The sequence below is a fragment of the Arachis stenosperma genome, chromosome 3 (assembly GCF_014773155.1).
Source record: "Arachis stenosperma cultivar V10309 chromosome 3, arast.V10309.gnm1.PFL2, whole genome shotgun sequence".
Classification (NCBI taxonomy): Eukaryota; Viridiplantae; Streptophyta; class Magnoliopsida; order Fabales; family Fabaceae; genus Arachis; species Arachis stenosperma.
In genome coordinates, this window is record NC_080379.1 from 31,822,420 (window position 1) to 31,894,508 (window position 72,089).

The 72,089-nt window shown below is 32.9% G+C and overlaps 4 protein-coding genes and 1 non-coding gene across 5 annotated transcripts; 4 read left to right on the top strand and 1 right to left on the bottom strand.

Moving 5' to 3' along the window:
- Positions 1 to 14,855: 14,855 nt before the first annotated feature.
- On the top strand, positions 14,856 to 20,013 carry LOC130966037 (bifunctional nitrilase/nitrile hydratase NIT4A). Its single transcript, XM_057890793.1, has 5 exons — positions 14,856 to 15,085; positions 15,368 to 15,547; positions 16,147 to 16,440; positions 16,752 to 17,033; positions 19,623 to 20,013. The coding sequence occupies exons 1-5, from the start codon at positions 14,938 to 14,940 to the stop codon at positions 19,775 to 19,777; spliced, it is 1,059 nt and encodes a 352-aa protein (XP_057746776.1). The 5' UTR covers positions 14,856 to 14,937; the 3' UTR covers positions 19,778 to 20,013.
- A 1,020-nt stretch (positions 20,014 to 21,033) lies between these two features.
- LOC130969347 (uncharacterized) lies at positions 21,034 to 24,613 on the bottom strand. Its single transcript, XM_057895021.1, has 3 exons — positions 23,647 to 24,613; positions 22,748 to 22,861; positions 21,034 to 22,497 (listed from the first exon to the last, which is right to left on the bottom strand). Exons 1-3 carry the CDS (start codon positions 24,124 to 24,126, stop codon positions 21,181 to 21,183), a joined length of 1,911 nt encoding a protein of 636 aa, XP_057751004.1. The 5' UTR covers positions 24,127 to 24,613; the 3' UTR covers positions 21,034 to 21,180.
- Positions 24,614 to 30,697: 6,084 nt separating this feature from the next.
- LOC130965835 (uncharacterized) lies at positions 30,698 to 40,953 on the top strand. Its single transcript, XM_057890598.1, has 5 exons — positions 30,698 to 30,914; positions 31,059 to 31,392; positions 31,510 to 31,765; positions 32,225 to 32,446; positions 40,636 to 40,953. The coding sequence occupies exons 1-5, from the start codon at positions 30,698 to 30,700 to the stop codon at positions 40,951 to 40,953; spliced, it is 1,347 nt and encodes a 448-aa protein (XP_057746581.1).
- On the top strand, positions 38,895 to 38,966 carry TRNAQ-CUG (transfer RNA glutamine (anticodon CUG)). Its single transcript has one exon. It is a non-coding gene; the product is annotated as a tRNA-Gln (tRNA).
- Positions 40,954 to 55,085: 14,132 nt separating the features above from the next.
- On the top strand, positions 55,086 to 58,820 carry LOC130970357 (casparian strip membrane protein 5-like). Its single transcript, XM_057896425.1, has 3 exons — positions 55,086 to 55,486; positions 56,283 to 56,406; positions 58,469 to 58,820. Exons 1-3 carry the CDS (start codon positions 55,158 to 55,160, stop codon positions 58,682 to 58,684), a joined length of 669 nt encoding a protein of 222 aa, XP_057752408.1. The 5' UTR covers positions 55,086 to 55,157; the 3' UTR covers positions 58,685 to 58,820.
- The last annotated feature ends 13,269 nt before the right edge of the window (positions 58,821 to 72,089 follow it).

Below are 72,089 nucleotides of genomic sequence, written 5' to 3' on the forward strand. Positions count from 1 at the left end.
TCGGAATACCACAGACAAGGTGAGACTTTCCGGATCCTCATAAATGCCGCCATCTATCTAGCTTATACCACGAAGATTCTGTTGGGGAATCTAAGAGATACACATTCAAGCTCGGTTGCATGTAGAACGGAAGTGGTTGTCAATCACGCGCGTTCATAAATGAGAATGATGATGAGGGTTATCTAATCATCACATTCATCATGTTCTTGGGTACGAATGAATATCTTGGAATAAGAATAAGAGAGAATTGAATAAAAGAAAATAGAACTGCATTAATACTTGAGGTACAGCAGAGCTCCACACCCTTAATCTATGGTGTGCAGAAACTCCACCGTTGAAAATACATAAGTGAAAGGTTCAGGCATGGCCGAATGGCCAGCCCCCTAAAACGTGATCAATGGCCTCTTAGGATGAAGAATAAAACAAAACTGAGACCAAAGATGTAACGTGGTCAAAAGACATCTAATACAATAGTTAAATGTTCTATTTATAATAAACTAGCTCCTAGGGTTTACATGAGTAAGTAATTGATGCATAAATCCACTTCCGGGGCCCACTTGGTGTATGCTTGGGCTGAGCTTAATCAATCCACGAGCTGAGGCTTCTCTTGGAGTTGAACTCTGAGTTATGACGTGTTTTGGGCGTTCAACTCCGGATCATGACGTTTTTCTGGCGTTTAACTCCAGACAGCAGCATGAACTTGGCGTTCAACGCCAAGTTACGTCGTCAATTTCCGAATAAAGTATGGACTATTATATATTGCTGGAAAGCCCTGGATGTCTACTTTCCAACGCCATTGAGAGCGCGCCAATTGGAGTTCTGTAGCTCCGGAAAATCCATTTTGAGTGCAGGGAGGTCAGATTCCAACAGCATCAGCAGTCCTTTTGTCAGCCTTTTTCAGAGTTTTGCTCAAGTCCCTCAATTTCAGCCAGAATTCACCTGAAATCACAGAAAAACACACAAACTCATAGTAAAGTCCAGAAATGTGAATTTAACATAAAAACTAATGAAAACATCCCTAAAAGTAGCTTGAACTTAATAAAAACTACCTAAAAACAATGCCAAAAAGCGTATAAATTATCCGCTCATCAGTGAGTCAATTCAATTGTCATATCTCTATATGCACCATCTATATATATATATATATATATATATATATATATATATATATATATATATATATATATATATATATATATATATATATATATATATCTTTCTGGATTATTAATGTCCTTTTTAATAATCCTTTGACGAAGAATAATTTAGATTAAATTATAAAAGATTTATCTCTTAATATTATTATCACTGTCAAAATGATAAATCTCTAAATTTAATCAAGGACCTTACTATATTAATATTTTAATACAACAACAATAACAAATTATTTGACACATAATTGATTGGATTGTGGTCATACTCCTTATTCCCAACAAAGACATGGCGAAACAAAAGTCTTCCTTAATGAGAAAAATTTTAAATGCCACAAGAATCAAACATAAAGAGTAAAAAAGAATAAAAAGGTCATGAAAATAAAAAATTTGTAACAAAAATGCTAGAAAAATTCAAGTTTAACACAAGAGGTATTAGTTTATTAAAGAGATAAAGAAAGAAGAACTCCTAGCATCACAATTCTACAAAATTGTTGACTATACATTATAGAAGAGCTCCTAGCATCACAAGGGATATTAGTTTATTGTATCACTATATGGGTTCTCTTTGAATGGATTAGAAATTTGCGAATCACATGGCAAGAAAGCCGGGACACATTTTGCCATAAATTCGTAACAACTCAACAAACAGCAAATTGGATAAGCCCTCCATCTTAGTTGTTCCTTTATGTCTATAGAAAAATTATATAAAAATGTTATAGAAATTATAAAAAAAATTAGAGTTGATAATCTAACATTAGCCTTATACAATTTTTGAGCAAGCAAAATGCCAATTTGAACACTCCCATATCACAAGAAAATCAACCATTTAAAATTTCATAATCATTAATTGATAGAGAAATAAGAGCTCCTATCAACACAATGCTACAAAATTTCTCATTAAAAATTATAGATTATAAAAGAAATCCTAGCATTACAATCATAGAATTGCTAGAGACATGGGTTTATGGTATTACTAGAATTCTATTTTAAATACATTATATATTTGCAATTACCAAAAAATTTGTGCAACACTGTGCTACAAAATCGCCACAACTCAAACAACAAATCTGAAAATCCCTCAATCTTCAATTGTTCGGTTATTCCTTTGTGCCGGTAAAAATAATATATAAAAATTTTACAGAAATTATAAAACTAAATTGAACTTGACAATCTAATGTTAACTTCATAAAAAAATATGAGCAACCAAGAAATCAGTTTGAACAAGACATATTCACATTCTCATACCAAAAGAAAATCACAATTTAAAATTTTATAACCAATAAATAATAAAGAAAAAAGAGCTTCCTTGTATCACAATTCTACAAAATTGTAGATTATATATTATAGAAGATCTCATTGCATCACAAGGGGTATTAGTTTATTGTATCACTATATGGGTTCTCTTTCAATGGATTAGAAATTTACGAATGCACATACCAAGAAAGCTGGGACACGTTTTACCTCAAATTTGTAACAACTCAACAAACAGTAAATCGGAGAAGCCCTCAATGTTAGTTGTTTCTTTATGTTTATAGAGAAATTGTATAAAATGTTATAAAAATTATAAAAACTGAATTAGACTTGACAATCTAACATTAACCTTATACAATTTTTGAACAAACAAAATACCTGTTTTAACACTTCCATATCACAAGAAAATCAACCATTCAAAGTATTATAATCATTAGTTGATAAAGAAAGAAGAGCTCCTGTCAAGATAATGCTACAAAATTCCTAATTATAAATTATAGATTATAGAAGAAACTCTAGCATTACAATCATAGAATTGTGAGAGGTATTGGTTTATGGTATTACAAGGATTCTATTTTAATCCATTACATATTTGCAATAGTACGTACCAAGAAATTTGTACCACGCTCTGTCACAAAGTTGTTACAACTCAAATAACAAATTTGAAAAAGTCCCCAATCTTCAATTGCCCTATTATTCTTGTGTGCCTGTAAAAGAATTATATAAATTTTTTATAGAAATTATAAAAATAAATTGAACTTGACAATACTTCATAAAAAAATCTCAGTAACCAAAAAATAGTTTAACAAGACATTCACACTCTTATACCAAAAGAAAATCACAATTTAAAGTTCCATAATCAATAAAAGATAAAGAAAGATTAGCTCTTAACATCACATTACTACAAAGTTGTTTATTACAGATTATAGATTATAAAACAACTCCTAACATTATAATCCTAACCTTACAAGAGGTATTAGTTTATTCAGTCACTACTTGAGTTCTCTTTCAATAGATTACAAATTCGTGATAGGAAATACTAACAAAATTGGACACACTATACATAAAGTTGCAACAACTTAACAAAGCACAAATCGAAAGCAAAATTCAAAAGATAACAATCAAAAGGATAATTATTATAAAAATAAAATTAAAAGCATAAACATGTCAAAGAACAATGAAAGAAAAAAACTAACAGTAGGACTTGAGAATTATATAAGAAGCCGCACCAAACTCAGCAACAAGACAGAGAAAAACAAAAGACCGACTTCGCGACAGCAGACAAGAAGATGCGACACTAATAGCATGAGAGTAGAATAAATGGGTAAAAACCTAAAAATAACCTATGTAACCTTTTTTTTTCTTTCCGGTGGGGGCTTTGACTGGCCCATACCCGAAAATATATCATTTTCTATTCGCCCCAAAACATATGGAATTTGCCAATTTTGTAAAGAGAGAAGAAATCTGAATATTTATCTTTTCATAATAACCCATGTAATTAGTAATAAATGGGAGAGAATCGGAAAGGAATTGGAGCATTTGCCTTCCACTAGAAATCATAGCGGAGCTAAAAAGAAACTCAGACACATCAAAATAGGTTTCTTAGCAACCATTGTAATTTAGGGAGGATGGAGAAAGGTACCTAGCGAATCCATGTGCCTCTTTGTCGCCAGTGTAGGTCTAATGGAGTCATGGCGCTTTCATGGAGACAGGGGTTCTTCTCCAAAATCGGTTTTGTGTTTGGCGTTAGCCAGACAATAGCGGCGATAGACAGTCGTCTCCCTCTTCCATGGCAGCGATTTTTCGAGCTTGAAAGGTCTTTCATGGCAAAGAATAAAAAGAGTGGATTCAAGAACGTTTAAATCTATCGCCGGCCAGAATGACCGTGGAAGCACCGCAAGCAGTGAAGATGTTTGAAGACGTCACATCGCTAATAACAGAGTAATGGAGGAGTTTCATCAAGTTCCTAAGTACTTTTCTAGTGTTTGAAAGAGGGGATTAATTTTTTGTCTGTGTCAATTTGTTTGTTCAGCCCATGACAATAAAAAAAGAAAATAATAATAATAAATAAATTTAATTTACCTGATAACTTTTGATAGTAGGTTAACTCTTAAAGAGTACTGCACTCTTTACTTTGTCTGGAGTGCACTAGCTTTCGCCATAAATTCAACAACAATACTTTTTAAAGAGAAGTCTCTAAAAAAATAAACAGGCCTGCTACACATACAAGCTTTTTTGGCTTACAAGCTATACAAGTTGGCCCAAATCCAAGAAAAAAATACGTGCACCGCTCCTTTACCATCGAGCGTAAAACGCACACGCCTTAATCAACCATTGCGTTTTTTCAAAACACGTTCATTATGACAGATTCTTCCTCTTCTTTCTCAATCAAAACCCAAACCGTCAAGATTCAAGCCACATTCGAAACAAACTATGATCCTGAAGAAACGTTCTAACTCCTCGCGAAGAGTAGAAGAAATCAAGAAGAAAAGATACAAATCTCCATAAAAAATCACCAAAAATAAGGAAGAAACATTATTCAAGGTACTGATTTACTGTTCTTTGAGGTTTTTCACATTTTTGTTCTTCGAATAACTATATCGTCAGTATTTCTCTCTCTGTTTAACTATTCTTGGTTTAGATTACTATTCTGATGACACTATTCTTCGTTTACGCTATTTCACATACTTCTAGTGAATGCTTTAACATGTGTTTTGATCTGTTTTGGTATATATTTTGTGGATGTTTACATGTTTTTTAAGTAGATTTGTGCATACTTACATGAAAGACTCTTCCTCTTCTAAATGATTTTTGGGTGTATATGGCCGATTGTTGGGTGTATATCTCAGACTTGGCATGCGACTGTTGCTTCTAGTGGCATTTTGAACTTAAATATATTTTTGAACTCATATAATGTCATATAATCCAAAAAATGTAGAGGTGCATGGGACTGGTATATATCTTAGGAGTTTTGAAGTCTAACTGGTACTGTTCTAATTGTGTTTGACCTTGTAGTGTTATTTTATGCATGTTTGGGTGAATTCAATATGATTTTAAACTGATTTAATTTCATTTAATTGAAAAAATAAAATGTGTATGGGACTGAGTTTGGGTGTATATGGCTGATATTTGGGTGTATCTGACTGATATATGGGTGTATGTCTCTGATTTTTTGGTGTATTTTTTGTCTATTGACAGCATCTCTTTTTCATTGCAGTAAAAATGGTAAGCAAAAACCAAGGTGGAAAAAAATACAATGTAAGCACAAATATATGTCTTAGAACAAGTCAATTTTTCTAATACAAATATATATCTTATTCTAATGACTCTAATTTTGTTTTGTTTACAGCAAACCAAAGACTTGAAGTGTGCAACCAAATTGTTGAGTGAAAAATTTGAAAATATGAGCGAGAAAAAGAAAGCAATTGTTCGAGATTTAGGTTTTGGTGGAGTGATGCACATCCCGCTAATGAGGGTGCATCACAAACTATTAAAGGAGTTGGCTAACTCCTTTAAATTGGAAAAAATACACTCAAAACCAGCTACGGTTCGTTTAGAGTTAAACCCAGCACAATAGGGGTTGCGCTTGGCCTCAATGCATCAGGTAACTCATTACAAAAAACCTCTATACTTCCATTCTTCGTAATATCTTATTCTGCTATCATATAATCAAGAAACAAACATAGGTGTATATGAGTGATATTGGGGTGTATATGAGTGATGTTTGGGTATATTTCAAGTGATTTTTAGTGTAAGTTGTTTTCTTTTTTGTAGGAGATCTATTTCCTGAGAAAGTTAGTTATAAGAAACTTTCTGAAGAGAACAAATAGATTTTTAGAAGATTCCAGGGGAAGACTCTAAAAAATCTGACAAATGAGATGATGAGTATTAGTGTTAGAAATGAATAGAATCGCCTGATGTTCAAGAGGATTTTCATCCTCTATATACAGATGGTGTTCCTGTTGCCAACAATAATAAACAAAATCTCTTCTGTGCACCTAGCTCCAATTTTTAAGATGGACAAAATAAATGATGGCAACTGGGGAGCCCATGTGCTGAATTTCATCATCAATGGCATAACTAATTACAATCTGAAGAAGAAAAAATCAATCGACGGTTGCCTGTTTTCCTTGATGATAGTCTATTTCTATTTGTCAAAAAACAAAGACAAGAAAGGAGAAGAAAGACCTGCACAACCCTAGATTGCCAACTGGAATAGAGAGCAATTGGTTGAAAGGATGAGAGCAGAAATGGATGGACATATGGTAAGTGAACTGAATACCTTAGGTGTATTTTATTTACGTGGATGATGTTAACTAACATTTCTACTATTTCAAGGAATCGTAAAGATGGCAGAAACAAAAGAGAAATTGAAACAAATGAAGGAAAAAGAAAAGAAAGAAAAAAACAAAAAAAACAAAAAAAGAAGGCAAGTTCATCATCATCTGAGAGTGATACATCTAAAACTGAAGTCTATTCTTCCTCTGAGTTTGAGACTGAAGAAGACTCAGAGGAACCAAAAAGGAAACAACCCACCCGAATAGCCAAAAAGTAAGTAACATACTTGGGTGTATTTTGTCACTTTTAGGGTGTTTTTTACTAATGATTGTTTGCCTTCTAGAATGAAATCCAAAAAAGGAAGAAGATTTAAGAGGATTCCGATTCAGAAACTAAATCGAATGATGATTAATGTTCTGAAATTATCATCGCTTTCTTTTCCGTTTATTCTCAAAATTTCATGTATTAACAGAGCATTTCTTATTAACTTTCAGAGAATTTTTTATTAACATACTTGGATAGTATTTTTTCATCAATTTTATTTTGTTTTTCGGATTCATACTTTTTTTTCCAGGGCAAAATCCAAAAAGAAAAAGCAAGTTATTGAGGATTCGTCTCATGAACAAACTCAATCCTATGATGGGTAAGATACTTTGTAAAGTTATATTACCGTTTATCATCAGATTTATATTTGTTAACATGTTCTTTTATGCATGTACTACCAGATCTGAAATTGAAACTGAAGTATTAGAAGAATTCTTAAGGGAATCAAAAAAGAAAAAAACCAATGAAAAAGCTGCTGCACATGGGTTTATTATTTTTGGGTGTATAGTAGGCATTCTAAGGTGTTTTGGTTTCTGATAATTATTTTTGGTTTCCCAGGAAGAAGGGAGCTCCGCTGCCATCGACAGAAGGCACTATGACTCATCCAAAACGTAAGAACCTTTATTTGATAAAATCTTGTTATCCTGATTTAACCGTATGGTATTTTTACTGAATGATATATATTCTATGTTTAGAATACCGGAGCTGAACTTAGAAAGTGAGAATGATCCTTTGTCTCAAGGACACACAGATCAAAGCAGCATAAACAAACCGGCGAATAGCATGTAATTTCTCTTTCTAATACCAGTTGCTTTTATCTTTTATTACCTTCTGCTTCTAATTCTTTATATATTTTTTTAGAAAAAAAGCCCTTTATTGTTTTATTCAAGAAAAAAAGGCAGAAAAAAAGCCAAAACTGCAACTACGTAAGTTTTCAAAAAACAAAGCTTGTGTTTCTTTTGAATGCTTCAGGTGTATTTTTGACTTTCTTTGGGTGTGTTTCAGGTTGAGTCTGGTAGAAGTATCAGCCAATGACCCAGCTGAATAGAACATGATGGTTGTGCGGGTAGAGACACAGTCACAAACTGAAGCCCTTTCAATGTGAGTTTTACAAGTAAATTTCAACCTTATAACCATTTTATTTTAACGGGCTTTCTTAACTTTTTAATTTTGTCTTGTTTAGAGTTCCAATTCAAGTTTATGTACCTCTGTCCTAGACAACCCCTGTGCCAGAAATTGAACCAACCCCTGCAAAGTCTCCAAGTGAAAAAATTAATGAAGAAAGAACAAAAAGGTAAGGAATAATATTGGGGTGTATTTGGTTACTGTTTGGGTGTATATTGTCCTTATTGGGGTGTATAATTTACTTACTTGGGTGTATATCTTCACATAAGATCTGTAACTGGTTTTTTTATAATATGATTTGTTTTATCTAACCCTGCAGCACTCCAAAACCCCCAAAATCTGATGAAAGCACACCCACGGTTCCACCAGCTCCATCCAAAATGTAAGTTCAGTAGAGTAAAATTTGGTTTTCAATATCATTCGTCTATTCTTATTCTTATAGTACGTTATATGTCATCACGCAGTAATCCAGCCCTACAAGACGCTGCTACATTGATGATGATGGCACAGACAGCATCCTACATTCCTAAAGAAGGTTCGATGCCATCATTTAGCCTTGGCTTGACGGATTCAAGCCAAGAAGAAGTAGCAACGCAAGAGGGACAGAGGGCAAAAACTCCTAAAACACCAAAACTAATCGAACAATTAGGGAAACTGGTGGAAAAAATTGCAAGCAGTGGGGTGAAAACAGCATTGGATTATGCAGAAGGTAAAAGTCCACATATTGAAAAGCAGTGTGGCGAAGAAAGTTTTGAAAAGTTTGAAACTCCTCTGAAGAGCAACGAGATCTCGGCTGAAATGAAAGAGAAATGTTACCTCTGGGCCACACGTGTGAAGACATACGGAGATGGAAGCACTAATGAGTATGACGCTGTGTGCACCCTCAAAGCCCAAGATCGATTCATTTTGTCAAAAATCCACTTTACATCTCTGAAAGCTGATACACATATAGAAGTTGAGGTAATATTAGAATAACGTTAATGATTTTATCATGAAATGTAACTGCAATTTCATGTAAATTGATTTTGGTTTTTTTTTCTAGATTGTCACTGCCATGTGCCTGATCCTAAACGAATTGCACATCAAAAGATTTCAAGAAGAAATATACTATCTCCCCCCAGATATTGTGGTAAAGTGTACTTCAATTCAACCTTAGGTGTATTTTCTATATTCATTTGAGTGTATTAATTATTTCATTTGGTGTTTCACAAATGTTGTAGAACATGGCGATTGGGAATCATCCAGATGGCGAATTTTTACAACCTAAAACCAAAAAGCCATTTAGGATTTAAGACTACCCAATGTTTATACCATTTTTGGACCTCAAAAAATTAGCATCACATCCATATGTAAGTATTTGTTTCTAAAACTTCTTATCACAGTTCTTTACTTATGTGCCAATTAAACTAAAACACTGTTCAATGTGGACATGTTTCAGATTTTTGCACCTATTTGCTATTCAGAGCATTGGCGGCTATGGGTAGCTGATGTAAAAAAGAAAAAAATTTATATACTTAACCCGTATCACAAGACATGTCCCTCTGAAGCTAGAATAAAGCTAAACAAATTCGTTGTAAGTTGTTTCTGTATTTTGTATTTTAATATTTGGGTGTATTTCTGTTTAAACATAAGGGGTAGTTTGTGATTTCTTGGGTGTATTTTTTTATTTAATTTATTCATATATTTTGATTTGTTTTGTGTTTTAAGAGATATGTAATTTCAAGAATGAGGGTATATGTTGGGGGGACCTCTCAAGAAAAAGGATCAGAAAATTGAACCACCGTATATTAACATCTTAGGCAAAAAAACAAGGTATAAATCTTTCACTCTGAAAATTAATCTTTTCTATGTGTAATTTGCTAATTTATTTTTTGTTTTTCAGCTATGATTGTGCTATTTATGTAATAAAGTGGTTTGGAGTAGTTCAGCCTGAAAACATTAAAAGGGGGAAGTATGAGTGGGACAATTGGACTCAGGTAATTGTCTTTAGAAAAATATAACTCTCTATTACTTTACTAAATTAACATGGTTGATTAAAAAGAATATTTTTTTAAACTATAGGACGAGGTGGACCACTTTAGAGTAGAATATGCTTTCCGAATTCTATTCCATGAAATGAATCAAGATAGAGCTGAAGCCATTAGGGGAAGTGATGCAATAAGATTGTTCAAGCCATCCTCACTGTTGTTGAGTCCTTATTGTCAGATAGATTCTAATGATATTGATACTGATTAATCTAACTGTTATGTAGTCTTGTAATGAACACATGGTGTAAAATTTTGCCAATATAATCCAATTTTATTACAAAAAAATTTTCATAATTAAATTGTCTCTGCTGTATTCAGAAGGTCTAAATTACAGGTTCTAAAAAATGAAGGAAAAGATCAAAGCATATATACACCCAAAACATGAAAATTTACACCCAAGGCAAGTTTAATATACACCCAAACTTCTATCTCCTGATGCTAGATCCCTAAACACTAAACCCTAAACCCTGAATCCTAAAACCCTAAAACCCTAAACCCTTAAACCCTAAAATCTAAAACCCTAAAACCTAAACCATAAACCCTAAAACCCTAAACTCTAAATCCTAAAACCCTAAACCCTAAACCCTAAGCCCAAACATGAAATTTCTAGTGACTGTCTCTTCTATATTCAAAAGGTCTAAATTACAGGTTCTAAAAAATGAAGGAAAACATCAAAGCAGATATACACCCAAAACATGAAATTTTACACCCAAGGCAAGTTCAATATACACCCAAACTTCTATCCCCTAATGCTGGATCCCTAAACCCTAAAACCCTAAACCCTTAAACCCTAAAACCTAAACCCTAAAACCCTAAAACCCTAAAATCCTAAACCCTAAAACTAAAACCCTAAACCCTAAACCCTAAAAGCTTAAACCATAAAAACTAAACAAAACAATAATTTCTAACATAAGACAGCAGCATTTGAAAATATATAAATGTAAAATGTCAAACACAAGAAAATTTAGAAATACACCCAAAAAAATCATCGTTACACCCATATACTGTATCTATACACCCAAAAAACTATCTCCTGCTGCTGGTCCCTGAACTGATAATTCATAACATGTCCGTGATATTAGCTAGAATTTGGACGCACCACTGATCCAGCATCAAAGAGGTTTAAGTGGAAGTAATAAACTTACATATTAGCGAAAACTATTAACAAGAAAATTAAACTCAATCACCACATTTTTAAAGACCATCATTTTTACCTCGTTTAAAGCTTTTGTTTTCTTCTTCTTTGAGGCATTTGCAATCTGTTTGTCCAACTTTGAACCTAGCCTATTTTTTGGACGTCCTATTATTCGAACCCTTGGAGGGCTTTGAAGCTCGTTAACAGATTTCAAGTTAGCATCTTCGTGAGATAACGAACATGACCCCTTCCTTTTGGCTTTCAGTTCTTCCATCTCAACCATGATGTTATCATAGGCACGGTGCAAAATGGCAGTCAGCTCCTTCGATTCTGATGCAAATTCGCAAATATTTTGCGAACAAAACACCAATTCGTCAAATCTCTTGCTTCTTGGCTCCAACAGTGGCTCGTTGTGGCTGCTCTTGATGTGTGTGTGTCACCTCTTTACCTTCTTGCTCCATTGTTCCAATATATATCTCAGTGACACTTGGGTTACTCATTCAAAACTTAACACACTTAAGGTGTGACGGCATAATATGCCTCTTGACTCGAATAATAAGCATTGTCATTTCACTTCGGCTGCTACTGAGTCGTAAGTAACCACAAACTTGTTGAGAGCTAAAAACTTATTCTCCAACTTCGTATACTAAATAGCCTAGAGTGGAGTTCATTAATCTTGTGATGCAATTCGCCTTTCCTATGAATTGTGCTTGGATTTTTCTAAACTTTTGGTGAGTGTACACATGTTGAAATTGAGCTTCAATGGAAGATCTTGTTGCACACGGTATAACTGTATGAAAATCTGCAGCATCTGATTCTCTCTCTACTTGCTCCCTGCTTCCGAGACAATTATCGTATTATTTGACAAATTGGATAAGCGAGCTGTTCCGTGTAATGAGCTTGTTAAAAAATGAATGCATGCTCTCGCTCCTTTGTGTGCTTCTCATCCCTGCCCAGAAGTGGTGATCCAAATAAATTGGAACCCATATATGACGGTATTCGTAAAGATCTGCATAATACACCCAAATCAGACTATATTACACCCAAAAATATGAAATTTACACCTCTACTGCAGATTTTAAAAAATATTACCTGAAAGCCACTTGTTGTCCACAAGACCATACTTCAGCAGAAAATCATTCAAATTCCTATCAAATGAGTTTTTGCTATGAGAGTTCCAAACAACTTATCTCATTTCTCGTTCAATTTTTGTATGTCCCTTGTACCCATTTAATTTGCTTGGAATCTTCTTCGTGATGTGCCAAATATACCAACGGTGAATTGTTGTTGGCATAAAAGCCTCTATAGCCATTTTCGTTGACGCGCATTGATCGGTGAGAATCCCTTTCAGAGCATTTCCTCCCATGCAACGAAGCCAACATTGAAATAACCATTTGAATGATTCAATTTCTTCGTTTTTCATCAAAGCGCATCCAAGAAGTGTTGACTGATCGTGGTGATTCACCCCGACAAAAGAACCATAAACCAAATTATACCTGAAACAAATTACAAGATTACAGAATGAAAAATCATTACGTACACCCAAATAATGATTTTATACACCCAAAAACATCCAATATACACCTCTGCAGCAAATTCAGAAAACAACATTAATTTAGCATCGTAAACAAGAACAACATATTAGCTGTTTGTCTTGTAGGTGGTGTCAAATGAAATGACATCTCCGAAATACTCAAAGGCAGCTCTGCTCCTTGCATCGGCCCAAAAAGCCAGCTTAATCAACTGATCGTCCTCGAGTTCAAGCTCGAAAAAGAAATTCTGATTTTTCTCTTTCATTCTTAATAAATATTTCCCGAATTCCTTTGCATCTTCTTGTTCCGAAACATTCTGCACTTCTCTCGTGATGTAATTCCTCACGTCTTTTTCGATAAAATTTAACTCGCGGTGATCCCCAACTGCCACAACAAATGATTGGTAAGTTTTGCTTGGTCTGATACCAGCCTTTTCGTTATTCTCTATTGTACGACAAACGGATATGCTTAGTTCCCTGTGCTGCTTGAGCATCTCTGCTTGAGTTGGACAACAAGGATGTGAATAATGCAACACGACATTTGAAATGATCCAAGCACCAACATCCTTCAATGTGTGTATATAAATTCTAGCAGGACAATTTAAACCAGTTATGGAATTTGTCTTCTCGGTCGGAGATATTTTAGATTTCCATTTTCCCTCTCTGCTACATGAAATCAATTGATTCTTAATTTCGTTTCCCTTCTTATTTGTGCTCCGAACTCTTGTAGAAAAACTTGCAGCCTTGGCATAGTCCTTGTAAAATTTTGCAGCATCTTCAAGGGTGGTAAAAGTCATTCCAACATTGGGAATAAACTGGTCATCATCAATACAGAGGGGCTGCAAAATACACCATGTTAAAAACAAGGGTATACTATAGAGTTTCTGCACGTCATAAAAAATTAACAATTCAACTAAAATACACCCAAAAATTTCTGATCTACACCCGAACGACAACGACTCAACTAAAATAACAAGAAAAGCCATAAACTGTAAATACACCCAAACTTCCCTAAAATACAACCAAAAAGTTCTGATCTACACCCCAACGTCTGGTATAAAATGCAGAAAATTAATCAAAACTAGTACATTAGATTCAATTCACAGTCAATGTTAACGCATTAATTTCACAATCAATGTTCACGCATTATTCAGCTAGACAATCATAAACGACTAGCTGCATCAAATTCAGATTCAATAATTAACTAAAACTAAATTACACCTTAGGAGCTTCGTTCGATTCAAATTCAAAATCCACATCGCCCTAGTTCAGCTGACAATTTGAAGTTGAATCATCCATTATCTTTAAAACGATTTTAAAGCTTGATTTCAGAAACTATGAAAATCGAAAAAAAAACGAAGCAAGAATACAGGGAGAGAAACGCACGTAAATGACGAAGAAAAACCAGTGATAAACACACGTAAAACAACGAATGAAAAGCCAAAGAGAGACGCACGAAGGATCGAATAAATTTGGCAAGAAATTCGAAAAAGGAAATGAAATCTTTTGAAAATTAAAAGTTATATATTCGCGCGTTAATTGATTTGGATTGATTTAAAGAGGCTCGTAAAACACAGATGCCACAAGAGGCGCGTTTGAGGGTAAAGGACTTGTAAATTGCTTATATGCAGAGATTAATCCAAAAATAAAATCTCAATATAAATATTTTAATTTAATCACAAACTATATATTATTATCCATGAATGATTTTTTATTTTAAAAATAAATAAAATTATTATTCATTGTTTCTAATGTTTATAATATTAAAAATATTTAAATTTTAAATTTAATTAACATTGTAAAATTTTTATAGCAATAATTATTATATTTAATTTTATTTAAAAAATTAAAATACTTTACACTTTTTGTATAGAATTATTTCAGGTAAGATACGGGTACATATACTAATATAGGGTCAAAAAAATAAGTAATAGAAATGTAAATTTTTTTAAAAATATATCCGTAAAAGTTCACTGTAATTAATTAATTTTTCTTAAGAAAAAAAAAACCCGACTTTTATTTATGCAAAGAAATGGATACTGAAAGGATCAATAACCTGTGACAGAAACAGTGCAGAGAAGTGGAAGGTGGAGAAATAGAAGAAACACAGACATGGCACTTGTAACAACGTCATCTTCAGGAGTTAACGATGGTCCTCTCTTTGCAGAGGTTGACATGGGTTCCGATTTCAACGCCCCCACTGTCCGAGCCACTGTTGTTCAAGCCTCCACCATTTTCTACGACACTCCCGCCACCTTAGGTCCTATCTCATTGAAGCTTTTAATTTTTGTATTTTCTCGAATACCCTTTATCCTTTTTCTTTAAATTTATCTTCTTTCTGTGCTCTTATGTATGAATTACCATCTTCTGTGTTTCAAATTGGTACAAGTGAAGGTCTTTGTTATGTTTGAAAGGTTGTTTATTTGACTGTTCAGTGTTGAGTACCCTTTCTATTGGTTCTTTTGTATGATAGAGTTAACTGTTGTTTTCTTAGGTGAACTGATTTGAAATGATAACATTTTGTGTTGTTTCTTTTGTTCAGATAAGGCTGAGAGGTTGCTTGCTGAAGCTGCTGGATATGGATCACAACTTGTTGTGTTTCCAGAAGCGTTTGTTGGTGGATACCCACGTGGTTCGAACTTTGGTGTTTCGATTGGGAACCGAACTCCAAAGGGTAGAGAGGATTTCCGTAAGTATCACTCTGCAGCCATTGATGTTCCTGGTAAGAGCTATGATCAGTTACTTTCTCATTCAGAACAATTACTTTCTAGTTTGGACCTGGTGCCACTGGATATTTGTTTGAATAGAAAAACTTGGCTCAGGAAAAGGGAAAATCTGCATATGTTTGGATCATTGGATGTTGGATTCTGCAGCATCTTGTTTGATTTAAATTATAGCAAGTTTTATAATCAATTTTAGTCTTCCAGAGTCAATTCCATATCAGTATAAGTGATCTACTTGTCTGACATAATCACTTTTAGGGGAATTATCAAATGTAAATCATTTTACATTAGAATCAGTTTTTACAAAAGCAAAATCAAATACTCATAATTGTATATAGGTTTTCTTTTACTCTAATAGTTGAGCAACTATCAACTTACTATTTTAATTTTATAACAAGGAAACAAATTTATATGCTGATACTGCTATATGCAGGCCAGTGATTCTGACTGTCTCTTTGGTATCAAAGATGAAAATTAAAAGGATGAGATTTCCTTAGAAATGTTCATTTGAAAACTTTTCTCCCAATTTCCTCGTTGAACCAAATTGCGGTAGGCATACACTTCTCAGTTTTCACTAACATGTCTTATGCTTGTGTAGGTCCTGAAGTGGATAGATTGGCAGCAATGGCAGGAAAGTACAAAGTGTATTTAGTGATGGGTGTGATTGAGAGGGATGGCTACACGCTTTATTGTACCGTTCTCTTCTTTGATTCTCATGGTCGTTACCTAGGAAAGCATAGGAAAATCATGCCAACAGCACTAGAGAGGATTATATGGGGATTTGGCGATGGATCAACTATTCCGGTCTTTGAAACTCCCATTGGGAAAATTGGTGCTGCCATTTGTTGGGAAAACAGGATGCCATTGTTAAGGACAGCTATGTATGCGAAAGGTTAGAATTTCTATATTCAATTTTCATCTTAAAGTCTTAAATACTCCTAAAGTTAAGCAAAACAAGTTTAATATTTGATAGTTTTAACAAACATATCACAGTGCAATACATTATTTTCTAATGAATATCTAGACATGATAAAGTTTATAATTTTCAATGGGACTGTGGTGGCTGCGGCTGCGGCTCTTTCTAGCCCCACTTTGCATCCGTACCTCCAAGTATTTAGAATAAGAAGCACTTATGCTAATACCGTGGCAATTGCATGCCAGCATTTTGTTTGCTTAGCTAATCTATGGAGCTTTGTTTCATAGGTGTGGAAATATATTGTGCACCTACAGCTGATGCCAGGGATGTGTGGCAAGCTTCAATGACCCATATTGCTCTTGAAGGTGGATGTTTTGTTTTGTCAGCAAACCAGTTCTGTAGAAGAAAGGATTACCCACCCGCTCCTGAGTATGAATTTTGCGGCACGGAAGAAGAACTAACACCAGATGCTGTTGTATGTGCTGGGGGCAGTGTCATTATATCACCCTCAGGGGCTGTTCTGGCTGGTCCAAATTATGACGGGGAGGCACTCATCTCAGCAGATCTTGGTATGTTATACTTTTGTTACAATGCTAATTTAACTAGAGTGATTCCCAGTCTTAGAGCTTAAAAAAGAAGAAATACAAAAGAAAACTATAAAACAAGGAGAATAGAGTAGTTTTTCAAGATTTGAAAGTGACAACTTCATCTTTCACCATTATCTCATCGAACATGTTAGTTCCTCACCATTTAAAAGGTGGACGTATTAGTCACTAGGATTATATTATAAACTAAATCAACTAGTCTAGTGGTAGTTTAGTGGCAGATGTAAATCCCCATTAAGATCATTATTACTATGTTCTATGCTCTAAGCAAAGTTTGTTGTAATGGAGGTTAAAAATGTTCTATGCTAAGCCATAAAGAGGTCTGGTTAAAAAAAAAAAAAAAAAAAAAAAAACTTGATTTGAAGATTAAATTAGAGATGTGTGGTATTCAGTTTAAGGGTAAGGTATGTTAGGTTAGTAATATTAAACTGAACTACTTGACCTAGGTTATTTTCCCCTTAGGCCTTTGTACTATTTATTACCTATAACTCTAATGTACTCAAATCTAATTTTTTAGGAGTTTTTTTTTTTTTTATTTCATTTGTCCTCTTTCATCTAAGCCTCTTAGTGTTAGATACATCTGAAAAAAAAAAAGATTAAAAAAACCAATGAAAATTTATGGTGCAAAAATAAATAAAGAGTAATATCCCAAATAGGTCCCCAAGAAATTTACCATCCGACAGTTTTGTCCCCCACAAAATTTAACAAATATTTCGACCATGAGGTTCTCAGATATCCCCAGATACGTCCCCAAAACCGTTTGATCCGGTTAAAGTGGTGACGTGTCAGTTAACTGTGACATGTCACTTTTAGGACATTTTGGTCCCCATCCACGCTGGACAAAACGACGTCGTTTTGGAACCAGGGGCAAAATGACGTCGTTTCGGGGAGGACAAATTCGTCCCCACTTAGACAGAGAATGCAAACGGTGCCGTTTTCATGTTGGGGACCTATTTGCCCTATAATAGTATCTTAGGGGACCTATTTGACCTATAATTCGTGATGTTAAAAGAAGCTATATTTACTTCAACGCAAACCTTAAAAACACATTGACATTGGTCCGTTCATTTATCAAAATGGTAACATAAACCTGAGAACCCAAACATGTTAACCACACAAATATTTGGCTTCAATAGCAACACAAACCAAATCAAGTCAAAAGAATGTTTATTTTCTTCAACATAAACTAAATGAAACCATTCTAAACAACATAACGTCTTTTTCCTCCAACATAACAAAAGGTAGTAACATAACTAAGACAACAACTTTCACACTAATTCTTAGAAGCATCATTTCTTGAAAGACTAGTTCAACCCTCGTGTTGGGATGAATTTGAACAACTTAGATACTGTGCCACTAGTTGCAATTGATATTGTCTCAGCACTAACATTCCCGAATTCTTGGCCCTAATTACTGTCTCCTTTGGACATCTAAAAGAAAGCTGAGCTTGGAATAAACAGTATTGTTATCACCATGTTTCAGCAATACTGAAATTTTGTGTGAAACATGGTGATAACAATACTGTTTATTCCAAGCTCAGCTTTCTTTTAGATGTCCAAAGGAGACAGTAATTAGGGCCAAGAATTCGGGAATGTTAGTGCTGAGACAATATCAATTGCAACTAGTGGCACAGTATCTAAGTTGTTCAAATTCATCCCAACACGAGGGTTGAACTAGTCTTTCAAGAAATGATGCTTCTAAGAATTAGTGTGAAAGTTGTTGTCTTAGTTATGTTACTACCTTTTGTTATGTTGGAGGAAAAAGACGTTATGTTGTTTAGAATGGTTTCATTTAGTTTATGTTGAAGAAAATAAACATTCTTTTGACTTGATTTGGTTTGTGTTGCTATTGAAGCCAAATATTTGTGTGGTTAACATGTTTGGGTTCTCAAATTTATGTTACCATTTTGATAAATGAACAGACCAATGTCAATGTGTTTTTAAGGTTTGCGTTGAAGTAAATATAGCTTCTTTTAACATCACAAATTATAGGTCAAATAGGTCTCCTAAGATACTATTATAAGGCAAATAGGTCCCCACATGAAAACGGCGCCGTTTGCATTCTCTGTCTAAGTGGGGACGAATTTGTCCTCCCCGAAACGACATCGTTTGCCCCTGATTCCAATACGACGTCGTTTTGTCCAGCGTGGATGGGGACCAAAATGTCCTAAAGGTGATATGTCACAGTTAACCTGACACGTCACCACTTTAACCGGATCAAACGGTCTGGGGGATATCTGAAAACCTCAGGGTCGAAATCTTAGTTAAATTTTGTGGGGGACAAAACTGTGGGATGGTAAATTTCTTGGGGCCCTATTTGGAGTATTACTCATAAATAAAAGAACAAATAGTGACATAGCTCAAGGTTGATGAGGGCTGAGTATTGTTTTGTAACTGTCCACTTTTTAAATATAAGATTTGTAGTGTCAAAGACCCCACGCCCTTAAAATATTCTGTCATGGATAACCTTCCTCGGCGTACCGATGTTTGGATATTCTTGTGTTTGGACTTTGAATTTAAGAAAATGATTGTTGAAAATGGTTGCACATAACAGATCTTGGAGAGATAGCAAGGTCCAAGTTTGATTTTGATGTGGTTGGACACTATTCAAGGCCTGAAGTGCTTAGCTTGGTTGTCAAGGATCATCCAACAAACCCAGTTACTTTCACATCGACAACAGAAACCGAAGAAAAAACCAAGATCAAGTAATTTCATTTTCAAAGTCACTAGGATGGGTCTAGTGATGAGGGATTGATGTAGTATTCATGTAGTTAATATGTTCAATTTCATTGCTGTGGTGTAACCAAAAAAAAAGAGAGAGCTTCATTTTCTTCGTTTCATGATCAGTAACAGTAACTTTCTGAACCTTTACTTATGGACTTGTCTTTGCAGTTGTAACCATTTCTTTCATGGTTGTATATGAAGAGTTGTATCTTTGATTTCAACATACTTGGACTTTTTTCCAAAACAATTAAATGCATGCATTCTGGTCTGATATACAAGCTGTTTTGGAATGGATAAGATAAATGAGATGAAATTGAATGTGAATTCAGAATGGAATTGAATTGAATTCAAATTAATTCAGATTAGAATTCTTATGTTTGGAATAAATCAATAAATTTCTAGAACTGAATTGGACTATATTGTTTGGAATGTCTGTTAAATGATGGAAATCTTTATACTAACAATTTTATCCCTCATTATTGTGGAGTCAAAATTTAATAAACATCTTTTAGAATAAAATATGTTAAAGTGAAAAAGAAGGGAATGCTTTTACTTTGTAAATGCGAAATATATATCAATAAGTCTTACAATCATATTATTTATATATTAAAAGACCGTCACACTGTATATTATGTAAACAAGTTTGATTATTCATCTATGGATATTTGCTTATTCTAGTGGTTGATTATTTAGTTGAAAAAATTTGTGAATCAATATATAAAAATATATACAAATCAGAAAGTCCTAGAACCAGCCGATCCTAGCAATTTTAGTCAATAATTGGCTAATACAAATACCAAACTATCTTTAATATATAAATTTTACTGATTCATGTATATAAATTCTGATAAATTTGGGTGTGTTGACTCCTATGTAAAAGTTCTGATAAATATAAATATAAATTATATATTTTATATGTGTAAATTCTTATAAATAAGTACAAACTATTACTACTCAAATGTTGACCCAAAATGATAATATTTATTACTCATATAACATTGTTGGTCAATGCTCTAATTTTTATTGTGAATCATTTTTTTTCAAAAGTTCAAATTATACGGTAGAGAAAACACAAATAATTTGTGTGTGGCCAATGCCCAATATAGGTTAGGTGTTCAACATGGAAAAACTTGAGCAAAAAATTGCAGAGGCTTCAATGCTCAATACTTGGGCCATCATTTTTCTTGCTAAAGATTTACTAATTAATACCTATAATAACACCAATAAATAAGCCTCAATCATTTTCAAATCCTTGAAACTAATCTATGATAATGATACTATGTAGCAAAACTCTCTTGACTAATATCATCATTTACAATTTGTGAACAGCTATTATAGAACCTATCTATGATACCACCTACTAATTAATATCATCATTTTAGGTCTTTTTAAGATCCAGATTTTATTCCTTCAACCGTTTGCTCCAAAATGTCACCCTCCAAATCCAGAGCAATAATAGCATTTTCCTCAGCTTCTCTTCCATCACTGTAGTTTAAAGTTAATGGCACATGATTGGCACGTGACATAGAATCTTGGAGACTCTTGATGGACCTAAAACTCTCATCAGTTTCATGATCTTCACCATTATCATCTTGTATCTGATCTCGCGAGAGGAATTCAATGGACCTCTTTTCAGGATCAAAATGATCAGAACTTTCAATGCCACAATCGCTTTTCCCCTTGTTAAAGCAAATACTTCTCCATTGAATCTTCTCAGAGCATGATTTTCTCCCTATGCTACTTTCTTTCTCAGTTGAGTTTCTTCTTGAATCATCTTTAGAAGCATTTCTTCTAGCGTAGCTCCAATTGTATCCTCTATTTTCATTATCCATATTCAATTCAATGGAGTGAAGATCACTGTCATCATCGTCATCATCTGGAACATTCTCTTCTTCATTCTCTTTGTCTTTATCATGAGATCCCCCACAGATTTCATTGAAATATAGCTCAAGATCCTTTCCATTTGTTTCTTCTTTCGTTTTCATAAATCCCTCGAGCTCATTCCTCAGCTTCTCCAGAACTGCATTCTTCTCCTCGAATTGATACTTAGCTTCGGAAAGCTTCATCTGGACTCGCTCCTCGCGCAAAACATCTGCTACCTGAAGCATTTCCCTCTCCTTCTCCACTTCTTCTCTGACTTTAGCCGATTCCCTCTTCAGCTCCTCAACCTCAGCTCTGTCATCCCCCATTCCCCGGGCTAATTCGTCGCAAATCTGCTCAAGAATCTCCTTCGCGCGCTTCTCCCTCACAAGCTCCTTCGATACTTTTAGATAAGAAGCTTTTGCATTCGCCATTTCTCCAGCAATCTTCTTGTTTAGCCTTTCAGTTTGCCTTCTTAGTTTCTTCTCAACCTCAAGCTCCTCTGCTACATTCCTTATGGCGTCGTGAATCTTTTCTCGTTCTCTTCGCTTCCAACTAGCCTTCTCTTCTGCAAAACACTTCACCACGTATTCAACATCGTCTTGGTTTGCACGTTGTTCGTGGATCAGCTGATCGATCTGGCAGCAGACGCGGTCGAGCTCTCCACCTAGAGCCAAGATAAGAGGCATGCTTGATGAATGCTGCTCTCTGAGGCACATTTGATTCAACACTTTTAGAAGCTTCTTCGATGTAGATAGGCCAGTCCTTGCTTCCTTCAAACGGTTCTTAACAGCAATTGTGTTTTTTTCGCAGTTCTTCTTGTTCCTTAGCTTATTTTCTGCTTCCTGCAGTTCAATCTTTAGCTTTCGAAAACTATGAGCAGAAAAAGACTTGAGAAATCATGATTCCAATGAAATTGAATTAAACAACTTAAAACCCAGAAACAAATTAAAACATCTTATAATTGTCACTATTATAAGTGTCATTCTCTTTAATCCTTCAAAATAAAAAAAAAAACCAGAAAAAGAAAAATATTAACTGGATGATGATTATGAAGATTTGTAACTTGTAACTGGGTTGTTAAACGTACTTTACCTCAATCAAACTGGCACTCCTATGTGTATCTAAGTAGTAATCACCCGACTGATGCTGATAAGATAAAGCTGACAACCTTCTTTTGAAGCTATCACCTTCAAACCTTATCATTCTCTGAAACAACCAATACCAAATAAAAGAAGCACTAAATATAGCGCCACATTGCCACACCAAGATCAACCAATACAAATGAAAGAACAATCATAATATATTAAACCATTGATTTAGCCAATGAAAAATTAAAATGCTGAAAAATTAGTCCTTAAAAATCTAAACAAACTTAGTACTCGAAAGTTGTACCTAAGCAAATTCCTCCAAACATTATCTAGATTTTGTTTCCATTATCGGCAGCACCTATGTGTAGTTGGGGGAAATTGTTAAACAAAGTAGATACTTTGCGTATTACGAGCATATTTCAGGAGCAAGATTCTCAGCATTAGCATTGCACATCCAACATTGCAGGTGAACATTTAACATAAGAAAAAAAAAATTGAAACTCAAAAACATCCGAAACTCTTAAAAAACTGAACATCAGAAAATTAGAAAAGACATCTGAAATATAAACTCAACAGAAGCTCATTTGTAGTGGGTTTTATATTAGGCTTTTTTGGCAGTCTACCGTAGTGTTGGTCGAAATTGGCTCATGTTAGTTCCTCACATTACTCATTGGTCATTTATTCAATAAAAATACTATTAATATACTAAAATTAACCACCAAAATTAACTACTAATATATACATATATAAAAATATATATTTTTAATTTATTTTCAACGTATATATATTTTAATATATATTTTATACTAATAGTTAATTTTAATATACATCTAATAGTTGTTATTCAATAATAATAATAACGAAAACAACAATAACTGACTTTTTTTGGTTGGTTAAATTCACCTCAGAATTAGGACTACGTGATGGATCTGAAAGCTGACGTAACAGTTCGGATCTGGACAAGCTCACAGCTTTCTTCTCTCTTCCTCTAACGGCTTCCTTGCAGCTCCTCATTTGCTCAACAATTTCATCATCAAAGCCCTTCTTTTTGACCCTTGAAGAAGGAGGAGGAGGAGGAAAATCATTGATCTCCCAGAGTGTAGCAGCGAGTTTCCTTGCTGAAACAGAAGAAAGATCCCTGCTACTCTCCCCACACTCACAAGAATCCAAAGCTCCATGAATATGATCTTCATCATGCTGATGCTGATGAGTGGCCATAACTCCTTTCTTAGCAACCAAAATAGCTCTCTTGAAACGGTACCTTCTTCTTCTTACCAAAGAGGATGAAGATGAGGAGGAACAACCTCTCTTCCTGATCTTGTTCTGCTTCTCGTTGAGGTTCTTGTGTAGCAGTAGTGTCTCACTATCATCACAAGAGGGCATGGTTGATAAAAAAAAATACAAAACAAAACAAGAAAAAACGAACAAAAGAAATTGTGTGTATTTTTGGAGTTTATTTTCTTTTTATTTTTACATAATTTGGACACGGGATAAGGGTTGTTCTAGGTGTGGCACAAAGTTCATGAGAGATATAGTAGCAAAGTTTATGTATGTGCCAGTTGTGATCACATCATCATCTCAATAATAATCTTAAGGCATAATTTTCAATGATTTTGGTAAGGTGGGAACATGGGGACTATTCAGTCTTGGATTTTGTAAAGTGGGTCATGTAAGACCTTCTTTCTTCTAATAATCTTCGATACTAGTACTAATACCGAAATCTTCCTTTTATATTTTTTGGGAAACTATTTTGAATGGGTTGAGGAGCAAAGAAAGTGGGAAGAAATCAGGAAAATATAGGAAAGGAAAGAATCGGAGGAAGGTTTGAGTTGCGAAATCTCGTGAGGAGAAATAAAAAGAAAGAGCTTGAACAGTGTTAGTTGGTGTGAAGAAATTTGATTCGTTGGGAAAGGCACTTAAAAAGACGAGTTGAGAGACGCAACGTGAGCGGCACGTGAGCATCGCACGTTCCAGGCTTCAAGCAAATGTCCACACTAATAACGTGAAATCTAGTTTTTGTTTAACAGGAATGATTACCTGTAAACATGTACCTTTTAATACAAAATATTATTTATACTTTAAAATCAACTATTAATATATTATATATAAATATATATAATTTAATTTATTTTTAATATATATTTATATTTTAATATATATTTTATAAATTAGTTTTCATAAATAATTTTAATGTGCACGTAGAATAATTATTTTCAATAATATGATACGATTCTATGATGATTAACATCCAAGTGAAACCTTAAATTATTGTCATATATTATGACGCGTGGAAGTCTTGAGGATGTGTTCGACAAATTGAATGCTAAATTATTAGGGCTAACATGTAAGGTCCAATTTGAATAAATAGAATTTAATTAAATTTTTTTTTTGACAAAATAATTTAAATAATAAATAATTATATTAAAAGTAATTTATAAATAAATAAATTATTTTGTATTTGAGTTTTTAACTTTAAAAATATTTATTTTATAAAAATATGATAAAAAAATAATAGTATTACGAGAGAAGTTATTTTTTTTTATTTTTCTATAAACTTCTAAATAACTCTTAGAAAGATACAATTTTATTTTAAAAATTATACTCAACATTAATATTATGACTTTTTATAAGTCAAAATTTAAAAAAAATTACCTTTAAAACTTCTCAAACACGCTCTAAATATAATAAAATTTAAATAAATGTTGAGTGTAGTTAACATGGTCTTTTGACACACATTATGCTAGGATTTTTAATTAAATTTTTTTTATAGAAATATATCAAATTTAAATTTTTAGTCTATTTATTATATATTTATTAAACTAAAAATTAAAAACTTTTATTAATCATAATATTAACATATGTTATTTTTTGTTTTGATATAGTAAAATTCAAAAATTACTTATTTTAGTTTTTATTATCGTTAATTAAATATTAATATGACAGATTAAATATTAATGTATCAAATTAAAATGTTGAAAGATAAAACATGGCATACTATTATTTAATATGTTACATGCGTCAGCATTTAACATAATCAATTAAATAAGTTTTAAATTTTATTAAACTAAAACAAACAAACGAAAATTACAGAGACCCAAATAAAAAAAATATGTATTTTATAAGGATTAAATTTAGTCAAGTTGAAATATAAATAATAATGTAAATAGTAAAAAAAATAATAATGTTAAACATTACTTCTCTTCATAATTTGTTTTTAGTTTTGTTGTGGAAAAAATATTGTAGAAAGATTGTGTTTGTTCAAGATTGTCTTGCATTGATAGAATATTGAGTATTAAGACTGAAACACATCAAAACTAACGTTGTTTTAATTAGGGATGATAAAGAATTTCGTACCTATGAAGATTATTCGCCATGAAAAAAGCTAATAGAGATATGCATAATTCCTATGGGACAAGGATCTAGTCTCGCAAATAAATGGGGATGGCAGGGTGGAAATTGAAATACCTGCCCTATGAGACTTACAAAATTTTTGCGAAAGAAAATTTTTACTTAAACATTTTTATTTATTTTATTTTAATTTATATGTTGAAAACTTTATGTAGATGTTATTACGTTAAATTTATGTTTTAATTGTGTTTAATTTGATATATATAGAATTTTATGTTATTTACGTTAAATTATATAGAATTTTATTATAATTATGTTAATTTTTTAAAAAAATTTAAAATTTAATATTCATTGATACTCGTAAATATCAGTCTTTTCTGCAAGAAAAAATAAATGAAAATTTATGACAAAAATAAAATAAAAATGAAAAGTATTTTATTAAGAAAAATTTTAGATAAATAATAACTTTTTTGAAGGCGAAAGCTAGTGCACTCCAGATAAAGTAAGGAGTGCAGCACTCCTTAAAAGTTAACCTACTATCAAAAGTTATCAGGTAAATTTAATTTATTTATTATTGTTATTATTTTTTTTTTATTATGGGCTGAACAAACAAACCAGCACTAACAAAAAAACTAATGTCTCTGTTACTCTGTTATTTTTGATGTGATGTCTTTAAATATTTAATTTATTAAGTGTGCAGATAATTATCTTAATATTAGATTTAGATGAATAATTTAAAAATATAATATATTTTTACTTTATTAAATTTATTGTTCATATTGTTCACAAAAATTATTGTTAACCTATACTTTTCTTTTTATTAAATAGGGACAGAATTAGTTAAGAGAGGAGCCTATGACTCTCTACCTTCATAAAAACCTATTATCATCTCTAGTTTTAACTAATGAACTACATTAATAAATAAACTAGTTTTTAGAGTAGATGGCACTCCTAAAAATTCTTATGAAGCTAATAAGTTAGCTTTCACACCAAGCAGGAAGAAGTGTTTCGATGAATGCGGGTGTAAGAACAGTTGACGAAAGAGAGGTGACGAAGCCGAGGGGTACACTAATTAAGGATCCACAAAGCAACAGAAGGCAGACGAATTTAGAAGTGCCGATATCGGATGAGAATGTTATGCGGTTACAAAGAAGTATTGTTGGAGGTACGAAGAAGGCGGTCAATTTCAACGACCTTCAGGAAAAGATTCATATGGAATGGCCAGGGGTAACACAAGTTAGGGAGCTGAGAGCCTATAAAGTTATGATAACGTTTGACACGGTGTTGAGCGCTGAAGAAGCATACACCTTTCGAATGAATGATTTATTAAGGATGTTTTATGTGGTATGGAGATGGGATGAGACGGAAAAAAGCGAGTCTATAAGACTTTGGTTGGAATGCTATGGAGTTCCATTGCATGCTTGGTCAACAGAATCCTTCCGCAGAATAGGGGAGCAATGGGGCGAGGTGGTTAAGCTTGATAAATTAACGGAGTCGTGTAATTCCTTCAGCGCGGTTCGAGTTTTGATTGATACGTGTATCTTCGATATGATTAACGATTGGATTCACATCACAATAGGTACAAGCGGGTTTGATGTCCTCGTCAGAGAAGTGGGAGGGGAGGTATATTGAACGGAGTGTTTTCAGGATAGATACAAGGAGTTAAGAGACAGACATATTTTACAGCCTGACGTGACGGAACTTGATGGAAGTGGCGGAGGCATGAATTATGATGGCGGAAGTCTGGTGGCTGTCCGGGATCAGGCGGTTGAGCTCATGCTGCGGAGACACAAGAACGATGAATTTGAGAAGGATAGTTTCGTAAATTCATTAGTGGATTTAAATGAATGGAATAATCAGAATTTGAATTCATATTATGGCATGGCTAATTGTCCGAAATTTAATAAGAAAGAGGATTCTCAAGGATCAAGAGCGATTAATGAGAAGGATGATTCTGACAAAACGGTAACATGTCAATATGGGGAGCATCATGGAGACAGTATTAAGGAGGTTACAAGTAAGTCTAATGGGCTAAGAGCAACAAAGCCCAATAAGGATGGTAAGGAGTCCCAGACAAGAGAGTGTGGTACGGGCCTTCACAAGGATGGACCTGGTTGGCCAACTAGTAAGGTTGGACTTGAGTCCAATCCTGTGACCCGGCAATGAGTGCAGGCTAAGGCTGCAAGTGGTTCACAGGTGGAGCTTTCACGTGACAGCAGACCAGGGGTTGCAATAGGGTTTGTGGGGGAAGGAAGAAGTCAGTGTCGCGATGCCGAGGCGACTGATGCTTCTCGGCTGGGGAGCGGCAGCCAATCGAAGACGAAATGGGCGATGAGCTTGACGGGGCTGGGGACGCTATGGCCACGAAGCTGAGCAACTCGAAGGTTATCAGCAGGAAGCTGATCCGGAATGAGGAGGCTGTATGGGAGGTCATGGTTGGGGGTTTCGCTGGAAAGAAGACAGTGGGGACAAGAGCAACGCCTCAGGGTAACGGTATCCACCATCGGAGACAGAGACTGGACCTTAACGAGGCGACTAGGGAAATGACTCAAATCGTGAAGATGAATATGGGGGAAGATACAATGGGTGCTAGTCATGAAGAGGGGGAGGCTGCAGACATGAACCGATATGCACAGAACAAAAACTGACAAATCCATTATGAGACAGGACCGAAAACGCAGGGAGGAAATGGACCGATGAAACGTGGGACAGGGGATGGGGACAGAGGCCAAGAGGGGGCATATGAGAGACGATCAGAAGCTGGGTCAAAGGTTGAGGCTAGCGTGGAGGATAGAAATGAACCTCGCAGGGAGGAACAAAGGCGGAGCTAGGAAGATGAGATGGCCGAGAACAAAGAAGCCTGGAAATTAGCTGTAGAGTCTGGTGCTCAGTATAGCGATGAGGAGGATATCATGGCAATCCTGCAGGAGCAAAATGAGGCAATGGCACTGAAGCGGCAACAGGCAAAGAAAAAAGAGAAAATACGAAGAAGCAGGCCAAAGTATCGCAACCAGGTGTGTTCTGTTAATGTTAAATGATTATTAGTTCCTGGAATATTAGAGGTTTAGGTGGTGCTGGAAAATTAAGTATGGTAAAGAATTTTAAAAATAAGTCTCGTTTGGATATGTTGGGGCTGATAGAGACAAAAAAGGAGCTGGTAACCAAGTTTGATGTTATGCGTATTTGGGGTAGAGATGGAGCTGGGTGGGAGTATGTAAGTTCAGTTGGGGCCTCCGGAGGATTGTTGCTCATATGGGATGAAACAGTGTTCAAATTGACTAATTGCTATAAAGGAGATAGATGGATGTGTGTAAAAGGGGTTGTGATAAAAGTTCACTTTCAATGTGCAGTTTGTCTGGTGTATGGACCACATGTGAGAGCTGAGAAGCTAGTAGTATGGGAAGAATTGAGTTATATTGCAGGGTTGTGCCAGGTACCGATCTGTTTTCTGGGTGACTTTAACGAAATTATGCATTTGGAGAAAAGGAAAGAAGCTACTACATTATCAGCGTCCGCGGAGGATTTTAGAGATTGGATAAATGATATGGAGCTGGTTGACTTGCCGTTAAATGATCGAAGGTATACATGGTTTAGGGGGAGCTCGTGCAGTCGAATCGATAGGAGCTTAGTCACTTTGGGATGGTTAGAGATGTATCCGGGGACAAGACTAAGGGGAGGTCCAAGAGGGTTATCAGATCACTGCCCATTGATTATGGAAGAAAGCAGAAAGTTTGATGGCCCACGATCTTTCCGGAGCTTGGACTCGTGGTTTACGCATGAAGGGTTTCTACGAATGGTGAAGGAAGAGTGGAGGGAATTAGGTGATAGACAGTTCCTAGACAAGATGAAAGCGCTGTCTGTTCCAGTTCAGAGATGGCATAAGCAGCATTTTGGGAATATAGCTGAGAAGATAAGGAAGTTTGAAGAAGAGATCAAGAAGGTGGACGATATGGTAAGTAGTAGTCTGCATGATGGTACGTTGGAGTCAAGGAGAAGGGCGCTAGTGAGATGCTGTGAGAAGTGGTATGTTAAGCAGGATGTCCACTGAAAGCAAATGTCTAGGGCCCGGAATGCAAAGGAGATGGATATGAATACTAAATATTTTCACAATATCGCCTCGGCAAGAAGAAGTAATAACATATTCGAGTCATTGGTAATTAATGGGAGAGTAATAAGGAATCAAGCAAGGATAAAGGTGGCTATTCGAGACTTTTATAAGTGCTTGTACCACCAGGAAGCTTCCTCAACGGTGAGCTTTAGAGATGGTTTAGTGAACCGACTACAGAGGGAGGAAGCTGAAACCTTAGAGGTGATGCCTTCAGCAGAGGAAGGGAAGGAGGCGGTATGGGACTGTGAATCTTCGAAAGCACCAGGGAATGACGGATACAACATGAATTTTATAAAAAAGTGTTGGGGGGAGATTGGATCAGAATTCACTACAGCTGTATTGAGCTTCTTTGAGCATGCAAGACTACAAGCAGACTCCAATGTAACATGGGTAGCGTTGGCACCAAAGTTCGTTGGGACGAAATAGATAAAAGACCTTAAACCAATTAGCATGGTTGGATGTGTGTATAAAGCCATCTCTAAATTGTTGAAACGAAGAATGAGGAGTGTAATGCCAGGATTAGTGGGAGAGTCCCAGAGTGCCTTCGTGAAAGGAAGGAAGATACACGATGGAGCTTTAATTGCATGCAAAACGGTACATCGGCTAAAACGACAAAGAAAGGCAGCAGCGATTATCAAACTGGACTTCCACAAAGCCTACGATAGAGTTAAATGGTGCTTTTTTTATACGGTGTTAGAGAAAATGGGTTTCGGCAGTACATGAAGGGCATGGGTAAAGGAGTGTATAAGGTCGGCATCCATCTCTATTCTAGTTAATGGATCCCCTTCAAAAGCATTTAAAATAGAAAGGGGACTTTGTCAAGGTGATCCGTTATCGCCATTCCTGTTTGTCTTGGTAGTGGATGTGCTCAACAGAATGATCGGCGAGGCAGTGAGAAACGGTCGCATTTCCCCACTGTTGGTCGGTAGGGATGATATTGAGTTATCACACTTACAGTTTGCAGATGACACAATATTATTATGCCCGCCAGAAGAGGGGATAGTGAGGAGTTATAAGAGACTTCTAAGGTGTTTCGAGGTTATGTCGGGACTGAGCATTAACTTTGAGAAGTCTAGCTTGATACCAGTGAATTACAGTCAGGAGTGGACCAGTCGGATGTGTCAGATGCTTGGATGCCAGGAAGCAACCCTGCCAGTGAGGTATCTTGTTATTAGCCTAGGAGCAAATCCGCGGTTAGTAAAAACTTGGAAACCGATTATAGAGAAAGTGGAAGAGAAGCTCAGCCTATGAAAAGTGAAGGTGCTAAGTAAGGCTGGAAAGCTGGTACTCATTAATTCTGTCATAAATAGCCTACCAGTGTACTACCTGAGCCTGTATAAGATGCCGAATGTGGTTGCTCGAAGAATCATTTCTTTACAGAGGCGATTCTTCTGGGGGAAAGATGACGGACGACCTGGCATGGCTCTTGTGAAATGGGAGGTGATCCAGGCACCAAAGAAGCTAGAAGGGCTGGGAGTGGGTGATGTAGTGGTTCACAACATTGCTTTACTGTTTAAATGGTGGTGGCGTTTCTCGAAGGAGGACTGTCCGTTGTGGAAGAAGATTGTGTGTTCTTGCAATAGACTGAACCCAAATTAGTTGCTGTCTACTCAGATTTTACCAGTGAGAGAGGGTCCATGGAGAGATATATGTCATCTACAAATAAAGGAGCAAGAAGTAAGGCAGAAGATGATTGATGACCTCGCGATTGAGGTAGGGGATGGCAGGACTACTAGATTTTGGGAGGATACGTGGTTGCAAATAGAAAAACTGAAAGACTGTTATCCGAGGCTCTTCTTCATTTCGAACCAAAAAGGATCACCAATTGGGGATTGTGGGTTTTGGGATGGGATAGAGTGGGTTTAACATTTTCAATGGAGGCGGGAGCTCCGCCAGTGGGAATCAGAGACTTTAGATCAGCTGCTGCATGCCTTGCAATCTGTTAGGCTGATAGCAGAAGTGCAAGATAGAGTGGTGTAGAAATTCGATAAGGAAGGTGTTTATACGACTAATTCATTTGTGCAGATCTTGCAGGAAGCGACTATGGATGAGGAGATTCTGAGGTACAGATTCACAAAAGAGATTTGGAGAGGTTTAGTTCTGCCTAGAGTTGAGTTATTCTCTTGGTTTGCTCTGATTGGCCTGATCAACACAAAGGACCGGCTTAGTAGGTTGGATATCCTGGGACCACCTAATAATCTGTGTGTGTTGTGTAAGAAAGCAGATGAAAGTGTTCATCACCTGTTGGTAGCTTATGAGTTTTCTTGGCAAGTGTAGTGTGGATGGATTTCAGAATTTGGTCAGAAGTGGACAGCTCCCGGCACCTTGAAAGATCACTTTGAGAGTTGGAGGTACATGTCTATGAGACAGGAGGTGCGCAAGTTCTGGCTAGTTGGGTTCTTCTCTGTGATATGGAATATTTGGTTACGGAGAAATGATGTAATCTTTCAGAACAAGACAGTAGGCGTTGTAGAGTGTGTGGCACAATCGTTTCTTAGTGCTGCAGAATGGTGTGGGAACTAGCGTATATTGTTGATGACTATGCCAAAGATGACATAATAGCTAGTTAGTTTTGTTTTTACCTTTTTCCGTGTATGCTCCACTTTGAGTGTTGAGCTTTTTCTTTTTTTCAAAAAAAAAATATATATATATTGTTACTCAAATGCTTGCATATTATATTAGAAATTGGATAAAAACCTCACTAGCAAATTTTACAAGACATTAAAATATGAAGCAAAAAAAAATGAGCTTGATAAATAAAAGACGAATAGAATTTCAATAAAAAAAAATACATTACTTGATTCTAAGGATTTTTTTTATTCTCAAATAAAAAAAAATTATTCTCCCAAAAACATTATTCAAATTTTAATTATCCAAATTTAACTTTTTTTTTTGACAAGTTCATCGTACTTTTAGCAAACTTTATAAAATTCATAAAATTCTTAGTGCTCGCGACGAACTTTAAATTTCTATGCTTTTTAATCTCTTTTGTGCTTTTAATTTGAAAAAAAATATATACTCTTGAATTGTTTCTGTGCTTCTAATTTAAAAAAAATATATACCATAATCAAAATTTTTAATTTTTAAAAAAATTAGTTTAGTTTAATTTAGATGAGAAGGAAAGTTGGAGAAACAACAAGCCTGATTTCTTTAACATCATCGATGATAATGACAACTATAGTTAAATCAAATTAGGTTTTTTCAAATTTTAAGTATTGGGGAGCACCATTCTTACTACATTATTTCTGTGTGCTCTTGTAAATTTTTATGTTGGTTGCTATTGCCACGGGCAATATTATCCAGTATTCAATTTTTCTTCTCACCCAATCTGATATTTATGGAGGGAGCAGAAATAAAGTTCATGCAGCGAATTTTATAAAATTAGTGAGTTTCGCCAGAAGTGCGACAAACTCAACCTAAATGTCCAAAAAACAAAAAACCCTATACTAACAATTAAAATCTAATTATTTTTTTGGAAAATAAATTTTTTTATTTTAGAATAGAAAAGAATCCTGATTATTCTAATCCCTAAACTTAAAAGATAATATGCTTCCATGAGTTTGGCCCTGTATATGATGTGGCACAGCGAAAATAGCGCAGACAACGGTTTTATATCTCATCCATCGATCGTTGAGGTATCCTTAGATTTTGATCAAATGCATCCAAATTTTGCTATAGCTAAAAAACATTAGACTGACCTTGTATTTTGATGAACTCACACTAAACTCTAACGTTTAGAAAACATACTTTTGTTGGCCCGATATTTTTACGCAATTTTTTTCTGAAAATGTGTACGAAGGATCTCTATCCACTTCTAAGTTACATTATACTCGATTTAAGTAACTCTAAAACTAAAATTGATGTGTATTTAGAATCTTTGGTGGATAAGTTGACAAAATTATGGAGTGTTGATATAAAACAAGAACCAACTTTCAAATGTGTGCTGTGTTTGAGTAGGGTAATTTAGATGCAAGTTCAACGCTGTAGTGCCATGTCTAAGGCTAGTTGACCTTTGTTTGGGTTGGGTCGTGAAATGACCTTTGTTTGGTCTTGATAAACATCATTTTATTATTTTAAATTGTGTTAAAATATATGGAGTTTATTAACTAACTTACATAATTTTAGTTTAATTAATTGAGTTTTTAAATTTTTTTTTTGATAAAGAGTGTGAAAAATATACTTTTCTGTACTCCAAATTCTTAATTTTTAATCTCTCTTTTATGTCATTTGATAGCGCGATAAATTTTTTTTTAAGTGTTTTAGAGTTAAAGTATATCAACGACCTCAAAGAATAAAAAAAATAGAGTAAAAATGCGAATTCAGAAAGTAATTCAGAAGAAAAGCTGTTTGACAGCTCACTCAAATAAAATTTTTTCGTCCAAACAAGATCTTTGTTAGTTTACTTTATTTTCTTTTACCATCTTATAAACTGTGGGAATTCTTTTGTTTTTTGTTTTTTTTTGTTTCATATTTTATGAAATATTATTTTCTTTTGTGGTTTTTGATAAAATGAAAAACTATTTTTAAGGATGGTATTTTTTTTAATAGTAATCATTAATTTTTATAGAGTAAATTTATCCAAAATTTATTCTTTTTAAATAAAAATAATTTTAATATCAAATATAATATTCAGAACCATTTTGAACAAAGAAAAAATTAAAAATAATTTTAATTTTGACTCTAAAAATTAGATTCGAAAACCTACTTATCCCTTAATATTTTACTCAAAATTTATAAAATCAAAAAGAAAGAAAACACATTAGGGCTGTAGGGCATTAGGCCGTTGCATGGAGAAACCCCATGGCCCACCAAAGGTTCTGTTGGCTTTTGGCCATTGTTGTAATTCTTTCCTCATGCCAACGGAACAGAGTGTGTGGTTTCACTGGGGACACATTTGGCCGTTATGTCTGTATTTATGTGAGAGATTGCACGGCAATTGCATTTATAGCAAGTTATTATCTTCTCCTTTCCTTGAGCCTGTGTGCTTTTATATCACTTATTGCTTTATTTCTATCATTATTGTCCTTAGTACCTTCCTCAGATACACCAACAAGGACAGAACCGAGGCTTTTTGTAGGCCAAAGAAAACGGAAAAGAGTAGGTCGTCCATATCTAGTGATGGAAATGCTCATCGTACTCTATTGGTTATTCATCGCTAACTTTTATATTGTTTGAAGTAACATTTTTGGATGAGAGTATAACTAAACTTTATTTGGTTCTAGCAGGCAGTAGAGTAAAAGATATAAATTTATCGTTTATTATCTTCTTGTTTTAAGGTGTATAATTTTGGTGGTTGGACGTTTACCTGCAAAAGCTCCAACACTCATAAAATAAAACATGCGTATAAAAATACTAAGATAAAAAGATATGAAGAAAATTAGTGAGTGGTTGTTTATAGGAAAAAGATATTAAATAAAATTAGTAAATGTACTTCAGATCCACACAAATATTCATACACAGAGAGAGTCACACAGGGTAACCATAAAAAAGTGTAGCATATTCAGCTATAATTAATCCTTAGTTGATCTACGTAGAACACTTGTACCTAAAAAAAAAAGGAAAACAAAACATAGCATTGAAACAAAATAGTTAACCCATATATATGAAGATAGAGTTTGACTTCTGATCATTTATATAGAAAAAAAAAATATACTTCTAGTTGAGTAAATAATGTAAATTCTTTATGAATAATTCTCGTATAGTAAACTCAATATAGTCTTTGACTAAAATTTGAAGGACAAAGAGTCCTTCAAACGTTAAAAATAATAAATTAATTATTTACTTACTTAACAAATTTGCTTTATATCATTAGAAAAACAGACATATTCTTCTATACTTATATCATCAACTTTTTAAAAAAGAAGTCACTATTATTACTTTTCATACAGTGAAAGGTGAATTTACCTTTTTGAAAATATTATTAAAATTTTATTTTTTATTTTTTTATTTTTTTTAAGGCATACTTGAAATGAATTGACAAACAAATAGGCTTTGCAAAAAAAAGTCGGAGGAGGTAGAAAAGGTGTTTGAGGTGTCTTCAGGTAGATAGCGATTGGAAATACTTGTAAAAGACTGATCTAATACCTAAGTCAGCAACAATTTAAATAGGTTTATGAAAATTGTTATAAAATAAAAAATACCTGTATTTAATAGAGTATTTATAAAAAAAAAGTGATGAGTTGGTCATTACTTTCATAGTTCACATATAAAGTGAATGAATAATTTTTTTTCTGTAGTGCATGAAAAGTTATCACACATTGAAGTGGTTACTCATCTATTGATAATATCTGAGATAGTGGGATGACAAATTATTAGTTTCTGCACAAGTCGGATCGGACAGAGTCATAATACCGATACCCGAATAAGTCGGGTAGGCTAACTCATGTAATTTTTGGACTATTTTTTTTAGTATGGACATATTTCGTTGGGTCTATTAAAAAACCAACTCATTTTAAGTCATGACTTTATTTATTTGGATTATGACATGAACAAGATGAGAATTTATTTTTATTTTTATGTTTAAATTTTTTCATGAATTTTGAATGCTTTTGTAACTATCTTAGATGATTAATAATCAAATAATTTTCTAAAAGATAATACGTATCTTGAAAGATACAATTGTTTGGCATAAATTTTGTGATACGTTATCACTTAATTGACAAATAAAAATAATTTAATTTATTATTGTATTATTCAAAAACCACATTTTATTTTAGAGAGATAATAACTTAAAATTATCATATTTAATTTAACATTTATAATTTTATATATCAATAAAATTAGATGGTAAAATCTTTTTGAATCAAGTTCAATCAAGTTTCATTTATTATATGCGTGCTTTGTTGTCGTTGTTGCCTTGCATTTTTTTTATTTGTTCTCCACTTTTTTTTCTTCCAATCCTCCTTCATTATCATCAAGACATCATCACCATCTGTCATTTTTTTTTCTATATATGTTCAGTGAAACTATTGAATATAGAAATTTTGATACACGACACAATTTTTTGTGTATGTACATCATAGAAATTTTTGAAGGACTATATATTTAGAACATAAACACCCAACTAACAAAATATATAATACAGAAAATTTGATGCATAACATAGAAATTTTGGTGCACAGTAGAAAATTTTTTGAAAGATCACATATCTAAAATATTGACATACAACCAACAAAATACATACAACACATCAATTTTCATGTATAACACATAAATTTTTGAATGACTACATATCTAACTAGAATGTTGACTGACCGACCAAACCAATAAAATAAATTCCCAATAAAAATTTATATACTTATAAACATTTGTGTTATGTATACAATTTTTATACTATGTACAAAAATTTATATATTATATCAATAAGTTTATATTATGTGCAAAATTTTTGTACTATATACAAAATTTTTTGTATTATATTATTAAATTTTTGTGCTCAAACAAAAATCTTTATACAGGAAAAGCGTAAAAAAGAAAAAAGCAGTGATGCATATAATTTTTTCTTTTTTTGCTAGACTCATGCTAATTTAATTACAAAAACACTTATATATATATATATATATATATATATATATATATATATATATATAACATCATCATTTTATATATATAACATCTATAATTATATATTTATTATATTTAAAATTATTTATTTATTTTAATAATAATTAAAAAATATAAAATAAAAATATCAAATTATTTTAAATTTATTTTTATTATCTTTTAAATATTTTATTTTTTTAGAATCAATTTCATCATTAACTCTTAACTATGAAACATCATTTCATTTTAATTTACTTTATCCCGCATGTAAGCAAGAGCATTGACATTAGTTCATGTACGTAGTTGGTGGCGGGCATTATTGTTTGGCAAGATAAGAAACTAAAATAGTAACAAATAATTTATTAGAAGCCGCTCAAATTATTGAAGCACAGAAAAAATAAAATATTTGCATCATTTTTCAACCTCTCGTGAATCCATGTTCCAACAAGGCAAGCAATGTGAATGCGTTATGTTTCTTTCCATTTTTAATACTTTAATTTATCGAGTGAGAATAAAACCAAAATATTTAATAACAAAAAATAATTAAAAATATTAAACAACATAAATTTAATGAATATTAATTCTAATGAATATTAAACAACATAAATTTAAACTTTTTTTTTGTTTCTTTAATATTATCCGAATAAAACATATAGTCACCATATACTATTAGGTTATTACCAAGATAATAATCAAGGATTGCCTTTTATTTGCTGAGTTAGTAATATAGTTGAGGCATTGATGAGGGGACAAAGTACAATAATAATGATATGATAAACAACATTACGGGATCTGATACTCCACATTTTTCCGAGCAAGAGAAAAAGATAGCAAGTGTTCATCATCGTAAATTACAAGACAGTCAAAAAAAAAAAATATCAGAGACCATCGAAATTAGAAATTCTAAAGTAGACCTGCCTCTTTCGTTTCGGATCCAATTTGCCCAAAAGTGATGCAAAGGAACAGCCCAACGTGCCACGTCATCAGACATAACCTGCTGATGACGTTTGCCTCATTTACTTTAGTCTGACTCTGATAAGATGGGGTTTTGAAATGGAAAGCACCAAATGTCTATGGAAGTTAATATATTAAATTAAGGGTGAAATTTAATACACAGGTAATATATAATATAAATTTAGCATTAAATAGCTGCGGTCCCATGGTCTAGTGGTTAGGACATTGGACTCTGAATCCAGTAACCCGAGTTCAAATCTCGGTGGGACCTTAATTTTAAATTTCACCACCTCGTACTTTTATATTTAATTTTTTCTTTTTTCTGTCTTAACTTAAATGTATTATTTGTAAAATTTAAATATAGATGTGAATATATAATAATTTTGTATTCTTATATGTATTATTTAATGGTTGATTGATGAATGCTCATTTTTAATGTCACAATTTAATTCTCAAATGGCTTAACTATATAGATGTGAATATGTAATAATTTTGTATTCTTATCTATACTATTTTACGGTTGATTGATATATGCTCATTTTTTATGTCACAATTTAATTTTCAAATGGCTAAACTCCATAAACTCAACCTTTCATTCCCAGACAATATTGTGAACTATGCCAGAAATTTATTTGAAATATATGCGACCAACTTAATACAAATAAATAACTATGTTTATATATATATATATATATATATATATATATATATATATATTAAAAATTAGTTACGAACTAGCCATTGTATATGAATACTTGTTTGATTTCATAAACAAATTTAATTATGATGTTTTAAAAATTTTAAGTATTCTATTAAAATATATTTGATTATTTTATTATAAAAAAATATTTTTTACATTAATTAATTATTTTATTAAAATATATAAAATAAATACAATATATAATAATTGTTTTGATGACAAACTTTTCGTATGGATAAAATATTTTTTATAAACAATGACAAAATTTTTGTGTGAATAAAAAGAGGTTTTAAAAAAAAAAACAGAGAGAGAACACAATTTATGGCTAAAAAATTTGATTGTGGACTCTTCAAAGGAGTAACGCCTCAAAATGGGGTTTGGTGGAAAAATGCTGAATTATGAGACGAGGCTTCTCGTATAGTTCGAGAAACATTTTTCTTTTTTTTTTTTTTCAAATGTAACTTGCATCTCGCGAGATGAAAACAATTAATTTTTTACTTTTAGTTTTTAAATAGGGTATCTCACAATAATGAGGATAAATGTGATACTGAACTAATTGAATTATTGAAAGAACTATATGTCAAAATAAAGCAATAACTTGATTAATATGTAAGTTTGTTAGAGTATTTCTGGTTTAGTTTGTTAGAGTCTTATGCATGTATAGGTTTGTTAGTCCGGCTGTAATTAGTTAATGATTAGTTTTGGAGAGTTTATTAGAGTCTTGCGTGGATCTTATATTTTAATCTCTCTTATATAAGGTATGTTAGGTTATTGTTGAACTTAAACTTAATTCACATTTTCAATACAATTCTTTTACGTTTTTTCATTCATGCTCTCTCCTTTAAAGCACCTTCACTCTCTAATTCTCATTATGGTATCATAGAGCCACTGGTTTTGCATCCATGACCAACGCTATTATTTCTTTCCAATCTTCTTCAACCCAATCTTAGACAAGTTTGATGAAAAAACCCACCGTACCTGGCAGCAGTTAGATTTACATGTCATTAATGGAAATAGCTTAGGAGATCACCTAATTGAAGAGAAGATCCTAGCATAATTTGATAATGAAGCATTAAAACAAGCTGGTATAGAATCTGAGCAATACAAATCGTGGAAGCTCAAGGATCATCAATTGATGACATGGTTACTCATCTCCTTGGATCCCTTATTCAAGAACAGAATGCTTGATTTCCACTTTGCTTATCAAGTTTGGAACAAAATCAATGACTATTTCTTCCAGATCTCGGAAATAAGGATTCAACAACTGAAGGCACAACTCAAGAACATGAAGATGCATGGATTGACCGCTACAGAATATCTTCAAAGAATCCGCAAGGTAGATGCACTTGCTGGTATTGAACATCTTCTTTCATTAAATGAGCATATCACTGCTATTACTGATGGTGTCAGTGAAGAGTATGCCATGTACATATCATCAATCATGACAAGATCTGGTGCAATTTCACTAATTGAGGCAGAAGGCTTGCTTCTGGCACATGAGGATATGTCTGAAACTGAAAGTAGGGATGGAAGTGAGTCAAGTCAGCTCATGAGCTAGCTCGAGCTCGACTCATTAACAGCTCGATAAGCTAAGCTCGTGAGCTAGTGAGCCAAGCTTGAGCTTGGAATTGAGCTCTATATTTTTAATATTATATATACATATGAAATACTACTATATAATTATATATGTTAATGGTCTTAATTATTTAAAATTTTATATTTATTTTTTACATATAATTTTGATGTAGGACATAAATAAAAAATTTATAATTTATTGATAGATAACAATATATAAAATTGATCTTTTTAAATATTTTTTAAAATATATAAGTTATAATTTATTGATATAGAATTATAAATTATGTATTTATGTTTCTATTATTTGAGCCAGCTCGTGAGCTTTCGGTGAGTCGAGTTTGAGCTTAAGAAATAGGCTCGATTGTTAATGAGTCGAGCCGTGAGCCAAGCTCAATTTTTGTGAGTCGAGCTTGAGCTTGGTCTAGCTCGGCTCAACTCGATTCACTTCCAACCCTATCTGAAAGGTTTAGAAAATCTCAACTTTGCCCTCTTGTGCAAGCTAATTTTACTTATCCTACTCAAATCGGAAGAGGAAATTTTCGTGGAACTTCCCAACCAAGAAGAGGTCACTGATCAAGATTCTTTAGAGGTGGACGAAATTTCAAATCAAGACTCGCGCCTTCAATGCCAAGTTTGTGGCAAACATGGTCACATTGCTCTTTCATGTTTTCACAAATTTTATCAAGCATTTCAAGCCAATTCGGGTCCTTCTGCCACCTCTCAATCTTCATCAACCCTGCCACCACCTTCTACCTTCCACAATCCTCGAACTTACCTTGCCACTTCTGCATCTCTCTTAGATTCTGCTTGGTTTCTTGACACTGGTGCAAGTCATCATATGACAGCCAATTCATCAATTTTTTTGACAATCTCGGAATATAATAGTCCTGATCAAATTCTCTTGGGTAATAATTCAGGTACTAAGATTTTTAATGTTGGTTCATCTGTTCTTATTTCTTTAGATAATCATGATGCATTTATTTTAAATAACCTATTGCATGCTCCTGATATAGCCCAAAATCTTGTTAGTGTCCAAAGGTTTGCAACTGATAATGATGTTTATTTTGAGTTTCATACTAATGTGTGCTATGTGAAATCTCAGAGAACTCAAAAATTCTGCTCAAGGGAGCTCCTAGGCATGGCGTTTATGAATTTGAAAATGTAGTTGTTACAAAAATAATCAATCAGCTCCTATTTTAGCTTCTAATTTTTCTAAAGCCTTTGTTGCTAAGTGTAATAAGTATTCTTTATGGCATAAAAGACTTGGACATCCAATCCCAAAAACTGTAATATCTGTGATGAAACACTATAATCTGTCTCCACCCACTTTAAATTCAATAAAGACACTACTTTGTGATTCTTGTTATATGGCTAAGATGCATTTACTTTCTTTTCAATTAGATTCATATAATTATACTACTCCGTTAGAGATGATTTACACTGACATTTGGGAGCCAGTCCCTGTTACTTCTTATCATGGTTTTCAATACTATATTACTTTTATTGATTGCTTTACTTGATATACTTCAATTTTCTTGCTCAAAACTAAATCTCAAGCTTTTGCAGCATTTTTACAATTTAAAACACAGATTGAAAATTACACCAGTTTAAAAATTAAAAATTTACAATTAGATCATGGAAGGGAGTATCTTTTTAATAAATTTACCTTATATCTTGTTGCACAAGGCATATCCCATCGTTTCTCTTGCCCATATACACACCAACAAAATGGTAGGACAGATAGAAAACATCAACACATTACTGAAATAGGTCTTGTTATGTTAGCAAATACATTTATTCCTCTCTTACATTGGGATGATGCTTTTTTCAGTGCTATTTATCTTATTAATCGTTTGTCTTCTATTAATATTTCTTCTTTGTCACCATATGAATTGTTATATAAAGTCTCTCCTGATTATTTATTTCTGAAAATTTATGGATGTGCATGTTTTTCATTTCTTAAACCTTATAATGTGCATAAACTTGACTTTAAATATCAACTTTCTATATTTTTAGATTATGCACCCAATCATAAGGGATACAAGTGATTAACATCTAATGACAAATTAGTAATCACAAGACATGTTATCTTTGATGAGAGTAGGTTCCCTTACACTGAGATGTTTCCTCATCCACCAAATTCTTCTAAAGTTCAGTTCTCACATCCTACTCTCTTTCTCTATTCTTTTAATTTCACCTCCCATGCCATCTAATATCAATTCCTCTCCACCAAATACAAGTAATACCTCATTTCTAAATCCTTTATTATCTACTAATGTATCACCTTCTAGTGATTATAATCCATCTAATTCAAGTTAAAGCCCTAGCATAAATTCGGATACGAGTACTCTAGCTTCTCGAGCTAATGCCAATAATTCCGCTCGAGATTCTGCTGACAATATCAATTCTACTACTTCTTTTCACCCAAAAGACACCAATTCTTCTATTCCTTTATACCAATCTTTGCACAAAGACAGCATCCTCATCTCAGGGTTTGAAATTCAATTTGGAACTCTTCCTCCCTCACCTCATTCCTCTAATATACACAAAATACAAACTAGATCCAAATCTAGAATTTTCAAACTAAAATTATTTTCAAATATTTCTTGTGCACCCTTAGATCTTCTAAATAATATACCAATTTTTATAGAAAAAGCCTTATTAACACCCATTGAAAACAAGCTATGTTGGAATAGCTTAATGCTCTTTATAAAACACAAACATGGTCCTATGTTACCCCTATTCTTAACCAAAGAATTGTAGGTTGTAGATGGGTGTATGCCATCAAGAGACACCCAAACAATACCATCCTTAAATACAAAGCATGATTGGTTGCTAAAGGTAATCATCAAATTGAAGGCATTAACTTTGATCAAGTCTTTGCACTAGTGATAAAACCAGCAACTATTAGGATTTTTCTCTCCATTGCTCTCTCTTATAAATGGACTATTCGTCAATTTGATTTACGCTTTTTTGAATGGTGATTTGTATGAATTAGTTCTTATGAAGCAACCTCCATGCTTTTATCAAGGTTATTCTTCTCGAGTTTGTAGGTTAAATAAATCATTATATAAATTATGACAGACCCAAGGGTCTGGTTTATTAAGTTGGCAGCAACATTATCCTCCTTTGGTTTTTCAAATACAAGGTCAGACCCTTCACTTTTTATTAAGAAATCAGGTAATCTTTAACTCTTTCTTCTTGAGTATATTGATTATATACTCATAATGGGTAATAACTGATGAGCGGATATTTTATACACTTTTTGACATCATTTTCATATAGTTTTTAGCATGTTTTGTTTAATTTTTATTAAGTTTTCATAGGTTTTAGTGTTAAATTCACATTTTTTGGATTCTACTTTGAGTTTTTGTATTTTTGTGCAATTTTAGGTATTTTCTGGCTGAAATTGAGGAGCTAGAGCAAAAGTCTGATTCAGAGACAGAGAAAGTACTACAGATGCTGTCTAGATCTGACCTCCTTGCATTTGGAAGAGCTTTTCTGGAGCTACAGAAGTCCAAATAGAGCGTTCTCAATGGCTATGGAAAGATGATTTCTAGAGCTTTCCAGAAATGTATAATAGTTCATATTTTGCTTCAAAATAAAAGGCTCAAAACTGGTATCCAACGCCAGCCTCCTGTCCCATTCCAGGCGTCCAGCACCCAAATGAGGAGACCAACATCCAAATGCCCAAAGAGGACCCCCTAGCCAGCGTTCAACACCCTAGAGGCCTCCTAGCACGTGGATCTCATCAAAGCTCAGCCCAAACACTCACCAAGTGGGCTCCAGAAGTGGATTTTAGCACTAAAAGACTGTTTTACCCTTTCTTATGTAATCCTTAGTCATTAGTTTAGTATTTAAAGAACTTTTACACCTCTCAATGAGGGACGCACACCATATTTTTGTTTACCATTGTATTCTCTATCAATATGAGTTTCTAAACCTGCTAAGTTGAAGGGAGGAGCCCTACTGAGTTCTATGAATTAATAAAAGTGTTATTATTTCTCTTCAATCCGTGTTTGATTCAATTCTAAGATGTATATTCGTTCTTCAAATTGATGAATGGGATGATCCGTGACAATTAGTTCTGTTCTTCATACTAAGGCCGCGTGCCTGACAAACCACCCGTGTCTTCTTGGGTTCGTGTGAATACGTGACTGAAAAGTATCGAACCGCCAACTTGGTTATACATCTCTTAGACAACTAATCCACGACTTTGTTGGAGACTTCTCGAGACACTAGTTCAGCCGAGGTATGGGAGATTAGGGTCTTTGTGGTAGAGGCTAGAACCCAAAGGCGCAACATTCACTGATCTGGAAGATTCGACCTTATATGTGGCATTTTGAGTAGGATCATTAAGGAGAATAGACTGCAGGAGCTTCACCCCCGTTCAGATTGGATGACCACTGACGCAGCGTTTGATCTGAAGTAGAGGAGATTGGTGACCGTAGTCGTACGACATTGATCACATACAGCTTGCCATAGAAGAAATCATTCACAATTGAAGAAGACAGTAATACCAGAGTTAATTCAGAAGGACAAAGCATCTCCAAGCCTTAACCACCTTCTTATCATAGTTACACGACTTTTGAGTAATGTTATGTTTATATCACTGTTAATCCAATAAATCTTCTATCCGCCTGACTAAGACTTGCAAGATAACCATAGCTTGTTTCAAACCACAATATTCGTGGGATCGACCCTGACTCGTTCAGGTATTACTTGGACGACCCATTGCACTTGATGGTTCAGTTGTACGAAGTGTGGGGATTCATACACCAATGACCCTAATGCTAGTAGTTCAACTATTACTCAATTGAATGATATATTCTCTTTAAAAGACCTTGGTGAGTTTAGTTATTTTCTTGGTATTGAGGCTACAAAACTCTCATCAGGAGCTATTCATTTGTCACAAACAAAATATATTAGTGACCTTTTAAAAAAAATTGGCATGGATGATTCAAAAGGTGTTCCAACACCAATATTCTCCACCACTAAGTTGACAAGTCAAGGGGCTGAGTTGTTTGAGAACCCTTCACTTTATAGATTAATTATAGAATCTTTACAATATGCCATTCTTATCAGACCTGAAATTGCATACTCTATTAATAAAGTCAGCCAATTTATGCACTCTTCTCTGGTTTCTCATTGAAAATGTGTGAAGAGAATACTTAGATACTTGGCTGGCTCTATCCATCAGGGATTAATTTTTCATTCTAGCATCAATTTTCGCTTGTTTGCCTTTCCAGATTCTGATTGGGCATTCGATCCTGATGACAGACGATCAACTTGTGGTTATTGTGTCTACATAGGTTCCAATTTGATAGCTTGGTCGAGTAAGAAATAGGCTTCAGTCAGTAGGTTCAGCACCGAAGCTGAGTATAGGGGGCTAGCTGCTGCGGATACTGAGTTAATTTGGTTCAAAACCTTATCAAGGAACTTCACATATCATCATCAGGCATTCCAGTTCTCTACTGTGACAATATCATCGTTGTTCTTCTTGCAGCAAACCTAATATTACACAGCCGCACCAAGTATTTTAAGATCATTTTATACTTTGTTAGGGAGAGAGTTAACCAAAATCAACTAAAGGTGGTGCATATAAGTACTGTTGATCAAGTGGCTAACATATTTACTAAGCCGTTGACGGCTAATTCTTTTGAAAAATTCAAGTCCAAACTCAAGGTAATTTTCAAAATTTTCCTGAGTTTGAAGGGGCGTAATGAAGACAAGTGTGATACTGAACTAATTGAAAGAACTACATATCTAAATGAAGCAATAACTTGATCAACGTATAAGTTTGTTAGAGTACCTCTGATTTAATTTGTTAGAGTCTTATGCATGTATAGATTTGTTGGTCCAACTATAATTAGGTAGTGATTAATTTTGGAGAGTTTGTTAGCGTCTTGCGTAATTTTTGTGATTTAATCTTTCTTATATAAAGCATGTCAGGTTATTGTTAAACTTAAGTTTAATTCACATTTTTAATATAATTTTTTGACGTTTTTTATTCATGCTTTCTCTTCTAAAATAACTTCTCTCTCTAATTCTCATTACACAAATTGTGAGAAGGGATGGCTCTGCGACACCGAAAGGAAATCGAAGGGACAAAAAATAGAGTTAGTATAGGTTTAGTTAGGTTTTAGCGAGTGTTTTTAATGAAAAATCTCTCTATGCTTTCTAGAATTATTTTTTGGGTTTACATAGTATATGTTAGTAGGGAGCTTCTATGGTATTGAAAGAAAGATCCTTCAACAACTGCTCATGCTAATGTTATTTAGTGGGACAAATACGTATTTTATTAAAGTGTTTTATTATTTTTGAAACTGCAGTTGGTGGCAGATGATTTAGTATCGGGTCTCACATTTAGTCATAGTGTGTCATAAATTATAGTTAAGAAATAGATTAAGATATAATGATAACTTTGATTTAGAAAAATAAATTTAATATGATAATGACATTTTTTTGTTTTGTTTATTCGAAATGGACGTATCATGTATGTCAAGACATTGTATGGGCCAAAACGTATATTTCGCAAGTTTAAAAATGTTGTATCATTGTTGTCTTAAGAAACATAAAAGTGAATTTTTGAATGACCAAAAAAGAAATGAATCTAATCCAATATTTAAAAAAAAAAAACAAACGAGTTAAGAAATTTTTTTTTTTAAAATATGTACTAATATTTAAAAATCCAGTAATAACAAATAACAGTCCCGTATAGTATATTCTTATTATATGGTCCTTCGTTCTAATGATATTTCATAGTTAAAAATTATATTTAATTTATATATCGAAAAATATTTCCATCTCAAATTTCACATAATATTTTATTAACATTATTGTAATGACATTTTATATTTTATAACAATTTTAAAATTTTATTACACTTGAATATAATATTTTACAATTTTTTACAATTATTTTTAGTAACTATTAGAAAAATAATACATAAAAACCCTAATCATTTATTTCTAATTTTTTAATATCTAAAATTTCGAAACCATATTTTACTATCTCATATGGCTGATGTACTTGTAATTATAACTCCTATTATTAACTATATTTTATTTTGTAATTTTTTTTTAATTTATTAGACTATATATAGGTATGAGAGAAAAATATATTAATTACATTACATTTTCAGTTACATCTTTAGATAGAATATAAATTTAATAAATTTGGTCCAACCTAAACTTTTTCTATCTTTATTTTTTATCTTTTCTTCATACAAAAATTATTCCAAAACTGTAGACATAACCCAAAATCCTTCCCGGCCTGTTTTTTTTGTTGATCAAGAAAATTTGCCCAGGTACGAAATTTAAAACCAAAACATAAGATCTTGCAGACTTAAAATAAATAATTATTATAATTACTTTGGCTAACTAAAATCATTAGTGTTATTTATAATACGGATAATTATAGTGTACAGGTTGTGAGTTACAGATTATTTGGATAGGAAGAAAGCAGAGGTGACAGGTGTTCATAAGCGTTGCGGCTAGGAGTAGCTTGCAAGTCTTTGCGGAACGGTGCGGAGCCGCTGAAGCTGGATCGGTGATTGGCTCCGTTTATTTTTTTTCCTTTTGGAATCTCGAAATGGATAGCTGGAGCTAACCATGCTGTTGCAATGATTGGGCTTGGAGACAAAAAAAGAGTTGCAATACGGCCTTGGTTGATACAAGTGGTATTATGGATAGGCAAAACCATGATGTAGGAGAAATATATCATTGAAGAGTATATGACCCCGGAACAAAAAACCAAAGAGTGTATGACCCAAATGAAATATATATATATATGAACCAGGAAAAATATTTCTAAATTAATATAGTATGTGTGATTTAAGCAATCTTAAATATGTGATTAGGCACAATAGAATTAATAATAGATGTATGACACAGTCTTTTTCTTAAATAAATTGTATAAAACACTCTAAACCGTTTTCTGGATATTGTTAAAAAATTTTAAATCATTTTTAGAAATCTCGTTATAAATAATTAAGATAAAATTTTTTATTAAATGACTCTGTGAACTTTCAATATTGTATTCCAATTTTTTTTATAAATTACTAGAGTTATAAAACTATCAAATGGAGTTGGCACTATTAAAATTATATTGTCTCTCTTTAAAATATTAATCTTTCTGTTAGAAAATACACTAATTTGTTAACTTTTTATCATTACATTTGTAGAAAATAAATGAATGAGTAAAATTATAAAAACGTATATATAATTAAAAAGTGTTACAGCCCAGCCCAGCTAGGCATATCGGTCACCCGACCCAAAGTTGTCGCGACCCGCTCGGACGGGTCAACGCGCCTGACCCGTCCGGTTGGCGACCCGACCACGCGCCCTCGGTGCCAGCTGCATAACAGCTGTGAAGAAGGAACCTTTCTGGAAGGAGACCTTCTTCTATGGGGCCCGCCCTACTGACAAGGTATATAAGAGGAGGATCCTACCCCTCCCCCGAAGTACATCACCATATTCGCATCTCTCACATCACCTATACACGCTACTGACTTGAGCATCGGAGTGTTATTATAGGTGACACCCTCCCTCTTCTCTCGAAGTGCTCGGAAGCTCGGCCGCTCTTTTGCTCACACCACCAATCGAAGACAGGTAAGAACCCACCTTCCCATCTCGAGATCTCCACAAACAGTCCAGTACCCGACCTACCGTACAAAAAGTAAATAGTTTATTGAATATGAGTAATTAAACATTATAATGGATACAAGTTAAAACTCTCATTTTACATCTTTTTATATCATAACATTTTTTGGCCTATTACAAAACTTATGTTGTTAATTATGTATAGTTTAACTATATCGTATCACATGTTTTTTATTTTTTATTTTTTGTATACTCACATCCAGATTTATAATCTTCATTGAGTTTTAAATTTATGGTCTATAAGTAACCGAAGTTCGTAATTAGAATGCTTAATAATAACTAATCAAGAAAATTTTTTTGTATCTACCTACATTGAACATATCCGTAATTTAAGTATTTTTTAATTTGGATTTTCTGTGAATGCAAAAGAGGACAACCCAACCAAGCCGAACACAACTCGAAAAACTTTCTCACACAACCCGTATAATTCACAGTACGCATCAAAGTCTCAAAATAAGTTAAATAGCTCCCACATAATGAGAAAGAAATGACATCAAACCTAGTGTCATTCTGGGATACGAACGAGTGTGCAGATTGCAGCCAATCTTTTTTTCTTAAATGCATTGCAACATAAAACTAAGAAGTAAAGAATAAATAGGTTTTTGACCTTTTTTTGGATATTTTTGTCTTTTATCGTTGAAAAATATTTTTAAGTCCTTGATGTTCTTAAAAGTTGGACGGATTAGTCCCTCCGTCTCAATGCCTCCGTCAGACCCAATGAAAAAATATAACGTGACTCCCATAATGATTGTCACGCATACGTGTGGGTCACGCGTACGCGTCGCTTGACAGACTTCTCGCCATGAATTCTTCACTTCACTGTGAATTCTCCACTTTGCATACTTTTTATCTATTTCTTAAGTCATTCTTGTCTTCAAAACTTTAAATCACTCAAACAAATATATCAAGGCATCAAATGAAAAAAAAAATAAATTTAGCAATTTAGAGTATGTTTGACTTAGCGTTTGAAACATCAAACATGGATTTAGTTTTTTTTTTTAAGTTTCACTTTTTAATTTGGCTATTTTTTCTTGTTTCCAACGTAAACGTCTCTTCAACCCAAGTTTAACCAAAGCTAAAATGATAGCTTTTACGTTTACATTTTCAGTTAGATTGAAATTTATTTTCTATATCCCAATTTTATTCTTCATTGTTCATATGATTAATTTTCTTGTTTTTTTTTATAATATTTTTCTCTAGTATTCTCTCATGGATATTATTATTCTTTATAGAATTCTTATTTTTTTTGTTTATATACATTTTTTAGGGCAATTTATCCAAATAAATAAAGTTGGTGAGACCTTTACCCAAATAAACAAAACAGAAATATATTACGTGCATATGCATTTTCACCTTTTTATGTAATCCGTGGAAAGCAATCACGGTTTCTCATTTTTACAAATAAAATGGTGGGTGTTGTGTGTAAACCGTGGCAAGGTGATGATAAAACGTTGTGGGCTACAACGGTTTATGAAGTACTGGCCTTCCATCATTTTCACGTAATGTGGCCTTCCACCATCATTTTCACGTAATGATTTATCTGCTGAAAATATTGACATTCCACCACCATTTTAAAATAATGTTCCATCTGAACCACCTATTGCATATATTATTTCCAATTTTTTTTACTACTCTATTTTTATTATTAAATTTGTATTTAACATTGTGTGCAGTATAAAATCTCAGTTTTAATTTTATTTTTTTCTATGTGATTTTATTTTTATAGAGCTGCTATTATTTTTATACTTAGTTATAGCAAGTTCTTGACCCCAATAAAAGAAAAAAATTTTAATAGAAGTAAAAAAATAAAAAGAAGCAACAAAATATACATTGACACACATTTTACATTTATTTTTTATTTGTATCTACCATATCATACACAATAAAACAGCAAACACTAACTACACAATAATTTCTTTGGCATTGCCATCAAGATTATTGTGAATTAAAATTTTATTACTATTTACCACATACAAGAACACTGTTATGGGTGAAGATGAAGTAGAAGAACCGGTTTTTACCTAAAAAATGAAACTAATAAGAGAGTAAATAAAGAATTAATTGCCTAAATAATTGTAATCTTAGTGATTAGGTTATAGAAAATCAACATTCAATATTAAAAAGTATTTGTTATTATCCATTTCTTGTGAAAAAAAAATTGTATTTTTCGACTTATTTATCCAAACGCTACAACTTTAAAATAAGTATTTTTATAACTAAAAATCTAAACACAAAATAACTTATTTATAAGCTGCTATCAATAAAAATAACTTATTTTAAATTTATTATATTTAATTATAAATATTTTTGTATATTTTAAATATTTTAAAAGTTTAAATTTTTTATAAATATTAAATATGATATATTATATATAAATATTTTTATTAAAAATTAATTTTTTAAAAATAATATTTTTATTTTGGTAAAAAAAATTTATTAAGCCTTTTAACAAATTCTAGGTTAGGTCAGGTTGAATAAAAAGTCTCACTTGACTTGACCTGTTTTCACCACTATTTATTGGGACACATTTAGCCTTTTATTTATGGCTAATTTTATGGTGCCTATGAATTTTTACCTAAACTTTGCCTAATTTACTTTTTGTAGTAAGTTTTTATTTTTTAAAAATTATTTATTCTTATATCTTTTAAATTAAATAATAACTTTTAACCCTTTTTAGTAAATAGGCAACATCTTTTAGGCACCATAACATTCACCTTTATTTATAGTATTTAAGGAGTAATTATCTATGATGTAGACGGACACGGGTGACATGAGATATGTAGACACACGAATTTTAAAATCTTATAAGACACAGAGATACGTATATATATAAAATATAAAATATTTTTTAGATAAATTACAATGATATTTTAATATTTTATTCATATTAAAATACAAAATAATTTTTTAACTATTTTTAATATCTTCTTTTAATTATACAAGGTATTTAAAATATTTTTTATTTTAATAAATAATAATATATATTATTTCTAAATTCATTTTAAAAATTCATTTTAAAAATAAAATTGAACACACTGATACGTGATAATATTTCAGTATGTCTAACTGTGATTGGAGTAAAATTTTTTATTTTTTAATAAGATAAAAAAAAGAAAACATATTGGATGAATATCAATAATTATTATTGGAGTTTCAGCGGATTATGTATTTATAGCCCCTAACACGTAAACCGTGGGAAGCTAGAGTGGTTTAGTTTACTGCACCCTCTTCATAAACCGTGGGAGCCAGCCACGGTTTATGCCTTGCTTTCTCCCTTTGTAATCCGTTGCGGCTTGCCACGGTTTACACACAACACCCACCATTCATAATCCGTCCCTGGCAGCCACGGTTTATGTAGAAACGAGAAACCGTGATTGCTTCCTATGGATTACATAAAAAGGTGAAAATGCACATGCACCTAACATGTTTTTGTTTTGTGTATTTGGGTAAATGTTTCACCAACTTTATTTATTTGGATAAATTGTCCCTTTTTTTACCTATTATTTTTTTGTATAGAATAATAATGGTAAAATTATAGCATACTAAAAAAGAGTACTAAAAGTACTAAAAATATCTATGTAAAAATATCATAAAAAACTTTTAGATTTATTTCTATCATTGTCAAGATAAATATTTAAGCTAATATGATGACAAAAGCATTGTCAAGAGAAAAGTTTGAAACATGTTGTTTGATCGCCGGAATGGCGAGGGCCTCCACCTAGTCGAGAAGGGGGAGATTTGTTGGGTTTTTTCTCTCCTTTGTGAGGCCCAAGTCCAACATTTTGAGGGTGTCTCTTGCACCCATTGTGCCACAACCCTAATTCAGTTTTTGAGGTTTTTTGAGAGAGAGAGAATAGCCACCAAGTGAGAGAGAAGAGGGAAAAATAGAATTTCCGTTTTTGCCCAAAGCAGTAAATTTCAAATAGCAGTTCTCAGTTGTTCACCGTTGGATCGGCTTGAAATTTAAACTGCGTGTTCTTATCATCTTTTTCTTCATTTTGATCGGTGAAGATGTTGATTGGAGGTTTGCAGTAGGAGAAATTGGTTTCGCAAGAGAGAAATTAGGTTTCCCATTTTTACACAGAGCAGAAATTTTGGAACAGTAGTTTCTCATTCTTTCACCGTTGGATCGACGTGAAATTTGAACTGTAGATTCTTCACATCTTGTTCTTCATTCTGAACGGTGGAGATTTTAATTGGAGATCTGCAGAGGGAGAAATTGGCTTCGACATCAGCTCTATTTTTTGGGTATATTTCATCTTCTTGCCTATTATTTGTGAGCTTTGGTGCATTGATGTTTTGGTTGGTTATATGCACGTTTTTGTGCTTTGTTTGAGACTCTCTTGTACCTCATTTGATTATAGTGGAGCTATTTCATTGGTCTGGACGACCCGTGGTTTTTACCTCTCACGTTGAGGGGGTTTTCCACATTAAAATCTCGATGTGTTCTTGTTATTGTTATTGCTTTACTTGCTATATTTGCTTGTTATAGTTGCTGCCATATTGTGTTGTGAGTGCTTCCATATTGTTCTTGTGTTGGACATTTGTGTCGTTTCCGCTGCTAGGCTCTTTCAAGAGTTTATGCCCATTTAAATGACAAAACAAAGATCCTACGAAATAGAAATATTTTGTTGAGTTGCTGTGTTTGCGTATTGGATATATTTTAGACACAATATTTATCGATACTTATGTGTCTAAATTTGTGTTAATAAAAAAATAAAAAATTATTCTTTAGATATACTTTAAATTTTTGATATACTTAAATACCATTATGTGTCAGCGTGTTCAATTTTATTCTTAATATGTATTTTTGAAATGAGTTTAGAATTAATATATATTATTATTTGTTAAAATAAAAATATTTTAAATATTTTATATAATTAAAAGAAGATATCAAAAATAGTTAAAAATTTATAAAATATTATTATAATTTATTTAAAAAATATTTTATATTTTATATTTTTTTTGACTATTTTATATTTTATATACATTGTGTTCTTATGTCTTGTAAAATTTTAAAATTTGTATATTCACGTGTCCTATATCTGTGAAGTATCGTGTGAAGTGGATACCCTCATTCGCGCATCATAGGAACATGTAAAAATAACGAAGAAAGCAAGGCTCCCGGCCCAAATGATCATAAAGATATTTTAGTTAAAAAGAATGAAAAATTCATCGTCCAAAATAAAAAATGAAAAATTCGTACAAGGGCATCGTTTTTCTTTTTGTAGGGTGGAGTAGGTTTTGAAACCTGACATGCAGACAATGCCATGATTTCCCACACCATAGAGCACTCACACAATGACACAAGTAACTAATCCATTCATTAAATTCCATAATTAATAAATGTCCCTTAATTAATTTTGAATCCCCTGATGTGTACTACTTATTTATAGGTATAAATACAGTCGCAAGCACGCTAATGTTAACCTACAAAACTAAGCTGCATATAAATACAGAACTAGCTTTATATAACACATTTTCTTACACTTCACGGATAGATACTTAAGTGCCTTCAAAAATGGACTCCAATAAAGAAAATGAGGTAGCTACAGTTGCAATAACAAAAGCAAAGGACGGTGGCAAAGGGAAAAGTGTTAAATGGGGTGCTCCTATTTCCACAGATCAATCTTCATCATCAGTTTCTACAAAGTCTGCTGCCTCGTTGCCAAGACCACCAGCAGCAAGGTGGAGAAAAGGCGTGGCGATAGCAGACTTTGTCTTAAGACTTGGTGTCATAGGAGCTGCTATAGGCGCCGCATATCTGATGGGAAACAATGAGGAGGTTCTTCCATTTTTCACACAGTTTCTCCAGTTCCATGCTCAGTGGTCTGACTTTCCAATGTTCCAGTATGTATATATTCATCTCATCATCTTATGTGTGGATGTTAGTTGTTCTCTCTGTTACATAACAAATGTTACATTGATTAAGTCGATATATTCTGAAGCTAAATAATACGATCTTTAATTTCTTAAATTCAAGTGATATTACAATTACATGTAGTGGTTTAAATGTTTTTGGCAATCAATTTTAGATTTAATTACTTTATTGGTTCTTATAGTTTCGCAAAACTTTCAATTAGATCCTTATATTTTTTTTTTCCTTTTAATTGGGTCTCTGCACCAATTTTTTTTTAATTAAGTCCCTCTTGATAGTAATTAATTTAATCGTATAGGACCTAACTAAAAAAATTAGTGCAAGGATTTAATAAAAGAAAAAAAAAGTGTAAGAACTCAATTGAAAAAAAATATTGATGCAAAGACCTAATTAAAAAAAATATAAAAACCTAATTAAAAATTTTGCAAAACTATAGAAACCAATAAAATAATTAAATCTTAATTTTATTTCAACATAACTTGTATAAAAAATGTATTGATTTTCTAATATACCAGTATAGCTTTAAGAAAAGGTAATTGTTATGGTGCCTACAAATATTTACCTAACTTTTTAAAAGGGTTAAAAATTAATATTTAATTTTAAAAATATAAAAATAAAAAATTATTAAATATTCAAAACTTACCGTTAGACAAAAGTTAGGTACCATACCATAGACATTATAAAATTCACCTTAAGAAAATACTGTTAAAGTAAAGAAGATTTTATGCATCTCAGTAATAAAACTAAGCTTCATTGATATGTGCACAGGTTTCTTGTGGTAGCAACGGGGATAATTGGTGGATACGCGGTTCTTTGCCTTCCGTTCTCGTATGTTTGCATTGTTCGACCATATGCTTTGGGACCAAGGCTTCTGCTTATGATCCTTGATATAGTAAGCTTCAAAGTTCAAACATACCTAAAAAAATTCTTGGAATTAGACAGTTCCTATATATGTTGGAATCAGTTAGTATATACCCTAGCGACAGCTTCCTGCACCTATTAATAACATTTTTGGTAGAAATTAGCGCGGTTGTCTTCAAAGCAAATTAATAATTAAGAATTATTAGATAATTTAATATATTTAATTAAATTATTATTTAACATTTTTCAATTATCAATTTTACATAAAAATAACTACACATGAATTTTTACTAATATTTATATTCAAAATAATTTTTTTTGTTTGTTTTTAGAGTGGCTACCCAAATGATACTCAAAAGGACAAATTAGTTTTTAGTCTAAAAAAATGATAAAATTTATTTTTTATCTTTTAGAATATCATTAGATCTAACAAAATAAACAGATAAGTTAATCTTTTATATTTTACAATTTTAGATAATTTAATCATTCAATTATAATATATTTTAAAAATATTAAGAACTTATTTTTCACTTTTAAAAAAGGATGGAGACTAATTTGTGCTGTCATTTCATCAGAGACTAATTTCTATAATATTTTTAAAAAATCAGAAATAAAATCTCATTTTTTTCGCTTGAAACTAATTTATGCGAACCAAAATTTGTAAGAGTCAATCTGGGATATTACTCTCTTTTTTAATCAATTTAGTAATTCAATTCTAATTAGAGATTCTTAATTTTGATGTAATATAAGAGTTTCGTGGTAATATACATTAAAATTTCAAAGTGGAATACGTAATTGATAATTATATCCATACATATTGAACTTTTATCATACTCGTTTGTATAAATAGAGAATTGTTTAAAACCAAAATGAACAACACAATTTAAAGTCTATTCAAAGTTTTTTTTTCTCTCTCTGAAAGACATCAATCAGAAGTGTGTTTACATATAGTTTTTATTACTTGGGGTTTTATCCCTTGATTTTATGGTTATCTTTAGTAGATTTTGATGAGGCAATATATTTTGATTTAACTTGTGTTCTAAAAGTATATTTTAAAAATATAATAGTAAAAATTTTTTAATATTTTGATGTATTCAATACATTAAACTTCAATACATTAAAAATGTAAAATAAATTAATTTTTGCAATAATTTTTATAGAATCTATATCCTTAGGGCACAAGTTAGTAAAACTAGGAATGTTAACTTGATTATTTGTCAAATACTATTCTGATTCGATTATATTAGTTCTAAACTCAATAGATGATTAGATATAATCAGGTCTAACCCGATCAAATCTGATTTTAATTGGGTCGAATATTGATTCTGGAATCGCAAAATCTAGGCCAAACTAATTTGATTATCCAATTAGTTTAATATTAATTAAAAATAAATATAATCTACTAATATATATGTAAATTTATCTCTTAATATAAAGTATTTTAAATTATGATAGTTATTTAAGTTTGAATCGATAATATATTATTTTTTTATATTATTATTATATATCTATAATATTTAGATGATTTTTTTTATAATTTTTTTAATTTAATTTTCAATCAGATATTTAATTATCCGAATCGATTTAATCCGAGTTTAATCGATTTAGATCTACTCACTAGAAATTATAAATCCAAATCAATTCGAACCAATTAAAATTTAATCGGTTCGATTTTCATTTCTTCTAAATTCAAATCAACTCAACCAGTAAATACCCTTACAAAACCGTATATATTTCTATATTGACTAAGTATGAGGTGGGTGTATTCTCTTCTCTTATTTTTATGTCTGTATACTTGCGCGGAACAACGGCTTTAAGCGTTGATGTAATCTTTCTATCAGTATAATTGAAGGAATGAAAATGTTTGGGGCTAAAATTTGAGGCTAAAGGTAGTCATAATTTTTTTTTATTTGTATTTATATTAAATACTGTTAAAATAATACATAATATTAAATATTTTGTAATATAAATATTATATATTAAATTACAAATATTAAATTAAATAAAATAATTTTAGATATATTATTATTTTTGTTATATTATTCTAGAAAGAAATTGAAAATAACTAGGAGTGAATTTGGAACTTAATTCAGGTAATGATGGGTCTAATCACAACAGCTGCTGCAGCTGCTGGTGGCATAGTGTACTTATCTCATAATGGGAGTCAACATGCAAATTGGATAGCAATATGTCAAGGATACGCCAATTTCTGCCAAACTGCTAGCGAGTCTGTGGTGCTTTCCTTTGTTGCAGCATTTTTCTTCATCTGTTTGGTTCCACTCTCTGCTTTGGCTCTTAAGAGGAATTGACCCCGCCCCAAGTCTCGTGTTATTGCATCATGCTCACTGTGTCGAGTGTTAATCGAAGTTACCATTGATTCCTCTAAAAAGTGAGAGATATATAAAGAGAAGTACTAAAGAATCATCATAATTTATTATTTTAGTCATTAGTTAGTTATTAATATTTAAAATATAGAATAAATTATGTCGTTGAATTATTAGACTAAAAAAATTAAATAAAAAAATTAAATTAATAACTAAGTGATAACTAAAAATAATAAATTCTGATGTTTTTTAATATTTTTTATATATAAATTAAAAAAAATTTTAAATATTTTTAAAATATTAGTGTTGTTCTAATAGTTTAACTGTTGATTTCAATTAATATATATTAATACAGTTAAAATGATTAGAACATTGATATTTTAAAAATATTTAAAAATTTTATTGTAAATTAAATCTATGCTTATGTGTAAAAGAATAATAATAGGGACTTTAAAAGTATTATCCTGTACGTCTATACGTATAACTGCCGGTGTAAATTACTAAAAAAATATATGGATATTTAGTGAGTTCTCTCACTCTTTGAAAGTTTGGTTTAATTTTCTCCTTTTTATTTATCTCACTATTATAAGAAATTAAAAAGGCCATTCTTCCATATCCCAATTAATTAAGAGTTTTTAATTGATATTATTTAAAATCAAACATGTAATAATTTAAGATTATATTTTAACAAATAATTAAATTATACTTTAAATACTAATAATTATATTTTTTTATAGTTTCACCTCAAATACTATTAGATTAAAAAATATATCATATATTACTTTATACTAAAATATCCTTTTAACTTATTATAAAATAAAAATCGCAAGCTGTCTCTTAAATTTTGTTAGGGTTTCACCTCAAAAAATGGATCTAATACAACAAAATACGACAAAAAATCAAGACTCAGGTGAATCTCGATCTAAACTAACAAAGAGATTGCATGAAAGTGGTGGCGAATAAGACCAACTGATTGGAGAACATGCCAAAAGTGTCATATAAGGATTCTTTTCTCTCTTCACTAGGGATCATGTTGAAGGAGAAAGAGGATTCTATTAAATATGTTGATGTGGATCCGAATTCCGAAAGACAAATGGTATCAAGAGAAAGAAGCACCAAATAAAGGGGATAAACCCTTTGACCCATGTCCAATCATTTCAATTTCTAAAGCAGATTTTGATGAGTAGTGCAGGCCCTGGCATGCTGCTCTCATTGTCAAGGTTCTTGGCAAGAGAATCTATTTAGGATTCATGAAATAATGACTCAATAGAAATTTGGTGAGAAAATGTAAGATTAACATTATTAATATAGACCATAGATTATTTTTTGGTTTATTTTTCAAATAAAGACTATTACTCGCACGCCTTGTTTGGTGGACCATGGATGGTTGTGGGACATTATTTGATAGTTCAGAGATGAAGATCATTTTTCAAGACTCCTAATCTTCCTATGGAGCTCTATAACCATCATTTCTTGCGGCATGCGGGTTCAATGAGAGGAACTATAGTAAAAGATTGATAAAACTACATTGATAATATTAAGTATGAAAGGCTTCATGTCATCTGTTTTAATTGTGAAAAATATGGTCATAGAAGTGACGAATGCACTGAACCGGTGATGGGCTTTGAAAGACTATTGTAGATGGAGGGTACATGTAGTGGTGGAGGTCGTCGAAGGAAGGGCATCGGCTAATACTATTGCCAACCCCGAGGATATTCAAGAAAAGTTGGGATCGACTGGTGAACATAAGGCTAATCAAGACCCACCCAATTTCAGGCCATGGATGATGGTGAGACGACCAATTAGAAAAAACAAGAGAAATTGATACCACCAACGGAAGGTCCCATTTTGGTGAATGAATCCCTGGATAGTAGGGAACGAAATAATGGAAACTCAAATAAAAATCATGAGGTAAGATCAAGATGTAATATCTTGGATGAGGAAAATCCAGAAGGTGCGTGTGATACGGACGTGGAAGCTAAGCATGCAGATAATTCAAATGAAGAAGTGAATGTCAATAATAACATGCAAAATGGGCTTGTCAAAGAGAAACCCAAACTGATCCAAAAAATAGCAGCATGGTCTAAAAAAGAGTTGGCAAAAATTTCTAAAATACCAAAAAGACCTTACGAGTACAGATTGGGCCAATTATGCCAAAAAAGGCTTCGAGCCGAAACAAAAGAATGCTAATAAATGGTTTTGGAAGTTGATGCCTAAGTGTCTTTAGTTATTTTTAGGTTTTTTTTTTCATTTGTTTTTCCATATTCAAATCAAATTTCTTATGTTATTAGTGAAGTTTTAATGACTAATTATATGTTTGGAGTTGTGTTAAAATGAAATTTAGAAGAAAACACAAGTGTACTTTAAGAGAAGTTGAAGCAAGGCTCAAGGAATTCAAGTCCAGTACCTAAACTCCAAGTTGGATGCCCAACATCCAAGCCCAACTCCAAGGAAGTGGCACCCATCGCCCTATCCTCAAGTCCAACGCCTAATTTGGGCGCCCAACAGCTCCATCCTCAAGTCCAGCGCCTTAGTGCCTGGGAGAAGGCAAAGTGGTTGGTGCCTAACTCCAAGGAGTGGCACCCAGCGCCAACAATTCATAAGTACTAAACCAACTCTCAGGAAGCTTTAATTCAAGTCAAGATTCAAGAGTTAAATGATTAGTTAGCAACAATATCTTCGATAAAAATAAGATTTGGTTGTTAAGATTTAGATTATATTAAATTTAAATTATTGTTTTGATTTTGAATAAGTCGTTATCTTATCCTCCTAGAGATAAGATGAGACTATTTAGTTTTTGAATTTGAATTCCAGTTAGGACTTATGATATAAATAAGTGAACGTATGGTTCCCAAAAGGATCATCCAAGATCTAGGATCCTCGGATCCTGATCATCATCTAGCGTCTCTTTCTTTAGTTTAGTTGTTTTCTTCTCTACCATGAGTAACTAAACCTCTCTTGTTAAAGGGTAGAAGTTGTAACACCCTACCACACAGAGCTTTACGCTTAAGCCATAAAATAGAGGTGGTAAGGTATTACGATCTCTAAGATAATATATATATATATATATATATGGTTGAAGGAATTCGTAACTAAGAACTTTGAAGAGAAGCTTAAGCAAAAACCGCAAAAAGAAAAGTTCATCGCACACGTAAACGGATAGCCAAATAAAAAGAAAGGATTAAGCTTATATACATAAGTGCAGAATACCAAAAGACACAGAATATCAAGCTCCAGACTCGGCCTGCGAAGCCAAAGCCGGCCGGAGTATACATACATATATATACAACCCAAAATATCCCAAAACAAAAACTGACAATCTGTTTCTCCAAGTCAACCTCTAAAAGGGACAAACATAAAATATATACAAAGGAGAATCTATATACATATATACATAGCATAAGTGCAAAATACAGCATCCCAAAACAACAAATTCGCTTGCACAGGAAACTCCAGATGCTCAGCGAGGTGCCTCTTGACCTGCATCTGAAAAATAAAAATATATGTATGGAATGAGAACCAGGAGTTCTCAGCATGGTAAAGGTGCCAACATAGGTAATATATAAGGTTCCGAAAAAGGCAGAAGTAATCCTAGAACTCCGACACTCAAAATTAAACTTAAGAAGTATACTAAACCAGAGATTTGGTAAGTTATCTAAGGTATTATAGTTCTAGATCTAACTTTAACCTAACACTTCACTTTCCGTCTCCTCCAACCCTCCGAATCAACGGTGTTGTCATGCCTTTGCCAAATAAAGGGTCTCTCAGTTGCAAAGACATACAAGACAGACAAAGAAAACATAGATAGAATACAATTACAGCAAGTAGGACAAATAACAGATAAGCATGGTTAATCAATTAGGCAAACCAAGTAATGCACACTCAAGCAAAAACAGACAAATGCATATGATGTATGACTGTCCTATAGCTGATGAGTCTCATCTATCGGTTCTATAGCCAAACCCGACATGTCTAGTAGCTAACCCTAGACAGTCCCTTTGTGTGCGCATTCCCAAGAGTCTATGCATATAATCACAATCATTCATTTATCATCTCATTGGGGAAATTTTTGCAGAGTTAAAGTGTCCAGCCACATCTTGTGACGTAAGGTCAACAGAGTATCGAATCTTAACCTGGAGCAAGTGGTGGCAAGCCATTGCATCTACCCAAGAAAACTCGTATCTCAGATAATAGAAGTGCATATGCCATTAATCATTCAATATCAATCAATCATTATCAATACAGCCTTCATTCATTTCATATCCAGCATTTCCGTACTTCTCAAACATAAATCATCACTTTATAATCTTTCTTCACTACCAAGTTAACTCCCTTTTTAGGTTTACCCCTCTTCCTATAATTAAAAACTAGTATCAGACCTTAGAACGTAATTATAGAGGACTGGAAAGCTAGAGAATAGGTTTAATTAAAAAATATAAATTTTCCAAAACAAGGTGGTCATGGGCAAACTCGCGTACGTGAGCACCAGTGGCGGAACTTGAAACAAAATTTTGGGGGGGCCATGATAGAAAATAATTGTCAAAAAGCTTTTGATATAAACGCCATTTAAGATAAGCTCGTCTAATTTCATCTTTCTGATTTGGATAATATTACCAAATTTAAAGCCGTTTTTCAATGTCTCGTTCCAAAAAATTAAGGTCAAACTCATCAGATGTAACTTTTAAACTTTTGAAGGTTGTATCTTACTTTCTTCGTGATTCATTAAAGTAGAAGAACTATCTACAGGTGTTGATATTGTAAAAGTTATATGTTCTCCTTCTTAAATATTAGCCTTCCTCTTAAAAAATCATCAATTCTTTGAATTTTTATTATTATTTTATATAAAAATTGGAATATATATCCTATAAAATATGTAAAGAAGAAGTTAGAAGGACAAATATTAAAATTTATAATATTTATTGAATTTTTTTATCAATTTATACAAATACAATAATATTAATACTTATTGAATATTCTATTATTTTTTATCATATAAAAAATTAAATTAAATAAATAGTAAAATATAAAATAATATTAAATTAAATAAATAAAAATATCTAATTTTTTATATTTGAACTTAAAAGTAGAGAAAATATTGCTTATTGAACTTATTGGTTACTTTAAGTCATAGTAAAATATTACTAATTTTTTTATAAAAAGTTTGGGGGGGGCCATGGCCCCCCCTTGTCTGAACTAAGCTCCACCACTGGTGAGCACCTCCCGCATATGCAGGTTCTCCAAACAGAGGGGGAGGCTCGCGTATGCATCCACATCTCTGTGTACGCGTAAGTTCATAACTAGGAATTCTCGCGTACGAATGCATCATGCGTACGCATGATAGCAAAATTTGCCAAATTCACGTACCCATCCACCACATGCGTACGCAAGGGTCTTGAAATAGAAAGAATTCTCGTGTACACATGCATGTGTCTGTGTACACATGTCCTGTATTTTTTAGAAAAGCTGTTAAGTTTGTAGAAATCAATTTCACACACCAAATTTTAAACGCACATAACTTTTTGTTAAAAATCATTTTTAGTCTGTTCTTCAAATGGCATAAACTTCACAAACCCAATTTTTATTTGAAACAAGTTTGACAAAGTTTGAGGGTTCGGAAACTAAGTTATGGCCCGCTAAAATTGGTCAAAAATTAAGTTTTACCAAAAATACCAAAACCTCTACTCTTTCCAAATCCTTAATATTTTAAGCAAAGTTTTATAACCAAAACAGCACCAAAACTCCAAAATATACACACATACCTTCTAACCACCTCACCTCGTTCCAACACCCAATTTTTCTTCAATCATTCAACAATCCCATATATATACATTCAATAATTTCCTAAACCAAATAAACAACAACTATATCCTCATATATCAATCTATCATCATCACAATCATCATTAAGCAACACATTCTCATAAATAAACTCAAGATTATCACCAAAATTACTAAACCTTAACAAGTTTACATAATTCAACCTATCCTATGGTCAACTAGCCTACATTTTCACGTTACATTATACATTATCTACGAGAAACTAAAATCATACCTTGAACGATTCCTCTCTAAGTTCAGAGCACCTTAAATATCCACAATTCACAAGCTCCAAGCCTCCACCAAATAGATTTTCAATGCCCAATACTCAATTGAAGCCTCTAACTCCATCAATTTAGTTTCAATTCACATAATTTAATCTAATTGCACACAACATCACCATAATTAACAATAGAGTTTGCTATTTCAATATTTTCACAAAGGTTAGAGGTTCATCACCTTACCAACAGACGTTTGGAACGAGACCCACCAAATTCTCAAAGCTAATTCACACCTAACATCACCAAAACACAAATTCTCAATACCAAAACCCCAAAAATTTTCAAAATTGGGGAGAAAAAAGGCTGGGTGAAAAATAGCAAAGTTCTCACCACTTTGTTTGGATAGATTTGTAGAGCTCGACACAGTGGTCGCAAACAGTGTGACGATTGGAGTTCCGAATTGAAAGTTAGAAGGATTTAAATTTTTGAGACAAGGGTTTGGGGTTCTTTGAGTTTTTCTCTTCTCTTCAGCGTGCATCCATGGAATGAAGAAGGAAAAGGGCTTGCTTTCGTGTCTTATATGTTGGGCCATGGGCCTGATTTGGACCTAGTCCAGCCAGTTCGGTCCGTTGGCCCATTTTTTAGCCAAAATCTTTAAAATTAGTGTCAAATTTTGTATTTTTAATATTTTTACCTCTCTAGATTAATAAAATTTAACTTTCTAATTTCTTTGAATAATAATTAATTTATTGGCTAATTTTTCATTAATTATGCGGGGGTTTACAAAAGCTCTGTTTTATTTTTATGAATTAGTAATGCAAGTGTTTTCTTTATTTTGATTAATACTTTCTACTTTTTCAAGATTGAGTTTCGTTCTTTATCTTTAATGGTTAGAAGTATTGAAAAATATTCTAATTCTATTTTAGATTCTATTATTACTTTGAGAAATTTAATATTAAAATTAGCTCTGAACTCTTTCTCATTATTTTTAACTTGACTAGGAATAATATTTTGAAAATTGTGTGGCTTTAAATGGAAAATGTTCTTCACGTCTTCTCTTAATTAATTGATCAAGGAATTGACGATTAGTTAAGTTAAGAGAAATTAAATTGCCAAGGAATTGGAATTTGATTATAAATTATTTGCTATGAAAATATTTTTGCATGAGTCAAAGTAGGAAAACACTCATGGCTTTTTCTAAGAATTTATTATCACCGTAGCCTTTAACATTCCCTATTCTGATTTCTTCATAATTCTTTAAGTCTTCTTTCGCCCAATAATCAAACCAAAATCAGTTCTCTCTTCACTGTTCTTTCTTCAATTTCACGATCCGAATTCTTCTTGTCAAGGTTTGATTGATCTAAATAGAAATTTAATTAGACATTACTTGCTTCAATCCGTTAATCCTCGTGAGAACGATATCTACTCAATGTGATATTACTTGATGTGATTTAATGCACTTGCCAATAATATGAGCATATAAATTTTGGCTCATGAGAATCTTCTCCAGCAAACTCACATAAAATGTTAATTCTCTCTAAGAAATTGTATTTGAAGGAAATGGAGCAAGAAATGATGGAGAGTATGAGAGGAGTGGTGATGCAACAATGGGAGGTCTTTTAATCTTTAAGGAGAATGAATGCTATGTACAGGGACCCCTTGGCACCTAGCTCATTGTGGAGTCCTCTGAGCATAGTTGATCCACCGCCGAGCAAGTGGTAACAGCATGGAAAGATGGGGTTCGCTAAAGAAACCACCAGAATTGGGAAGCCTCGCCATAAGAACAACCAGTGACTAGAATATGGAATGAGACGGCCCAGATACAACCGCCAGTGAGGTAGGGGCAAATGCCTCGTGTCATTCTTAGTTTGATTTTGGTTCATGAAGACTCTATTGCTATTTTTCAATGATATATGCATGTTGTTGTGCCGGGACAAGGCTTTCTCTACTATCATTAGATTTGAAAAGAGAATATAATTCTCATTTTGTGATTCTTTTGTAAACCCACATAAGTGGGGATAAATGCAGTGCTATCAGAGATAGGATGGATTTTGATTGTGTTTTTGTTGAAAAAGCTAGAGGACAATCAGGGATATATCATGTCTTTGGAAAATAAATACTAGAAAGGTTAATGATGAGCCAAAATTGATACGCTCGGATGTTGGCAAGCATACCAAATCGCTCTAAGTAACACCACGATCATTGGATATCGTTCTCACGAGGATTAACGGATTGAATCAAGCAACGTTTAATTAAATCTTTAATTAGATCGATCAAACTTTGGCAAGAAAATTATGAATCTTAAAGTAGAAACAAAGAACAGTGAATAAGGTTGTTGATTGTGAATGAGAGATAGCTTATAAACTTTGGAGAAGTAATCAGGGAATGGGGTGTTAAAGGCTTCGGAGGTGTTTAACTCTTAGAAAAAGCAATATTTGTGTTTTCCTACTTTGACTCATGTAAAAATCTTTCCATGACATTATTTATAATCAAATTTTAATTTCTAGGCAATCTAATTTCTTTTAATTTAATTAATTATCAATTCATTGGTCAACTAATTAAAAGAAGAGGTTAAGCACGGTTTCAATTTAAAGTCACACAACTATCAAAATACTATTCCTAGTCAAGTTGAAAATCATGAGAAAGAGTTTCAAGCTAATTCCGATATTAAATTTCTCAAAATAACAACAGAATCCAAGACAAAATTAGAATATTTCTCAATACTTCTAACCATTAAAGATGAAGAACGAGACTTAATCTTGAAAAAGTAAAAAATCATGAATCAAAATAAAGAAAACACTTGCATTACTAATCCATAAAATCAAATAGAGCTCATAACCTTTAGCAGACGAGGTTTAGTTACTCATGATAGAAAAAAATAACCTAAAACTAATGAGGTACTGGATGGATCTAGTTCAGTCTTGGGATTCGAAGATCCTTGATGATCTCTGTGAACCATGTGTTCACTTATTTATAATCTAATCTTATCTTTTTAAGGATAAGATAAATGCAAGCGACAATTCAAATATAATCTAAAACTAAATCCTAACAACCAAATCTCATCTTTTTAGAAGAAGTTAATGCTAACTAATCATTTAAATCTTGAATCTTTGGTTGAATTCAAAGCTCCCTGGGAGTGGACATTGGAATTAGCACTGGGCATGCACTTTTGGGCCACTCGAAGTGAAAATTCACTTGAAGCCAGGGTCCGGAACTTGCGTTGGGTGCCAGGTTCACTTTAGACTCCCTGGAGGTGCAAAAATGCATGGGCGTTGCGCTTGAATCTTCCAAGCTGGGCACCGCCCTTGAGATACCATCAAAGGTGCTGGGCTTGAAGTTTGGCAGTTGGGATTGAAGTTAGGATGCTAGTCTTGAAGTTTGGACGCTAGGAGTGAAGTTGGGTGCCCAGGAGTTGAATTCTAGGCGTTCTGGCGCCCATTTTTCTAAGAGTTCAACTGAGAACTTTCTTGTTTGCTTCTCTTCTCTTGATTTCTTTAAATAATAATTATGAATACACAATAAAACAAATTCAACTATTTTATTAGCTATAAAAACTTCATAAAAAACATAAGAACTTTGATTTAAACCTAAGAAAACTACTAAAAAAGATATATAAAAACTGTTAAAAATGTCTAGTACATGTGGGGTTATCTTATCTGATGAATCTTGCATGCTCAAGGATTTAGAATATTCAAACTCATTCCAAATTATATTATGAATTCTTTTTAAATTGTATGACCTTAAGCATTCTTAACAATTTAATCAGTGAAAGATATTTGAAGTCTTTGACTCTACGTGTTTATCTCAAGGAAGCTCTTAAAAGGTTTTCATCGATAATCTCGAGCCAGTTGGCTCATGTTATCAGGTGATAAAGCGCCCTTTGAATTTAATCACCAAGCGTCTCCTTGACACATCAACACCACAAGCACATAACTAAAAATATTTCTATTCATCCAACATAGGTGCCGAGAGTCTCTATGGACTCTAATGCTTTGTCTCAAGGAAACTTTTAATATAGATTTTCAATCGATAATCTCGAGATAGTTGACTCAAGTTAGCGGGTGAGAGGCACCCCTTGAATTTACTTACAAGACTCTCCTTGACACAAACCACCACCGACACATAACTGAGTTCAAGTTATTGGTGCTCAGAGTCTTATCATTATTTATTTTTCGATCTCCCCTTTTTTTTCATGGTACCACTTCAAGGGCTGGACTTTGAATTCTCATAATTTCTCTAGAATTTATTTTGGAAAATTTCTTCTTCTGCAGATTCATTCAGATACCTTAAATCTATTAATGTAACCACACTTCTAAGAACCACCACTTTTATTTTGATTTTTTTATCAATTACTATCATTCAATATTCTCGTTTACATAAGCAATTTACTGGAGAAACAAGCAGGTAGAATTTTAAATAACTAAGACTCACAAAAAAAAGAAAATAAAAACACAAAGAAAATATGATGCAAAGAAAAGATAAGAGAGTAAGACACATGACTAACTACCAAAAAGAATAAGGTTACCATTTTCAATCTCCATCAATGTCCTCGGCTTTCTTCATATTGTATTCTTGTTGCGTTCTAAACCCTATTTTTCTTTAACTATACCAAACTTAAGATTTGTCAAATTTCTAAGTTTAAATATTTTAAGTGGTATAAGGAGGTATGTGTTTTATTGGGAAAGAAGGACGAAAAATAGTGAGAAGTGACAAACAAAATAGTGGTGGGCATGATCATATAAATAAAAATAAGCATGCATGTAATCTTAAACAAAAATTTTGAGACACTTGGAAGGAATAAATCATAAACTTTGACTCTTGGGTGCCACTAATACATGGGCACTAGGCACGGATGCCGACTTCCTTGCCTCCTCGAAGGTGCCAGACTTCAACTTTTGAAGTTAGAAAAGAGAGAAAAAGATACTCACTGATTGGATTGTATTCCACAACTTTATTACCTCGTATGAACAAATTTTTTATTGTTGGATTAAGTCTTTTTTGTACTTGAACCACAGGTTTAGAATCTTCCTCCAGTAAAATTTGTGCATGCGCATCATGGGATTTATTCCCTTCAGATTACTGATTATTTATCCAATAGCAGTCTTACTTTCCTTCAATACTTGCAGCAATCCTTCTTTCTCCGTGGTGTTATCTGAAGGTATTTTTCTCTATTAGCAACTCATCGTTCGACTCTTCTGTTTCTTTAAAAACTTGAATAGTGAGAAGTGACAAACAAAATAGTGGTGGGCATGATCATATAAATAAAAATAAGCATGCATGTAATCTTAAACAAAAATTTTGAGACACTTGGAAGGAATAAATCATAAACTTTGACTCTTGGGTGCCACTAATACATGGGCACTAGGCACTGGATGCCGACTTCCTTGCCTCCTCGAAGGTGCCAGACTTCAACTTTTGAAGTTAGTTGCCAGCTCTCTTTCTCTTTTTTTTTTCAATTAATTAAAAGAAAAGACTTTTATAGAAAAGAGAAGAAAAAGATACTCACTGATTGGATTGTATTCCACAACTTTATTACCTCGTTATGAACAAATTTTTTATTGTTGGATTAAGTCTTTTTTGTACTTGAACCACAGGTTTAGAATCTTCCTCCAGTAAAATTTTGTGCATGCGCATCATGGGATTTATTCCCTTCAGATTACTGATTATTTATCCAATAGCAGTCTTACTTTCCTTCAATACTTGCAGCAATCCTTCTTTCTCCGTGGTGTTATCTGAAGGTATTTTCTCTATTAGCAACTCATCGTTCGACTCTTCTGTTTCTTTAAAAACTTGAGTGCTGTGAAGAATTCTTAAAGGCCATTTATCAAGAACTTCTTGGATCAATGAGTTAATTAAATTAACTCTCATACATCTTTCTGATTCACTAGGATATGTCACTATAAGAAAAACGTTGAGTACCGTTAGATTTACCGTCGAATTCTTCAAGTATATCCGATGGTAATCAATTTACCGTCGGATTTACCATAAAAAATAATTAGATGATATAAACCTCATTGTTAAATGCTTACCGTCAATTTTATTTCGTCCGTCGGTAATTATCGTTGGACTTTAGAACGGATTACCAGCTCAGGATTACTGCTAGATTTTTCTGACGGTAATGTTGGGGACAAAACATCTTTTGCAACCATGTTATCATCGGATTATTCCAACGGTAATTCTGACGGTAATGTCATTTTATTTCATTTTTTTTAATTTGAAATAAATGGTCAATTTTAATTTTAAATTTAAATTTTTTTCACACAATTAGTGATGAATTCATAAAGAATGAAGAATTTTTATTTAAAATAAATAAATAATACAATGTGCAAATTAAATAAAAGTCAAGTACTCCAAATAAATGTATGAAACAATAAAACTAAAACTTAATATCTACAGATTCAGATAGTCATCGTCGTCAGTCCCGTGGTCCTGAGTTAGAGGTTCAGGAGGAAGTGACGATGTCCGCGTGCCACCAGCGCGACCGCTGCCATCCACAGTGGTGTTGCCACCAGCAGGGTCGATGTCAGCGGCGCGTATCTGGGCCTGGTACACCTCCATCTGAGCCTCCATATGCTGCATCTGCTCTAGCAACTCTCTAAACTTCAGTCTGAGCTCATCTGTAGATGTCACGCAGGTGAGGATCTTTTGATACCTCTCCCGATAGTCGTTAAGCTCTTGAGCCTATTGGTGAAGAATGCATTGGAGCTCCTACACCTGGAGCCTCAAATAATCCACACATTCCTCGCACTGGACGGCTCAACTGGTGGTCGAGCCTGATGACGGCCTCAACGTCGAGGTGCGGAGGCTGTTGGCAAAAAAGACCCCAATGAGAAAACAGGCCCTTCTTTGACGACCTCTCTGATGCGCTGTTAGCTCGGTTGGTGTGATGGCAATGCATGAACCCCATATCGTTCTCCCAATGAGCAAACAATCCCTTATTTACCTCCGGTCGAGCCAGCACGTCCGTTGGTCCCGGCCATGGCGTACATCGTCCAGCATCTACTAGAGCCACCGACCCATCCTATAGTCGAATATCATTTGGATGGACCAGGTCATGCTCACATTCCAAATGAAGTACAGCTGCAACAATGAAGCTTTAAATTCATTTAGACAAGATAGAGGATATAAACTAGATAAAAGAATTAAAACAGAAATAATAAAAGCAATTACCACCCATTTCTCAAACTAGCGTTGCTTGGTCTTAGCGGAAATCTTCGTGTAGCTAGGCCAATACTGGTCGTACATCAGCTTGATGACATTCGTCATCTCCTGAATACACGCATTCATGTTTGACAAAAACCTAACAACAACCCACAAATAAGAATCAACCTAAATCCACTAAACAAGAATCAA

Coding starts and splice junctions, on each gene's coding strand:
- LOC130965835 (XM_057890598.1), top strand. CDS start 30,698: ATGAGGAGTGTAATGCCAGGATTAGTGGGAGAGTCCCAGAGTGCCTTC. Junction 30,915..31,058: donor AGAGAAAATGGGTTTCGGCA/GTACATGAAGGG, acceptor TTGTCTTGGTAG/TGGATGTGCTCAACAGAATG. Junction 31,766..32,224: donor GTCCGTTGTGGAAGAAGATT/GTGTGTTCTTGC, acceptor TCATTTGTGCAG/ATCTTGCAGGAAGCGACTAT.
- LOC130969347 (XM_057895021.1), bottom strand. CDS start 24,126: ATGCCCTCTTGTGATGATAGTGAGACACTACTGCTACACAAGAACCTC. Junction 22,862..23,646: donor CACGTAGTCCTAATTCTGAG/GTGAATTTAACC, acceptor TGGTTGTTTCAG/AGAATGATAAGGTTTGAAGG. Junction 22,498..22,747: donor GGAGTGCCAGTTTGATTGAG/GTAAAGTACGTT, acceptor ATTGAACTGCAG/GAAGCAGAAAATAAGCTAAG.
- LOC130966037 (XM_057890793.1), top strand. CDS start 14,938: ATGGCACTTGTAACAACGTCATCTTCAGGAGTTAACGATGGTCCTCTC. Junction 15,548..16,146: donor TGCAGCCATTGATGTTCCTG/GTAAGAGCTATG, acceptor ATGCTTGTGTAG/GTCCTGAAGTGGATAGATTG. Junction 16,441..16,751: donor GACAGCTATGTATGCGAAAG/GTTAGAATTTCT, acceptor TTTGTTTCATAG/GTGTGGAAATATATTGTGCA.
- LOC130970357 (XM_057896425.1), top strand. CDS start 55,158: ATGGACTCCAATAAAGAAAATGAGGTAGCTACAGTTGCAATAACAAAA. Junction 55,487..56,282: donor TCTGACTTTCCAATGTTCCA/GTATGTATATAT, acceptor ATATGTGCACAG/GTTTCTTGTGGTAGCAACGG. Junction 56,407..58,468: donor TGCTTATGATCCTTGATATA/GTAAGCTTCAAA, acceptor AACTTAATTCAG/GTAATGATGGGTCTAATCAC.